Raw genomic sequence first — 72,089 nt, 5'->3', positions numbered from 1 at the left:
CTTGTAAAGCAATACAGCACTACGTTACAAAGTGATTATATAAATTATTATTTAAATTATGGTCAGTGTAGTGATAAATTAACAACAAATGCACGACCAAAGGATCTATAAAATCCAACCTAAAGCATTATTAGAGTGTAAAAGATGAAAATAATAATTTCTGATGATCATATACTGCTAAATTATACTTCAAAAGGACAACAATGGATGAAAGAAATGTCACTGGAGCTTCATAATAAGTTACAGTACCATCAAAAAATTTCACCCTGATTGGACAACCATCGCCACCAATACCATATAATTCACCAGCCAAAGCCACGATCAACAGTAATCCATCAGGAATGCTATGACAAACTTTTGCCCTTGACAGTCAAAGGCCTATTTATAATACTAACAAAATTATATACCAATACCCAAGAAATCTTTGCTTGAATACCTTTCTTAGTACCTTAAGCAAACTTTCCTTCATCGGCAACTTGAAACCTACCAATTCTGGCCTACTTGATACTATGAAAACCAACAATATTACTTCAAATTCCTTCTGTTGATGAAATCTTCACAAAACAATTTGATCAACCCATCATATGCATGTGAGTTCCTTTGTTGGGTTTTAAGTCAGAATACAGTGAGACTAATAACCCAATCAACATATCACTCTTACAAAGATGAATGTCTAGTTTCATGAAGCTAACCAAAAATATGATTAAATAGGCCAACAACACAAAGGTAACACTAGCTCCTTTAGTGTATTTTGCTTGAATACCTTTTTAAGTATCTTAAAATTAAAAATTTCTTGATTGACAGCTTAAAACCTGACAACATTTGATCTATCGCTACAACCATGTCAACCGACACCACTTCTTGCTTCAAAATCCTTCTTTTTGATAAATTCATCAATCATCACAAAACATTCAACCAACCCATCATATGTATATGAGTTCCTTTCTAAGATTTGCACATCAAAAGTAGAAAGTAGTAAATCATACACCCAAAAATCTTGCATCCCTCTAAAAATTGGCATTTTAGTATGCTTTATCCAGGCTTTTCTATGTTCGAGTTTCATTGTTATCATCTTTTTTTTTTTTTTTTTGCCAAGACCATTGGTATCATCTTTACATAGTCATTGTCTCAAACTACTACCATTGTATAACACTATTGGGGTAAAATTTCCCATTTCCTTTAACTCAAATGATAACAATACTGAAAGCAACCAGAGCAATACCCAAAGCTCAAAAACGTACATTCATTAGTCATACTTTCATTTCATTTTATAAACACATCTATAGTATTATACATCGTATACAATATGAAGTTATTCTATACCTATACCAACACAACCACTCTAAAACAAAAACCAAATGCCTCGCTTTATTAACCAAACGAGTTTAATCTACAATATTACGATTTATATCCCTACATTGTACAATCGTCCTCCATGTCCTAACATCAATATTCTAAAAACCATTCATGCAATACACAATTAGAAAAAACTAGCTAATCATATAAGCAAATCCAAGTAATCAATATACATAATTCAACATCATTTCAATAAAACACAATTGAAAACAAATGACCAATGTATAGCATAATATATATACCTCAAGTAACTTGGTGGTATGATCCGAATCCATTAACAACCTAACAACCCGGGAACTACGAGGCGAATTCGGGTCCACAAACTCCAAATTACTCAACCGGAAGGAATTCAAAGAATAACCCAGCATATCCACCCCACGAGACCAAAAGGGCTTATTCGTCTTTCCACTCGGAATATACTCTTCAACCCCCAAACCCACTTCTCCCTCCTCCTCCTCCTCCTGGGACCCACCACCACCACTCATCATCAACCCCGTCAATTCCTTCATCACCGCAACCGCAGCCGTCCGATCACACGCCCCAGTATGAAGCTTAATCATAACCGCCCATTTTCCTCTCTCCTCAATCTCATACACACTCGCATGCAACACATCAACGCCATCATCATCATCATCTTCCCCCGATGAACGGTCGAGATTCTTCCAGGGGTTATCGTTGAGCTCGTGTTCTAGAAGGATCTGGAAGGAGCTGATATCAGTGGGACCCACATTGGGTTTTTGCGATTGAATGATCTGAGAAGTCGATTGAAGATCAAAGTGGTAGAGAATGAGGGAGGAAGAAGAAGGGATGAGGAGAGAGAAAGTGGAGGTAGAAGGGTCGAAATGGAGTTTGGCGCGGAGAATAGGGTGGGAATTCTGGAGTTTGTGAAGAGCGGTTTGGAGAAGAGAGAAATCAGGGTGTTTGTTAAGGAGAAGAGATAAAACTGTTATTCCTGTGCCCCCAATAACGGCTTTGCACCAGCTGTTTTCGGTGCCGCCGATTGGCCGGATTTTGGCCGGAGTTTGATCGGAATCCGCCATTAAAGAGGAGAAGAGAGAGATATGAGAGGAGTGTAATGATTGAAATAATAAAGTTGGTTTGAGTTTGGTTTTCGTTTTCGGTTAGCTGCAATAGAGGTTTGTGGAATTGAGTGAGATTAGCAATAAATGTTAATCTAACGTCGTTATCGTTGAGCAGAGGAACTAGTATTGTTTGGTTGATGACAAAAAAAATGGGGACGTGAGCATTCGTATTGGGCAATTACTCCGTATTAAATAAGAGCATTCTCATTCATGGCCAAAAAAATGCCCGGAGAATTTAATGGTAAAAATGCTAAAATTGTTATCTTACTCATGAGCAAAAAAAAAACATATGTCTATGAGGAGATTATCAAATGCAATGACAAAAATAAATTGCTACAGTACCTATGGGCCCATGAGTGTTTGTGAGAGAAAATATAGGAGAGATGGTGGTGTGGTTTTTTTTTTGTTTAGCCCATGAGTGTGGGAAGAGTTTTTAAATAAAAAGCCCATAAAAAAAATGGAAAAGAGGAGTGAGAAATTGAGTAGAGAGAGTGGCATTTTTATTTTTTGCCCATGAGTGAGAGTGGTCTTGAAACCCTCACTTGTTAGACCATTTCCAACAATGAGACTTAAATTTAAGTATTGGAATACAAAATGAGTGGTTTTTTTACCTCCAATGGTGATATCATACACACTTCTCAATTTAGTAACTCATGTGAAGTGTCACTTTCAATTTGGCTCACCAAATCCATTTATTTTTAATATCAAATATTGTAAGATTAAAAAAAAAGTAAAACTTAAATAAGTTACAAAATAATTACAATATTGACATGGGACCCACACTTTTTGTCAAATGAGACTTAAAGTTGAGTATTCTAACTTAGCAACTTTTTTTTGGCGTTGCTAAGTTTAGATACCAACTTGTTGGTATACATTGCAAAAAATACTCTCTCTCTTAAAGATACTCACTTGAGTCTCACCATTGGAGAGGGTCTTAAGTTTGTTACTTTGTTAGTTGGAGAAATGAGAAAATGGTCATTATTAGTGTTTCACTTAATAGGATATGATAGGAAGGGAATATCACTACTCATCACTAATATATAAAGCCGATCTCGCAGCCAGGCCACGTGGCAGCAATACTTGACATTTTAATTTTTCGTCAAGTGTCGTGTCACGTAGCCGACAAATATGATGCAAAATAATCAAATTTTGGATAGATATTTGAAGATAAAAATGTTGTATAGAGTTTTATTATCGATATACTACTAATATTTCATTTTTACAAAATTAATTATAACTTTTAATAAAAATCTAATAACTCGGTTCTATTTTCATCATAAAATTCATTTTAAAAGGTTCTATAAAATAAGATCCATTTATAATATATTTAAAATAATAGAAAATTAGTCAAAGAAAAAAAGTTTTAATCAGTAATACTTTCAGTTTTGTAAACATAATTTAAGTATGATATCACATTTTAAATATTATGCATTAACAAAAGTAATTATGTAACTGTATTTAACATTCAAGCCAAAAGTTTTATCCTAAAATTCAGTAAAATACTCTTATCCGTTATGTCTTAATTCAATTCATATATTGTGTGTATATAATATTAGATTATGACAATGTATTAAAGTGAGTGTGATTAATTATACTAAGGGGTCATTCTGATTCACTAAACCGCGCTTAACTGATTAGACTTGAACTGAACTGAAATTAAGATGAAGAGAACAAGCCCTAAATTTGACGAACTACAAGTTTCCTAAATTACTACGTAAGTAATACCTCCGTTTCAGATTATGTGCAACGATTAGACATTGTCCCTCTCTGCTTTATGTCAAATCGTTGCACATAACCTGTAACGGAGATAATATAACTTTATTCAAAATTTAAAAAAAAAATGTTAAATTATAGCTTTCAATATTTTTATCTCATAAATTTATTATTCTTCTATCATAATATCTGTTGCTTAAAAATAAATCCATTTATAATATATTTAATTAATAAGTGGCTTAAATATATTTCAAACTTTAAATTACGAATGTTATAAAATTAAATCAAGATCCGTGCCAAAGTTTCAAGACTTTGGAGCAAAGCATACACATGTATTCAGAATTCATACTGATCTCCCATTATAGCTAAAATTAAAGACATTAAAATCACAACTAATCCTACAAATTTCATCCAATAATATGAAATTAGGTGCAACTCCAAATTGATTTCTTAATTACTCTGGCCATGCTACTTGCATCACTTTCAAGAACTACCACATGTAGTCTAAACTCTTTCCTAAACTATTATACTCGTATAGATAAAACTATATTATTATTTATTTTATAAGTATGATTATCTAAGAGACTATTAATCCATGAGTTGAAAAATAAAATTAAAAAAAAAAACATATATATTTTAGATAAAAAATTTAATATTAAAAATTAATAAACAAGTCGGGCATCGCACAAGCACAAAACTAGTAAATATATAATCCAAAATCATTACGCCCTATATATTACTATATTATAAGCTTTGGCCCTTTTAGCCGTGGTCATTAATGGTATGGCTCATTGGCTCAAACTAGTTTGGCCCATAAATGTGCAAGTATAGACTAACCTTAATTTTATTATTATTATTATTATTATTATTATTATTATTATTATTTGTTCAAAATCCGAGTTGACCTAAAAAAAAACCAATATTTCTAGCTTGTCCCGATAATAAATCAAAATCTGAGTTGACCTAATCATTATTTTGCAAGTTTTGGGCACGAGATATTATACAAAGGTCTAGCTTGTCCCGATATTTATCATCTCTACATTTTTTGTGTTTATTTAGGGATAACATGTGGCAAATGTGTATATTGTAGCGCAATTATCTTAGTTAGAATGAGTATGGATATAACTTATGGGACTTAAGGTTGTTTTATTCACCTAATTTTCAAGTATCTAAACTATACTTGTATGGAGTACAATCTTATCTGAATTAATCTAATTTTATACGAACTTATCTAAAATTTTTGATTTTGTTATAACTTATTTTAGTTGCAAACTTAAAGGGCTCTTATTTACCCTTTATCGAAACGGACTATAAGCATAATAAAGTTCATACCTGCCATGGGTAGTGATAAAGTGGTGGATTTTAAATCATATGACTGTTATTCGCTTAAACACACCTCACATCCATCCTCTTATCCATCTTTACCTTTTATTACCAATTTACCACTATTTATTACAAAATTACAAACATAATTCCAATTGGGCTTAGTCGTATAATTGTTAACTTATTATAGGTGGGCAGTATATGGTTAAGAAACAAGTATATGCCGGTAAAAGTCGAGTAGTGGATATCTATTTTGATGTTATAGAGAATTTGGATGTTGAATACGTACCCACCATAAGTAGTGGGTAAGGGATAATATAGAATTTTTAGGCAGACGTGGGTATGGGAAGAGAAAGTTTATGAATACATACACTCCTTTGTTTGTCATTCATTCCTATGTTTATTCCTCCCTTATTTTTTATTGTCTCAATATCGTTTCACTTACTCATCTCTCACCTAAACAAGGGTGTCTGTTTTTTCACCCTAGCCTAGATGTTGGCATCCAGATAATACACCTCTACATAGACATGAAGTTTATTATTTGAGATGCCTCCATATAGATAGAGGTGTGAAATTTAAACACCTTGTAGACCCCTAAATCGTGTCTTCCTAATTTATAAGTCCAATGATTGAATTATACAATAGCTTAATTAATTGGTCCAAATATACGATCGAGGAAAAAAAATGCCGAATTCCATTTTCTTAGCTTAGTTTTGTAATTATCTAACCTATTTACATAAATGTAATCTCAATTTTAGTTGTTGGCCAAGTTTCTTGTTACTTAGCCCAAAATCAAACTCACTTAGCCTATATTCATAATGTTAGCCCGATCTTAGTTGTTTGTGAAATGGACGCTTTATTAACACGAGATGAGTATTTTAGATGATTTCAAACACCTAATACTTGATTCGTAAACCTGTACTAAGTCAAATCGAAGAGATGAGCCACTATTGAACAATAGTGAGTTAAGAATCTGATTTTGCAATGCATGACACATGTTAGATTTTAAGATCTCAAAATGGTAATCATGCTCTTCTCAAAATTAGTTTTTTATCAATGCAAAGAATGATTTGACATATTTCGAGTCGACTATTTAGGTTGAGTGTAGGTCTTTTTAAACACACGAGAGTGTGAGTTGGGAGGGCATTGTTCACATAAAGGGGTTGGATGGAGAGCGATCGAGTACACCTTTTACTCGCCACAAAAATGAGAGTTGAGTGTGTGAGCACTAGTCTTGAATTCTATATGCTCTTGTGGTTTGCTCAGTTTGACAATTGTTAGGGAAGATTGGTAATTAGATGGATTTGATTGGTTGACTTTGAAGCATGTTTATTTGATTTACCCTGGATCGTTTGTGCTTGATTTTTACTTTTTGGGGTGAAGTATATTTATTGATTCATTGATGAGATCTTTGCTTAGGGACAAGCAAAGGTTTGGCTTGGGGGAGTTTGATGTGTTTATTTTATATAGTATTTTACCCCCGTCCTTGGTCATAATTAGTAGTGTTTTTGGCTCTTTAGAGCCACTTTTATTACTAATTGGTGTTTTCTAGTGTTTTCGTAGATTTGGTTAACTTTTGCAGGGATTTATACTTTTGGAGTATTTTTCCGAGATATTTTGGAGCAATCACGAACATTGGAGAAGCACGACCAGATTTTATAGCCCAGGGCCGGTTAGAGCCATCGAACCAGTGATTAAGGGCTCGGTATAGGTGATACCGGGGCATTTGGACCGAGTATTCAAGACCGGAAGAGGAAACCCAGATTGGCCCGAAGAATTGGAGCCCAATCGTATTCCAAATAGTGGCCCAAGAGAGCCGCCCGGCCAAAGAGGCTGGCGCCCAGCCGGGCGCGAGATTAGTACTGACGAGCAAAAATGCGCGCCCGATCGGGCGGTGCCTCGCCCGATCGGTCTGTAGACACCCATTTGTGTCTCCTCAAAACCAAACCCAGTGATGAGTACTTTTCATGTCGAATCATAATCGAATGAAGTGAAAGTGTGGAAAGTTTAGTGTTGCGGATAGTTTTAATTCTTTTCTCTTCTCTCTATTTTTGAAAACTTATTTTAAACAAATAGTCAATCCAGTTTGTTTGGTCCATGATAAGGATCCAATAATGGTGTAGTTGGATGGGGTTTGAAAAGACCTTTCCAACGATATATTATAAGCCCAATTCCGATGAATATCGAGGAAGTTATGGCCAAAATACTAAACTGGGCCCGATTTGGTTTTTATATACGGCCCAATGATCTAGAGGAGAACATATTATTAATTATCATTCCTAAAGCTATTATGATTGATTATAGTCTTTTAGAATACTCTAGAAGGTTCTTTTAAATCCTAATGGAGTTAGGATTGATAATTATGTTCTAAAGAGTTTGAAATTGAATAAAACTATTCCTTTTAAAAATCCTTGTTTTGTACGAAGTGGAATATATTCAGATTTTATTTTCGTGCCTCATAATATTTATCAAAATTTTATATGGTTGGATAGATCTTGAAATTATCTTTCCAATGATATATTATAATATTAAATCCGAGTTATAACGAAAAAAATATGAATGAGACATGAAACTTTATCCAAAACTGACACCCTTCAACTATTTTGGCCATATCTTTTTATCTACATAATATTTTAGTCTTATTATAATTGGGTTCGAAAGTAGACTTTAAGATCTTTCCAACGACATATTATATGCATTATTTGGACTTCCGGATCAAAAGATATGATAAAAACAAAAACGCATGAATTTCTGAAATCAGCGCCTGGAACTAGGATAACAAAATAAGCCAGCACCAGCTATGATCGTACCTCTCTTAATAACAAAATACACACGTTGGAAATCTCATAAAAACGAGATTAGCGCACGCAAAACAAATCTAGCGCCAGCACCAGCTAATTGGCGCCAGGCGCCAATAACTGGCGTCAGGCGCCAATAACTGGCGCCAGGCCTGGTTCCAGGCGCTGATTTCAGAAATTCATGCGTTTTTGTTTTTATCATATATTTTGATCCGGAAGTCCAAATAATGCATATAATATGTCGTTGGAAAGATCGTAAATTCTAATTTCCAACTCAATTAGAATCAGATTAAAATATTTTGTAAATAAAAATATATGGCCAAAATAGTGGAAGGGTGTCAGTTTTGGATAAAGTTTCATGTCTCATTCATATCTTTTTCGTTATAACTCGGATTTAATATTATAATATATCATTGGAAACATAATTTCAAGATCTATCCAACCATATAAAATTTGGATAAATATTATTTGGCACGAAAATAAAATCTGAATATATTCCACTTCTTACAAAACAAGGATTCTTAAAAGGAGTAGTTTTATTCAATTTCAAACTCTTTAAAACATAATTATCAATCCTAACTCCATTAGGATTTAAAAGAACCTTCTAGAGTATTCTAAAAGACTATAATCAATTCTAATAGCTTTAGGAATGATAATTAATAATATGTTCTCCTCTAGATCATTGGGTCGCATATAAAAACCAAATCGGGCCCAGTTTAGTATTTTGGCCATAACTTCCTTGAAAATTTTTACCTACACCCTCCTTTAGCTATTGTTGTCTACTCTCCCCATGTAGCTACGTCGTTTTGATCATTCTTGGCTTTTTTTTTTCTTTCTTTTTTTTTCCTGACTTTCCTTCTTTTCTTTTAATTTTGCTTACTTATTGTTCAAGCTACCTATATATTTCAATTTCAACCTAATTTTTGTATTTTTGTCTCTTTTTTGTTCATTTTCTCTCTCTAGATCGTTCCTGTTTCTCTCAATTATGGATGAATTCGTGATTCTAGATGTTGATCGTGATTATGAACTTCAGCATTCTTCGATTTCCGAGTTTGATCGTGATTGTGAAGTTGTTTTTCCGTCTTCTACTGGATTGCTGAATTCATTTGTTGATCAATGTAAGTTGTTTTGATCATTTTTTATTTTGATTTCGTTGTTTTATGAATGTAATTAGTTTGATTATGATGAATGTGAGTTGTTTTGATTAATTTTGTTTCTGTTTTAGTTAATTAATGAATTTGATTTGTTTGAATATGATTAATGCTAGTTTTTTGAATTGATTTTGCTTTTGTTTTAGTTGTTTTATGATTTTGATTTGTTTGATTAAATTGTTTTTGTTTTAGATCAATTTAGTCTCTGTTTTAGCTTGATTTTGAGTACTCTGATTTTGATTTCTATTTTATTTTTATTTGTTATATAATTATTTGACTGCTTTTTTTATTTAGTTTTATTTGTGATTTTTGATTTTGATGGTTGATTATGGTACTGTGTATTATTATTTTGAATAGTTGAATAATTTTAAATGATCATTATCAATTACATTAATATTCAGTAATTTATTTTATTTAAATATTTTGATCATATTGATTATGCTAAATGATCATTTATATATGTACTGCTTTGTATTTGTACATATCTGTTATTTATTATGTTCATTTTTAAAAACTTATGCAGTGGGTACTAGTGATGAAATTATGTTTGAAGAGGCAACTAAATCAGAGTTACTTTATAAAGATTTTAATTCTGAAGAAGAAGCTTATGATATTTATAATGAATATGCTTTTAAGCATGGATTTGGGATTAGAATTGATAAAAGTAAAAGTCGAAATGATGGCTCTTTGAAGATGAAAAGATTTGTTTGTTGCAATGAAGGTTGGAAGGATGAGAAGGCAAAGAATAAAAGGACTTATGAGAGACTTAATATAAGAACTGGTTGTTGGGCTTTTATTCAGTTTAAGATTGATCGTTTAGGTTTATGGACATGTACAAAGCATCACATGAAACATAATCATCATATGATTCCTCTTGAAAAGAGACATTTGTTAAGGTCTCAAAGGAATGTTTCTAAAGAAAATTTGCAATTCATGTCTACATTGAGGTGTAGTGGAGTTAAAATTTCTGCAGCCTTGAGGGCAATGAAAAAGGATGTTGGTGGCTCTCCTAATTTAGGATTTACAGCACCGGATGCCTATAATGCTTTATCTGCTGAAAAACGAGCTTTACTTGATGGTTGTGACAGTCATCAATTGATCAAATACTTTGCTAAAAGACAACTTGATGAAGCTGAATTTTACTATGACTTTGAACCAGATGAGGATGGGTGTTTAGTTAACTTTTTTTGGCGTGATGGTCGGATGAAGAGAGATTATGAGTATTTTGGAGATTTGCTGGTTTTTGATACCACGTATAGGACAAATAAATATGGAATGATTTGTGCTCCATTTGTTGGTATGAATCATCATGCTAATAATCTCATGTTTGGTATGGGTTTTATTTTCAATGAGCGAACCGAGTCTTTTGTGTGGCTTTTTGATACATTCTTGAAATCTATGGGAAACAAAAGTCCTATCACAATTATGACAGATCAAGCTCAAGCTATTGCAGCTGGTATTCGGAATGTATTTCCTCCAAGTGTGCATCATCGTCTTTGTGTTTGGCACATTGAGCAAAATTCAAAGAAGCATATTGGGGCTTTGAGAGCTTTGGATGGATTTACAGATTTGTTTGGTTATTTGCTCAAGTATTGTGAAACCCCTGCTGAGTTTGAACATTTTTGGAAAAGGTATTGACAATTTTTTTTAATTATAATATGTATTTTCAAGTTTGTTTATATTAGTTATATAATATGATCATTTAGTTTTGTATATATGTACATTTTATGATATAATTTGTTCATTTATACAATATCTAATGATCATATGTTTTATGCAGAATGTTAATGAAATATAAATGTAAAAAGATGATTGGTTGTGTGATTTGTACAAGATTAAAGAGATGTGGTGTCCAGCCTATTCTAAGAAGCATTGGTCTGGTGGTGTTTTATCATCTCAACGAAGTGAAACTACAAATAAATCTGTTTCGGAAAGGCTTAATAAGACCCAAGGTTTGTGTGACTTCTACCATGTTTTTCTTGATGTTATCTCTGAGTGGAGGAGCAAAGAGAATGGAAATGATTTTAATACATTGAGGGGTAATCGTCATCTTGCTTTTGCTCATATTAGCATTTTAGTTCATGCTAAGTCTTTATACACCATTCAAGCATATATTATTTTTGAAGAGGAGTTCATTAAGGGTACTGCTTATGAACATTCTGATGTTGGTCTTCATTTTCCTGAATATTCGTACCATTTATGGAGATTTGGTAAAGATAAGATTAGGCATGAAGTTGTTTTCAACAAGGAAACTCATGATATATGCTGCACATGCATGTACTTTAGTGAAATGGGATTGTTATGTTCTCATTTTCTTCGTGTATACCATTTACATTGTGTACCTAAGATTCCGGATGAGTATATTATGAAGCGTTGGACCAAGGCTGCAATGTGTACTCATACTACTGTTCATAAACCTTCTTCAAGAACTAATTTGGTGTCCTCTACTGTTTGGAGGTCGCAAACATTAAGGAAGTTTGTGAAGTTGGTAACTAGTTGTCAAAATTCTTTGCCTACAAGAGCTGAAGTTGACCTCTATTTTGATATTTTAAAAGACAAAGTTAAGAGTGTTAGGGGCACAATTGATTTCAAGGAGGCTGCTGAAGGTGTTGAAATTGTTGATCATGAAGTTAATGATCCTCCCAAAAAACGACATGTTGGTGAGAGAAATGTTCGGCCTAAAAGTATTGTAGAAAAGGAGTTTAATAAAGATAGGGGTAATTGGAGGAAGAGAAAGTCTTTATATACACCTTACATGAGGGTTAAAGGTCAATCAGGAGTTCAGGTACTATTGAACATAAAGGTTTTTATATTTGATCATTTTATTTGATACTAATGTTTATTTTTTTTTGTTTTAGGAATTTGATGATATTGGACTTCCTGTTTCTTATGCTAATTCTATGTGTGATTCTGATGAACTGGTTATATTGAAAAATCCACCTTCTAAGGTAATATTTTAATAACTTTTTTTTTTCCTAAATTTGTTCATTTACGTTTTTATGAATGATCATATTTCATGTTTTTATAATTTTGGTTGCTAGGAAGGCATCTTCTGTAGAAAAAGATCCTTATTGTTCTAATGACTTTGATGAAAGTATTTTTAATGGTTTTAATCAGGTATTTGTTTTTTAATTCTTTTTATTTTAAAAATTATTGGCATTATGTAAATATAATTTTTGTATTCTTGTTTTGTTGGTTAATTGTAATTTTTTTTTATAGGTTGCTGTTGAAAGTTCTTTTGGATCCAATTTATCTTTTGATGAAGATATTTCTGCTCTTGCTAAGGTTTATTTACTCTTTTTAAATGTCATTTATAATTTTTTTTTATGTATATTTATATTTATTATAATGCTTAATATTTTTTATCCAGGAGAAGGATTTAAATTTTTCAAGTAATGCTCATGCTTCTTCAAGTGTTCCTCCAAGAAATTTTCAAGTTCCTCTAAGAAATGTTCAAGTTCCTCCAAGAAATGTTCAAGCTCCTCCAACAAATGTTCAAGGTCCTTCAAAAAATGTTCAAGTACCTCCAAGAAATGTTCAGTTACCTCTAAAACCTGTTCAAGTTTCTGTTCCATCGTCAAGAAGAATTGAAGTTACAGCTTCTTCAAATGATGAACAAGTTCAAGGCACTCAGCATGGTGGTCAACATGTTTCTTATAAGTATGATAGGTTTTTAGCATTTTTTGATACTAATGTAGCTAAGAGGTTGGCAAAAAATAACAAGTAAAAACTTGTTTTGTTGAACTATTTTGCTCCACTTTAATATTTTGTTGCAAGATATGTAATTGAACATATTTGATTTTTGTAATGATCATATACTCTATTGGTAATGAACATTTTTATTATTTTGTTTTATTAAGTATTTTATATTCAAGAATAAGAGCAAATTTATAAAATTTGCAATTTTCATATAAACTGTATCTTAAAAAGATAAAAATATTGTTTGCATTCGAATAACCGTAAGAAATATAACATAGAATACTTTGTGAAAAATAAAAAATCTATATGTCTATATTTAAACATTGATCATATGCATATTCGTAAATGAACATGTGAAATTAATCCTTTGCAAACTTTCTCGCTTTTCTTCTATTTATCATTGCTTCAGTGTTTTCTTCAAATAGCATCAGCTCTGCTACGTATTGTATCCTTAGCTTTCTAATTTGGTTCACCTGTTGAACAAAATAAATTAAAATGATTACTATTTTGTACCTTTTTTATAAATGAACATTCTATATTATATAATTGAACATTTAGTATACTTACATTGTTTGGTTTTAAATCACATATCCAACTTTCATTAGGATCAACAGTGAAGGTTTCCATGTGCTTCATAATGTATACACCACAGTTTGTATGATCCTCGTTGCTACGCCATTTCATCTTCTCCAAAACAATTTTGTACTCTTCAATTCTATCAGCATCTTCATACCCAAGGTGTTTCATGTATCCTGCCAATCCCTTCAGCTAATAAAAGCAATAGTAAAAAATACTTAGAATTTGGCATTGTGTAGAATACATGAACAAATAGAAACAGAAACTGATCATTTAGCCAAACAAAAATGAACATAATTACTCACCATCATTTTTTGTTGCTCTTCATACTTTGATTGGACTGAGATATGTTGAGGTAGTTTCCTATTGTCAATAATATGAATTTTCTCTTCCATATGATTGATGCACAATAGAAAAAAATGCTCAGAAGTTGAAACTGGGAAGAAAACCTGAACAAATATTATATTGTTATTGATCATTTTACTATTCATAATTGAACATTTTTATTATGAACTTTATGGCAATACCTATTTGTATCCAACAAGGCTATCAATCTTATTCATTTTCAACTCATTGTCAATTCTTTCTATGAAGGCATGAATTCTTTTTTTTATGGATGAACCTTCTCTAGAAACTCTATTTGTACACATAATGTGCTGTTGAAATAGAAACAATGATATAAAAAATTAGTGAAAATTTTGTATAAAATAATAATATAAAACAACACTTGGTATAAAAAAAAGAAGTAAAACTAACGTGAAGCATTGTTGAGAAGTAAATTTTGCTTTTTGGCTTTTTATGATTAAGAACTCTTGCCCAGCCATCTATCACACAATTTGTTACTTGAACATCATCTCCAAGTGTTTTCATTTCTTGTCTATTGATGAGATTCAAGTCATCATAATATAAAAGTGCACTGCAATATGAACATTTCGTAATATATATATGAACATATTGTTAGATAATATATTCCACTTTAATTAAATTAAAGTAAGTATTTACCTTTCATCTTCACCACTGAGAGCAAAGTCTACTACAATTTGGTTCATTATTTTCTCATCTTTGAATAGGTCTTTGTACTTAATCATGTACGGAGATCGGAAAGCATGAGGAATTGTTTGCTTTTCACGTTGAGGTCTTGATGTTCAACAAATGTACTATAGTTATATTAAGAACATTTAAATGTATATAAATAAATTTGAAATTATACCTTTCAACTTTTTCCTTTCCAGCCTTTTTACTCTTTTCTGCAATTGGGTTTTTCTTTTCATCATTCCTGAACATATTAAACAACACAATTGAACATTTAGTAATCTATAAATGTTCATTATAATTTAACATTGAAAACAAATGAATATTTACTTATCTGAAAATGTTCATTACTATTTAAAATTGTTTACCTGTCCATGAGATTCCCTGATGAATCTTTTTCCTTGTTCTCACTGAAATATCAAAGGTAGTTAGTAGGTTATACATGTACAATCATACAACATTAAATGTTCATTCTTAATAACCTCTTGAAAATACCCATCATTTTTAAACATTCTTATATTGGAAAAGTTAAAAACTTTAATTACATAATTTAAATATTACAATTATACATAATACTCATTGTTCTTAGCAAAATAAATTACCATAACACAAATTGTTCTTAGCAAAATAAACACTACTTATTCGTCCCCAAAATAAAACACTAGGCTTACTTATTACATATTTAGATTGTTTTAAATATACATATCCACTTAATACATCTTGAAAGTTTGGTGAGGTTTTTCATATTACCCTTGTCCTCCTTGTTTGTCTTTTTCCAATCCATCTTCATTCTTTCCTCCTATGCTCAATTTCAAATCAATAACAGCAGGAGGAACTGTAGAATAACACTTCTTTGGATCACCTAAAAAAAATAACACTTTTAATTATGTGAAAATAAACAATTTCTTGTATTTGTAAATGATTATTATACTTATTTTATATGACCATCTTATACCTGAGGTTGAACTTCCTTCATTAGCCTTTTCAACTGGTTCTATAGCAGAGGCTACTTTTCTTTGTTCTGTAAAATATGTTTAATTTATTTTACAAATTCAATTATTGAAAATAAACAATTATAATGAAATATACTTGTAAATGATCATTATACTTATTTTATATGACCATCATATACCTGAGGCTGAACTTCCTTCATTAGCCTTTTCAACTGGTTCTATAGCAGAGGCTACTTTTCTTTGTTCTGTAAAATATGTTTAATTTATTTTACAAATTCAATTATTGAAAATAAACAATTATAATGAAATATACTTGTAAATGATCATTTATTCATTATATATGAACATCTTTTGCCTGAGGCTGAACTTCCTTCATTAGCCTTTTCAACTGGTTCTATAGCAGAGGCTACTTTTCTTTGTTCTGTAAAATATGTTTAATTTATTTTACAAATTCAATTATTGAAAATAAACAATTATAATGAAATATACTTGTAAATGATCATTATATTCATTATATATGAACATCTTTTACCTGAAGCTGAACTTTCTTCAATAGTCTTTTCAACTGCTGTTGTAGCAGGGTCTACATTTCTTTTATCTGTAATATGATCAATTTATTTTAGACATTCAAATATTGAAAATGAAAACTATGATTATTAAGTATGAACATATTGAACCTATAGCAGATGTTCCTTCATTAGCCTTTCCAGTTGATCCTGAAACTGTTTGCATTGGGGGTTCAAGAATCAAGGCTTGTGTTGAAGAACTAGGACTTGTTCCTGTTTTGAATTAAATTTTGTTAGTTAAACAAAGTTGTTAAATTAAAAGCGATGACATGATGCTTAAAAAAGAATATAATTTGTATTTACCATTCGTTGGAGACGGTGGAGTTAAATGGAAGGTAAATGCTTTTCGTACATCATAATCCTGCTTTTTCCAGTTTCTAGTTTTGTTCAAATCAGCTGCTTCCATGAGATCTTTTTCTATTTGAGCAATTGCATTCAAGAACTCCTCTGATTCATAGAACTCTTCATCTTGGCTTAGGATTGATTGCTCCCTTGTAGCCATTCTTCCTAAAACTTCATCAAACTTTTTTCACCAAATGATTCTCTGGAAATATTTCCTTTGCCTTCATCAATTTTCCTGAAAGTCTTGAAAGGTTTGTACTAGTCTCTTTCACTAGGCTAACAAAATCATTCAATAAAACCTATATTGCAAATCAAATTATAAGAATTACTAAAATAAATTTATTATAAATAAACTGAACATTTATGTCATTATTATTGATCATTTTCCTAACCTCTGGACTTTCTTCCACTTTTACAGCAATTCTAGGTAAGATTTTACCTCTACCAAATCCCAGTTCATACTCTATTTTCAACCTCTCAAGAACCATGTCTCTTTTCCAAACAGATATAATGGGGAATGTTCTTGGAGGCCGTTTGTCCAACCTTTGAACCCTATCAAAGTAAAACAGCTACAAGCCAAAATAGAAAATGTATATCAATGAAAATACAAATGAACATAATCATAAAATGAATGATCATTTTACATATTATAAATGAACATTTTATAAAACCATATATTACCATCAGAAATTGCAGAGGGCCTTTGTAGAACCCCTTTCCATTCTGCTTTCTCCAATCAACATGACTCTTTATTAGTGAATCAAAGACATACTGACACCAATTTAAATTTCTTATTCTTTCTTTGTCCATCATTGAAAAAAGAAACTTGAAATGACATTGATTGTTTGATATGCACTTTATCATGCAGTTCACAGCAACTGCTAAAAAATTGGTTATGAAATGTTCACTTGGTGGTCTGTTGTTCTTGAATTTGTCATGTATGTATCCATTCACAATCTGTAAAGCAAATGAACAATACAATTACTATTAATGATCATTTAGTGTATTAAAAATGAACATTTAAAGAAAGTAAGTGATTATACCTGACTCACTGATGGAGTCTTTCCTCCCCATGACTTTCTCCATTTCTTCAGAAGTTCTGCATATTCTTCACTAGCTTTATCAGACTTTGCCTCAACAATTGGAATTTCCCCCGTAGACAATCCATAAACTACCCTCACATCCTCTACCTCAACTTGAATTTTTTCATTCTTTGGCAATTCAAAATTCTGAATATTCTCTTCAAAACTATCCAATACCCAGTTACAGAACTTTTGATCAAGTTGTGGTAAATTGATTTCAAGAAGTGATCCTAAACCTATATCAACAATTTCTTGTTTTTCGGTTTTTGTCATCTTATTTATCCATGCTATGAACTTGACATGTCCCCCCCCCTTTTGATGATCTTTCTTCCTCAAACTCCTCTTCCTGAATTTCCTTCATCTCATCAGTTTCACCTGCCAAAACTATTTCTGTTTTCATCTTTTTTCTCCCTCTTCCTTCACTCTTCTGTTGATTACACACTACTAACTTTTTCTCCTCCTTCTCTGTTACTGCCTTAACTTTCTTTAGCCCCTTTTTCATTACCTTTTTCTTGTTTGATTTTACTTCAACTTCTTCCTCCTCCTCCAATTCATCATCTTCATCATCAATAAGCTCTGTTTCAGCTTTGTAGACAGAATCTTCACTGTCATCACCACTGTCAGTGGAATCTTCATCAGAAGGATCCTGAGATGGTTCATCAGATGGAACTTCCTCTATTTTTTTCCTCTTCCCTGCAATCTTCTTTGCAGGGCTGACATATGAAAATGAATATAAAAGTTATTAACTATGAACATTTAAGTTATTGAAAATGAACTTTAATAAATTAAAATTATCTAAATAAATAAATATGAACTTGTACGATATATGATCATTAAGTTTTTTGCAAATGAACATTAATAAAGATCATGATTATACCAGATTTCTTAGCAATTTTCTTTGTTCCTCCTGCTGGTGTGGGAGCAGACCTCTTTTTTCCTGATTGAACAACTTTTTCAGCAGGAGCACCTGGTTTCTTTTGAATAGGACTAATATCTGCAGCAGTTGTCCTTTTGCCTCCTACATAAAATAACAAAAATGAATATTTTTTTAAAACAAAATGTTCATTTTTTTAAAACAAAATGTTCCTTTTTAAAAAGAAAAATGTTCTTTATTTATTTAGATATTAAAATGTTCATTTTCAAAAAGTAAATTATTCTGATATAAAACATATTGAATATTTACCTTTTTTAACTATTTTTTCAGCTGGAGCACCTGGTATCTTTTGAATAGGACTAATATTTGCAGTAGTTGTCCTTTTTCCTCCTACATAAAAATAACATAAATGATCATTTTTTTAAAACAAAATGTTCATTTTCAAAAAGAAAAATGTTCTTTTTTATTTAGATATTAAAAAGTTCATTTTCAAAAAGTAAATTATTATGATATAAAACATATTGAATATTTACCTTTTTTAACTAATTTTTCAGCAGGAGCACTTGGTTTCTTTTGAATGGGACTAATATTTGCAGCAGTTGTCCTTTTTCCTCCTACATAAAAATAACATAAAATGATCATTTTTTTAAAACAAAATGTTCATTTTCAAAAGGAAAAATTTTCTTTATTTATATAGATAATAAAATGTGCATTTTATCACCTTTGCAGGAGTTTCAGATTGTGAAGCTTGAGATAGGACATTTGCAAAATTTAGATAATGTCAATTAGATAATGACATTTCTAAAACATTTTATGTCTACAAATTTATATAAAATATATATACCTTTATCTTTGCTTCTTGTAACTCTACCAATTGACAGCTCCTCTACCAAAGGGGAATTCTTTTTTCCCACTCTTCTTGCAACCATTTAAAAAAAAAAATTCTTCTTTGATGACCCTTCACCGGGATCAATTGAAGCATCAAGACTATCTGATTCCGTTTCTTCATCAATGAGGTCAGTCTCATCCTCAATAATGAAATCATCCAATATTTTCTTTGCTGCATTTATTTTAGCATGTAATTTAATAGTTATGTCAAATGATCACATACAGAATATTAAATGAACATTTATGTAAAAACAGATAATATGTTCATTTTATGAGATATCATTGATTAGTTTATATAATAAAGATGAGCATTTTACCTTGAGTATCTTTAACATTTTCCTTTTCATGGCTCTGGCTCTTTGGAATATCTTCTGAATCCTTTTGTTCATTTCCTACAATAGATACATGTTCACACATTAAAAATAGACAAATAAACAATCCCACACAAATGTTCAATTTACTTGTTATGTTTGAGCAATTTTACCTTGAGTATCTTTAACATTTTCCTTTGGAGGGCTTTTTTTCTTTTCATGGCTCTGGCTCTTTGGAATATCTTCTGAATCCTTTGGTTCATTTCCTACAATACATACATGTTCACACATTAAAAAAAAGACAAATAAACAATTCCATATAAATGTTCAATTTACTTGTTATGTTTGATCATTTACCTTCAATAGGTTTTTTTCCTTCACCTTCCTCTTTTGACAGCTTCTCTACAGGTTTCTTCCTCAATTGATTTCTTCTCATCATCAACTTTTTCTTTTTTCTTTTTTGTTGATTTTAACATCAGATTCTTCTTCTGCAGCTTTTGAAGAATTTTCTGAGTTGTTTTTGAAAAATTTGGATTTTTTCTTGCATCATGTTGCATTGCTTCCATTTTGCTGTATTATTTTCATATAATTCTAAAAATATTAGAATATAAACAACATAAAAATTGAAACAGTTGATTACGATGTTGTAGAATGTATACCTCTGTATTGTTTTTTGATGTACTTCAGGAGTACTGTGTACACTGACTGATGAATCTCTTAAATTAGTTTATTTATATATGTCAATGTAAATAATAATGAAAATGTTTATATTATATAGTGTTAATGAACATTTATTATTCTATGCATACTTACTCCTTGTTCATGGGTTTTTCTACATCATGAGCCATAAGAGTTTGTTCTTTCTTTTCTTCATCATTGAAAGGCAAAAAATTGTAACAGTATAAAATCAATCATTTGTATTTATGTAAATGATTATTTAATGATTTTAAAATGAACATTTACCTTTTCTGTGATTTATCAACAGTAGTTGACATCTCTTGATTTGTTTCTCCGCATTGTTTTTAAGTCCAATTGTTTAATTAAAATTGTTTGAAATAGAAAATGTACTTGAAAACAATGGTTATATTTTACATGTTAAATTTTAAAGATAGTATTAAAATTTGATACCTTATTGGTTGATTTGTCTCTGGCCTTGATTTTGACATTATAAAAGTTACCTTGATCTTTTTTTTCTCACTAGAATTTTAAGAATTATTTCAGAAAACTGACATGTATACAATTAGTTATGAAAATAAATAAATTACATAAATTAACTTACTTGGGGTCTAACATTTTTCTATCAATATATGATTCCCACCAACTACTATGGTCTTCTTTTATTTCATTGGGAATAATTGGCTGCATAATCTCTTGTTCAATTTTAGGTTCAGAATTTCCATATCTAAATTTCATCATGTGTTTCACTTTACATGGTTCAACACTACAATATCAAAAGTTACCATCAATATATCAGTTTTCATGAATATTTATTTAATTTTACAACACAAATTGTAATTGATCATTTTATAAAATATAAATGTTCATTTTTCTTAATTACAGTGATTTGCATTTTAATAGGAAAAAAGTATCATATTAATATATTTGTTCATAAGTTTACAATAAAATGTACAATTTTATATATGTTTTCATAAATGAATATGTACATGTTCATAGTTTTGGAGTAAAATGAACATTTATATATGTATAAATGTACAAGTACAAACATGTATATTTATGTAATTAAAAATCAACATTCAAATGTACAACTTCAAACAGGTATATGAACATTTAGTAATTCATAATTGATCATTATACCTTGGAATTGAAGTCATTTCTTTTTCAGGAGGACCACTGGACGATATTATGTCTTGCAAAAGTTTAGGATCAACCAGAGGATCTTTGTTTTCTGGTTGCTCGTCCTGCTTTTGTTTTTTGCAAAACACATTATACAAATTAGTACTTTTCTTACTTTTTTTTGAACAAAATCTTAAAAATTAAGTGTTTAATTCTTAAAATTGTTCACTTACAAAGCTTCAGGATCTTCTTTGTCGTCTTTTGGATCTTCCTTTTGTGTTCTACCAAAAAATTAAACAAATAAACTTGCAATTGAACAAAATTTCAAAAAATTAGGGTTTAATTGCAAAAAATTGCCCAAATACTTACGATTCTGAGTTTTCAGTAGATTTTTGTAATGCATGTTCTTCTTGTAGAGTACTCATTGTTGATCGATTGTAAGAAATTGCAGAAATTAGTATGAATTTTGCTTGTTCATACGTTTGATGAGAGAGAAAATGGAGAGAAAAATGGAGAGAGAAATTATGAATGAAGAAGAGTGTAGAATTTGATTAGTTTTTTGAATTTTTTTTTTAATTCGTATATATATGATTTTTTTGGGTGGGAAGTTGCATTTACTTGCAGTTACCGTGGGAAGTGGATGGTAACTGCACAGTAACTACATGTGGTAAGGTTAATAAGTTTACTCTAGTTAGTGGGGTGTGGTTAGTGGGGGAAGGGTTTTTCAGTAATTTCATGGGGGGGTAGGTATTACTAGCCAAAGGGGGGTGTAGTGAATATGAATCATTATTCATCGGAATTGGGCTTATAATATATCGTTGGAAAGGTCTTTTCAAACCCCATCCAACTACACTATTATTGGACCCATATCATGGACCAAACAAACTGTATTGGTTGTTCTCTTAAAATAAGTTTTCAAAAACAGAGAGAAGAGAAAAGAATTAAAACTATCCGCAACACTAGACTTTCCACACTTTCGCTTCATTCGATTATGATTCGACGTGAAAGGTACTCATCACTGGGTTTGGTTTTGGGGAGACACAAATGGGTGTCTACAGGTTGCAAACTCATTGCATCATGTTGTGACTACTTGTGCATCTCCTACTTGTGCATACTTATTATGTGACTAAATTAATCGTTTGGTTTGACTTGTGTTTGTAAATAAGTCTTAATAAACTAATTAATGACTAAAGGACTTTGTTTAATTAATTAATTTAGCTAAAAAAATAAACTTAAAATCGAGTCATAGTTCCTTTAAGTCAACCCGGATTTTTATTTCCGTATACTGCACAAGCGTCAACTTGATTTGGTCATAGCCGGAGTTTTAGGAAGAACTACAAGTCTTGCAACCTATGGATCTGTAGCCCCGAGTCTTATCTTTAATTTGGTGTTGGTTTTATCCAAATCAGAGTCACAGATAAAAAGTTATGACTAAAATACCACGGTCTGTCCAGTTTAATGCATATACGTGAAGTCTTAACTTAGTCTTTGCTTGAGTCTAGTCACATAGTCTAGCCACATGGTCATGACAAGAGTCTTAACATGTCACCTACACTCACTAGTCTTAGCACACACTTTGAGTACACATCACCATGACCATGTCTTAGGCTCATGCATGAGTCGGTTTTTTTCCGTCATTTGAGTTGGGGGGTACATTCTATTCCTAATTCTTCATATCCCTCCATCTACATCATTCTTCTACACATTCTTCAATCTTTCTTCACATCCTCCTTCAATTGCATGTTGAATAGAGTTTGAGTTAAATAATTAACAATAAATATCCCTAAATTCCTTTTCCACAGTATAGTACTTGGTCGAGGAGAGAAGGGAGATTAATCAAGGACAACCTCTTTATTCAGGTCTCGCTTTTTGATAAATTGATTCGTCAAAAGAGGAAGGCTAAGAAGATAATGGCAACTCAAGAAGAAGTCAATGAGCTTAGGAACCAATTGGTTACCGTGACTGAGACACTGAAGCTACTCACGCTCAAGATCGATGATCCCGTGAAGCAACAACAAATGAACCTCATGCAAGAAAGTCTAAGAAAGCTATCTAGTGACTATAAATTTCAGGGCATGAGTTCACAAGGGGTCTCGCTGGACAAGGAACTTCTTCCACATAAGTTCAACGCCACTGACATCCCTAAATTCAAGGCAACAGATAACCCTTATTTTCATCTAAGAGCTTTCGAAACTATAATGAACATTAAGGGTATCGATAAGAAGGGTTTTCCCCTCTCTGTTCCCACTATCTCTTGAAACCGTTTGCCAACAATGGGTCTTCTCCCTTGACAAGGAGAAAACCTCTACCTGGGAATCGATAGTAAACGCTTTCATTGATAGGTACAAGTGCAATATCCAAGTTGAAACCGACCATAGACAACTTGAGATGCTAAGACAAAAAGAGAATGAAGGCTTTACTTCTTTCTTTAATAAAAGGAGGGAAAATTCCCAACAAGATGATTGAGGTCCCCACCGAAAAGGAGTTTGTGAGGATGTTTATCAAGAATCTCCAAGAAAAGTATTCAAAGCACTTAAAATATCAACACAACTTGAATACTTTCAAGGCCGTTTATGACATCGGAATTGAAATCGAAGATGACCTCGCAAAGAAAAAAGCTACTAACAATAGTAACCACGGTGGCTGGAAAGGAAAGAAGAACGACAATCCTTCTTCTTCCGAAAACGCCCACTCTATTAACAATGTTAGTACCTTTGACCATAATGGTGTCTTAGCCATGGACAATCAAGGATTTAAAAGGAAGCCCAGGCGAGAATTCACACCCATTGGAATGACCTATGATGCTGCCTTCGACCGTCTTTACGATCGAGGATTAATCAAACCTATTGGCCCTACCGAGGATCCAACACCAGAAAATCGATTTTCGAGATGGAATCCAAACTCCTATTGTAAGTACCATTAAGGGCGCGATCATAATACTGATGAATGCTACAGGTTTCAAAACCTCATTCAAGATCTCATAGAGGCAAATAAAATCCCATCGCCTCTAGCTAGCGAGAAGACTGGATGATGTCGAAGAAAACAACACAAGACAAGAGGCGAGCTTCAATGACAAGATTTCGCGACCTCTTTTTCTATTTATTTTTCATTTTTTCCTTTCCCCAATAAGTCTATAATAGGCACCTTTCTTTTCCCTTAGATTACTCTTGTAGATTTTTTATTTATTTTCTTTTAATAAAATGAGCATTTATTTCCTTATATATGATCATTTCATTACATTGCATTGAAAAAAAACACCATGTCGAATTAAGCACAAGGTATACCAATGATTTGAGGCACCCCTTTGTAGCCACATCATATTGCCTTTCACCTTTCTAATATGCAATCCTTTCTTCATAAACCACTTTGAGCCTCGTCTAACGATAAACCTTTCTTTTTTCAACCTACATCTACCTAACCTCTTGGGATGGGATGGTGTGTAACTTATGCAATTTCAAAAGCTTGAGTGAATTCAAAAGATCAAAATAGCAAAAATAAGCAAAAAATGAAAACAAGTGTACAAAAGGGCAAGTGTTCCAATGTATTTGATATGAAAATATCTTTGATAAGAACACGTCTCAGATTGCGTCTCTTATCGAGTGCTCGGTACCGTGCCTGAGAAACATGAATGCCAAGTGAGTGATAGACCGCATGATCGGGATTTCCCACACTTACAAAAATAAAATAAATGCTAAAGCAAAAGATAAAAGAGAGCTAAAAAAAAGAGTAAAAACTCAAGCATAAAAATACAAAGATTTCAAAAGCGAGGTTGCACACCTTGGGGGCTTATCGAGGGTCTTGAGCCTTTATCCCTTTCTTCTTCAAACCTTTAGCCTAACCACGTTACAATCCTTAAAAAGACCTTTTTGAGATATACATACACTTGTGCGAGGTTCGGCTAGAGCTACGTTCGGCCTGATTCCTAACGGATACGTAGGCAACCTCACATCGAGGTGCGGCCGTAATAAAGATGCATTCATATTCACACACTTACACCATGATCATATCAAGGGATATCCTATGCTCATCCCTATTCACTTAGAGCTAGACTTGGAGGCTTGATCCCTACATCATTAGCTTACCTAGCCTAAGAGTCACCACCATTTGACTCTTCTTGAAATAATATCTTTCCACACACTTAGCTCTTGCGGCCTAACTTTAGTGTCACTTTCACACACTGCACATATACATGACCAAATATAATTTCCCTTTAGGAACCCTTTGTCATGAAATCTTAACACAACGCTCAAGCATGCCTTATCAACATCACTCATCAATCATAATCATCATTGCATCACAAAGTATGAAGTGCTTAGCCTCCGTGCCTAAGTTACCCAAATGCTTTCATCATTGAGTCAATAGTTGAGACTTGAGATAGCCTAGGATGGGTTAATCCTTGCACTTTGAGAGATAGTATCAAATGACATTTGGCTAAACTCATTCAACATGCATCTTCAAACTTTCGATTCTTTTTCACGTCTTTCTTTTTCGGGAGAAAGTCGGTACCCTCCACAAAAATGACGGAAAATTTTTGTTTTTTGCATTTTTCGAGTCGCACAATCATAATACAATGCACACACGAGTCATGTACACATTGAGTCATGTCGTGTCATATCACTTTGATTTGAGTCTAACACATGTGTCAAACTCTTTGAGTCGAGTCAATCTCGAGTCAATGACAGCGAGTCAAGTTTATACCTTGAGTCGTGTCAAGTCGATGAGTCAAGCAACATTAAATCTTAGGTCAACCCTAAGATAATTTTAAGCCTTAGGTCAACCCTAAGATGGCTAAAGAGATTGGCAAAGTTCTATAGTCAAAATAAATACAGGTGCACCAGAACAGGGAAGACCCTACTCCAGCGCCTGGCGCCAGAGATATCTCAGCAACGACAAAGGTCGAAGCCTCTCAGAAAGGTGATTTTGACCTCATACATCAATTTCGGGTTCCTTGGTACGCTAGTTAGCCCCTATAAGCAATTTGACATGATTAAGTAGTCAGTTTGATTACAATCACAATAAGTGGTCGACCTGATGAAAGATCGTCTCACTTAGCTTAAGCGCCTAAAACACTGGCTTATTACAATCGGGTTAAAAGCAAGCACTTAAATGACAATATTTCCAAATATGGATTGTCGCGCATTCTTCTTAAACGACAATTTTTCCAAGATTGGATTGTCATCTCTGGCAAAGTTTCCAAGCGTGGATTATCGTGCTCCTTCTTTATTGGCAAGTTTTTCCAAGTTTGGATTGTCATACATTCATCGGCTCGTTGGCAAGTTTTCCGAGATTGGATTGTCATACCCCCAGTTCCCTATGGCAAAATTTCCCAAAGGATTGTTGTAGGTCTCTATTCATCATAAATTTCGGCTAAGTTTCTCAACGTGGATTGCCATTCATTTCAGTAAGTGGCAAATTTTCCCGAAGTGGATTATCGGTCGACTCTTTTTTGCAAATATTCCAAGACGCGGATTGTCAATTGTGGCAATATTTTCCCAAAAGAATTGTTGCATAGCGTTGGCAAGTTTCCAAGGTGGATTGCTTTCAAGAGTTATATTCCAATATGTGGATTGTCGATAGTAGCAAAGTTCTTATGAAAGATTGTTACGAAGCATTGGCAACTTTTCCAAAAATTAGATTTTGGCAAAATTTCCGAGGTACGGATTGTCGCTTTATCGTGGCAACATTTCCAAAGATGGATTGTTACGTGGCATTGACAACTTTCCCTAAATCGGATTGTCATACATTACACAAGAGTTCTGTTGGCAACTACTCCTAAATAAAAGAGGATTGTCGACATACTTGTTCACAAGCAGCAGAGCGCCAACGTACTGGCATAGCAACATTAAGGATTAAAAAGCAGTGATCTTTTTGAAGACTATCACAGCGGAAATTGGAGTCATATAAAAAAGAAACTCTTTGTTTAGAGACGCGTGAACATATCAAAAAAGAAGCTCTTTGTTCAGAGACGAGTGAACATCGAAACAACAAGGTGGCGTTCCCTGGATTATGGAGAGTTGTCACAAACAACTGAGGATTGTTTCAAGAGAAATAATCTTCGATAACATTCCCTTGGATGTGGAATATTATCAAAGCGGAGGAGGATAGTTTCAGGCGAAGCAATCTTCTAATTTGGAAGCAGTTACAGGCGTAGCAATTTTCAAGCGGGATGGCATTCTCTAGCTTGCAGGAGGTCATCAAAACAAGGATACATCAGCAATTGGTTACTTTCAAAGACGTGTGCTCGACGGTGCAAGATACGCGTTTCTTAACTCTTTTATCTGTTTAACTAACGTTAGTTTGCAGGTATCGGCGTTACAAGATTGGTTTAGGATTGTAGAACGTTCTGAATCATTCTCCGTCCCTATCGATACTTTGAATTTTGTTTTCGAAACTTGCGTTTCTCCAAACTCAGTCAAAGTGGGGGCTTCTGTAGACACCCATTTGTGTCTCCCCAAAACAAAACCCAGTGATGAGTACCTTTCATGTCGAATCATAATTGAATGAAGTGAAAGTGTGGAAAGTTTAGTGTTGCGGATAGTTTGAATTCTTTTCTCTTCTCTTTGTTTTTGAAAACTTATTTTAAGAAAATAGTCAATCCAGTTTGGTTGGTCCATGATAAGGATCCAATAATGGTGTAGTTGGATGAGGTTTGAAAATACCTTTCCAACGATATATTATAAGCCCAATTCCGATAAATATCGAGGAAGTTATGGCCAAAATACTAAACTGGGTCCGATTTGATTTTTATATGCGACCCAATGATCTAGAGGAGGGTCTATTATTAATTATCATTCCTAAAGCTATTAGGATTGATTATAGTCTTTTAGAATACTCTAGGAGGTTTTTTTAAATCCTAATGGAGTTAGGATTGATAATTATGTTTTAAAGAGTTTGAAATTGAATAAAACTACTCCTTTTAAGAATCCTTGTTTTGTACGAAGTGGAATATATCCAGATTTTATTTTCGCGCCTCATAATATTTATCCAAATTTTATATGGTTGGATAGATCTTGAAATTATCTTTCCAATGATATATTATAATATTAAATCCGAGTTATAATGAAAAAGATATAAATGAGACATGAAACTTTATCCAAAAATGACACCCTTCCACTATTTTGGCCATATATTTTAATCTACAAAATGTTTTAATCTGATTATAATTGTTTTAGAAAGTAGACTTTAAGAGCTTTTCAACGACATATTATATGCCTTATTTGGACTTCCGGATCAAAAGATATGATAAAAACAAAAACGCATGAATTTCTGAAATCAGTGCCTGGAATCAGGCCTGGCGCCAGTTATTGGCGCCTGACGCCAATTAGCTAGTGCTGGCGCTAGCTTTGTTTTGCGTGCGCTAATCTCGTTTTGCGTGTGCCAAGTGCTCTGTTTTGATATTTTATCTTTTTGGCTGATTTCTCTATAAATAACGTATTAAAAACTCCGTTTTCATTCACCAATTCTCACGAATTCTCACCTACAATCAGTTTTCATTTGCAATCATTAATTCTCTCTTAATCATTCATCAATTCTCATCAAGTTTTCTTGATTATTTCAATCATCCTTCTCTCTCTCTCTTTTTCTAAACTAGCCTTTTCTCAAATACAAAATTCCGCATTCGCAAGACTTAGATACACCTAGCCATATTCGAAGTTGTCTTCGCCTAGACGTGAAAGTTTTAATTTGTGAGGGTTTGGTCCCAAATCTCTATTTCAATTATTTAATTTAATTATTTTGATTATTATTTTCCTTGAAATTACTAACGTGTGTATTTTGTTATTAGAAAGAGGTACGAGGCATCAAAGTAAGTACTTTAATTGATTAATTGATATTATGATGTAGAAATCATGTTTACATTGTTTATGATATTCCTAGTATCATGTCTAGGGTAATTTTAATATTAAATATGATTGTTACGATGCTTCCAATATTCTTCCTAATATTTATTCATATTAGTATCATGTTAGGGTTAAAGATTTGATTTTTATTGCTTAGTGACATGCTAGGGTTTGTTATTAATCTTGTTAGTATCATGCCTAGGATCTTGCTTTTATTATTATGCTTTAACATGAATATTATTATTATTATTATTATTTTAATTATGATTATAATTATAATTTTATTGTCATGATTATTATTATTTTATGATTATGTTGCTTGATATTATATATTGCTATTGCTTGATCACACCTTTTATTGCATGTTTAAAAGGAATTTGGTACTTGTAATCACGCTTAATAAGATATTTAATAATCTTGTTTAGGGTTAATTTGATTATAATTCAAGTGATCGCCAATAATAGTTTATTTGTGCATTAATATTCAACCAACATAGATAAACAAGTTTAGGGTTAATCTTATTGATTGCATGTTAATTGAAAAGCGCACATGAATATGATCAGAATAAAGTAGAGACCTATTATTAGGGCAGGTTCAATCTCTTTTAGGTTGGATTTTTACCTTCATCCCCGAACCCTTATTTGGTTCTAGACCTTATGGAGTTGACAATCTCTTGGATCGTTAAGGAGTGTAGCCTTCACCTCGTGAACGGTTTACAAGTTCCTAAAAAAAACTTGTTGGCGACACTTTTGCTTTATCTTCTTTCCCTTTGGACGCCACCGTACTTTAGTGTATGATCACAGTGGGGTTCAAGTTTGGGATTAACGCTTGAAATTATTCCCTACAGTTTTTGGCGACTCCACTGGGGAGGATTTCTATTTTAATTCCTGAATTTGTTTCGGCAATGATTTAGAATGAGTGGATGAGACTCGAAACGTTCTAAGTATTTCATGTGCGTAATTTTGATTAACATTATTTTCATATGCATAAAAAAGATCTCATTGGAAAGACCACTCGTAATGAGTTAAAAACATAGGATTTTACACGTAGGAAATTTGAGAAATATCTTTCACAACTAGGACCGAAATAACACCGCGCGAAACTGAAAAATTTTATCGAACACAGAAAGCTGCTGAGGCATGTGGGAAGTAGTGCCAGTCTCTGATTGCTGGCGCCAATTTCCCCCAATACCGAGCCAGAAATATGCATTCTAATTTCGACCAGTTTTTTGTTTTGTTTGCTTGATCCTACTTCCTGATTGAATTTTTTCATGTTATTTATGCAATGTCAATGATTGATTATTATGTTTTACCCTGGAGTATTATTTATTGGTGAACTTATGCCCTAGATCCTTTTATATATTGTTTTCTCCCTATTCTCAATCTTCGTAGTTTAGTTTATTATTCAAATATAAATATTGGTTACTTCATAATCTAGATTATATTAGTTAATTAGGAATTAAAAAGATGTGTTTCCCTGTGGAGTTCGACCATACTTCCCTATCTACTTTAGTTAGAGGACCTAGGTAATTACTTTTGATTAGGGGATACGACTTTACCCTGTCACTTGACCTTCCATAAATCTTCTCATTATACAAATTGAAGTCAACCACTAACCTGCTATGTCGCTGAAGAAAAATGTTCTCGGGCTCCTCATTACTTTCAAAGGCCCACTTGTTACGTCTACTCCATAAGTACCAAACTAGAAACAGTGCTTTCTAGTAAGTAGCTTCATCCAATTTCTCCTGCCATAACAAAAACAATATCACCAAATATCAAGACATCCCCGATAATAAGGGCATCATAATAGTCCGTTCTTTTCCAGATTTGAGAATTGAATGAAACAAGATGAGAGCATGAGTAGTTGTCTCACTACTGAAGTCGCATCAAGGGCATCTTAAGTCTTCAATTAAGTGCCTATAGTGGAGTAGGCTGTGAGTTGGGAGGGTATTCGTGCAGTAGCGCCAAGGAAAGTGCTACACTTTTGGAGTAACTTCGGCTTTTCAGATCTCAACCCAATATTTTTCAAAGTTTTCCAGCCAACAAGACTTGCCCAACAGATAAGCCGAGTTCACTTCATAATCACCATCCCTTGACCAAGCCTAGGAAGGAGCATCATCAGGTAACCTGTCGCTTAAAGGAGTAGCATAAATCAGCTTCTTATCACGTTCATTAAAAAGTCTTTTAACTTTCTCAAAATCCCAACTTCTTTCATCTGCTCTGATTGAATCAGCTACCAAATTACATTCCTGAATATGCATCTCACTCGTGACAAAACAACCATCATCATCAATGAGCCAAGGGTCCTCCCAAACTCTAATTTTCTAATTATTGCCAACCCTCTAGAAAAGCCCCTTCAGAACGAGAGACTTAGAACCCCAAATACTTCGCCATGAAAAACTAGAGCAAGGCTGCATTAAAAACCGAAGTGTAAGGATAATATTTGGCCTTGAAAACCCGACTGAAGAGAGTATTCTCATTGCTAGCGAGTCTCCATATCTGCTTGCCCAAAAGTGCATCATTAAGACCCCCACGTCACGAAAGCCTAACCCTCCGAGCCATTTGGGTTGACATAAAAATTCCCAGCTCTTCCAGTGTATTTTATGCTCTTTATAATTCGATCCCCACCAAAATCGGGCCATCATTGAATGAATTTCCGAATTAAGGGATAAAGGGAATTTATAGACACCCATGAGGTACGTTGGAATCGCTTGGATGACCGATTTCAAAATCACCTCTTTTCCGGCTCTGGAAAGCAGTCTTTCCTTCCAACCTTGTATCTTCTTTCGTATACGATCCTTGACAAAAGAAAACACAACTTTAAAATTAAAGTTAAAGTTTAGTTAAATCAAACAAGTAATTCAGATAAAAAAAAAAATATTCAAACAAGACTATAATAGACTTTAAAAAAAGGAAAAATTGATAAAAATAATCCCAACTTTCTCCGGTTCGCTCAAAATAATCCCAAATTTTTATTATTTTTAAATAATCCGAACTTTAGGGGTCATTCGCTCAAAATGGACCTAATCGGTCACCAACCTGTTATAACAGGTTTACGGTGACACTGACATGTGTCACCACATGAATGGTTGAAAAAAAAATAAAAAACACTTTAAAAAAAACTTAAATAATATAACAAAAACCCAGCCCCACACCCAACCACCATCCCCACCACCAGCCTTGACCTTCCCGGAACCCCCACCTCCGTCGCCGCCGAAAAACCTCCCGCGTCGGAGCCCAGATCCTTCCTCCAACGTGTTGGCGCCGGCGTTGCCCTTCTGTACCCCTTAAATCGCCTAAATCCGACCCCAAAACCACCCTTATCACAACTCGAATTCTTAAAAACGCCCAATCCCATCGTAAAATCCTCCAAACGGCCATCCCCTACCCTCGAAACCCTAACAATTAGGCATTTGAGGGTCGGAGAGGGCCAATTAGGGGGTTTGTGCGGTGGGGGTTGCGGTTATTTTAGGTGTTTCGGGTTTGAGAGAGGAGGCTTTCGGGTTGGGGTCTTGGTGGTTGGGTTGGGGGAGCGGCAGCGCCAGAGTCGGCGCGGGGGAGGGGGGTTCTGGTCGAGGCAGCGATTAGGGGAGGGGGGATCGAAGTACTTGGGTGGTGGGAGGAGGTAGCCGTCGGAAAGTTACATTGGTGGTGGATGTGGTTGTTTTTGGGTTTTTTTTTTTGTTTTTTCGACTAATCTTGAGATGACATGTGTATCTTAAACAAAAAAAAACCTGTTAAACAGGTTACCTGTTACATGGGACTATTTTGAGCAAATAACCCCCGAAGTTCGGATTATTTAAAAATAATCCAAAGTTGGGATTATTTTGAGTAAACCAGCGAAAGTTAGGATTATTTTTATCAATTTTTCCTTAAAAAATTCAGACAATAACATTCTATTTCATGGGAAGAAACACAAAGCTTGTGAAATGTTGGAAAATTATTTGATCCTTGATGTAACATGGGCCAAATATCACAATGTTAAAAACCCTAGTGGCTTAATCCAATTCATACTTGGGCCAACGTCTATAAAATTCAAATTAATAATTAAAAAACCAAAAAAAAAAAAAAAAAAAAAAGACTCCCTCATCTCATTAAATCATCACCGTCCATTTTCTTTCAAATCCAATCGTTAAATTCCAACCATTAGATCCAAAAAAAATAAAAAACTCAAAACGCAAAAATCCAAATAAGCTTTACAATTAACGAGGAGCGCACCTCCAAATTTCAAATTTCTCCTTCATCCCGCTTCTCTCTCTCTCCTCTTTTTCTACACTTCAAACTTTTAGAGAGAGAAAATCTTACTTACAAATTCATTCAAAAATTTGCAGATCTTCATCTTTTTCTCTTTCTCTTCAACATTTGAAGAGAAATTTGAGCAACAAAAATGTCGAATAAGGAGAAAGGGGTTAATGTTCAAGTCATTCTTCGTTGCAGGTAATACTAATGCTTTTGATTTTACGAATTTTTGATGGATTTTTGAGTGTTATTTGTAATGGGATTTAGGGTTTTGGAAATTTGTGATTAGGGTTTTTCAATTAGTGTGGGATTGAAAATTGATGAGGATTTTTGGGTTTTATTTGGGAGTGATTTAATTACAGGCCGTTTAGCGATGAAGAGCTGCGGAATAATGCGCCGCAAGTTGTTACTTGTAATGATTATCAGAGGGAAGTTGCTGTTTCTCAGAATATTGCTGGCAAACATTTTGATAGGGTTTTCGCTTTTGACAAGGTAATTTAATTTCATTTATCAAGGGTTTTCAATTGATTTATTTCAAAATTGTTACAATTATTTTGAATGTTTGTTTAATTTAAACTAGGGGAAGTGATAGTTTCCACAAGAATGCCGCTTTGAATTTATAATAATTGTTGTTTCGAATTCGGAATCGAAACTGGTTAGCTTAGTTAGGGTTAGTGACACTGTGATAGTGGTGTACAATTGTGCTGATTTAGAAGTAATCTAAGGAAGTGATCCAATGATGTTGTTTAGTTTATCAAGACATGGTGTTTAATTGCTTAATCAAATGTCAAAATGAATCCGATTTGATAAAACAATAAATTCAATGTGTGAATTTTGGCTAATGTGGAATGTTTATTGATAATCCTGATATGCTTGGGAATGAGTAAAATTCATGAAAACCCTAGTAGGCTGCGTCGAATTTGATTGGTGGGGGTGTGTTTGCAGGTATTTGGTCCAACATCCCAGCAAAGAGAACTATATGATCAAGCAATTACCCCCATAGTGAATGAAGTTCTAGAGGGATTTAATTGTACCATTTTCGCGTATGGTCAAACTGGTACAGGTAAAACATATACAATGGAAGGTGACTGTAAAAAAAACAAGGTACATGAACTTCTACTGTTTGTTGATGAGGTCCTTGGCATTGAATCTTTGTTACTGAATGGTTGGTTGATTTACCTTGCTAAACGTGACAGAGTGGTCCGAATGGAGAGCTTCCCATTGGAGCAGGAGTCATACCTAGAGCTATCAAGCAGATATTTGATACATTGGAGAGTCAGAATGCTGAGTATAGTGTAAAGGTGACTTTTTTGGAGTTGTATAATGAAGAAATTACTGATTTATTAGCACCAGAAGAAATTTCGAAAGCTGCTTTGGAGGATAGGCAGAAGAAGCAGCTGCCTCTTATGGAGGATGGTAAAGGAGGAGTGCTGGTCAGGGGGTTGGAAGAGGAAATTGTCACCAGTGCTAGTGAGATCTTTACCCTACTTGAAAGGGGATCAGCCAAACGTCGCACTGCTGAAACTCTTCTTAATAAACAATCAAGGTCTTTGATCAAACTTTACTTTACCTGTTATGTGTTCATCATTTTCCAGCCCTTATCTATATACCCAACAACCAGTTAAAGAAAATTAAGACAGAAGGATGGGAAGAAGGACTCATTGTTTAATTGTTATTTTTCAGTCGATCACATTCTTTGTTTTCTATCACTATACACATTAAAGAAGCAACACCAGAAGGGGAAGAGCTCATCAAATGTGGAAAACTTAATTTGGTTGATTTAGCTGGATCAGAGAATATTTCTCGGTCTGGGGCTCGCGAGGTCTGATGCTTTATGTGATATCTTTCATTTACATTTTGCTGACATGCCACTGTAATGCTAGTCCTGGACATGTTTAAAATACGATCTTAATTTAAATTGACATCCAGTAATGACTTACTGTGCTGATCTTACTCTTTATTTAGGGTCGTGCAAGAGAAGCTGGAGAGATTAACAAAAGTCTACTCACACTAGGGCGAGTTATCAATGCTCTGGTAGAGCATCTTGGACATATTCCCTACAGGTCAGTGATTTGACTAGTTTATGTATAACTTTTAATTATCAGTCATTAAAACTAACCTTTCAATAATGGGAATGTATAGGGATAGCAAACTCACAAGATTATTGCGTGATTCGCTTGGTGGACGGACAAAGACATGCATCATAGCAACAGTATCACCAGCCGTCCATTGTCTTGAGGAGACCTTAAGCACTTTGGACTATGCACACAGAGCTAAGCATATCAAGAACAAGCCAGAGGTTGGTTCACTAATATTCCAGTCTATATGTAATAGATGATCCAAATATTTCAAGTACTTCAAACTGTATAGTGATTCTGTTTTATTTTTGTGGTGTATGTTCATTTTTTAATATTTAATTTTGTAGTTTGGTTATTACTTTTCGTTTAGTTACTACTCTGTGCTCTAGAAATTTACCTTAGATGATAGCATTAATGTGTAAATATTATACAGATCAATCAAAAAATGATGAAATCAACACTGATAAAAGATCTCTATGGTGAAATTGAGAGACTGAAGGGAGGTGAGAAACTTTTGTCTCTAAGTGATGTGAATTATTCATCCTTTTTGAAATGTTCAGCTGAACCTGTAACCTTCTTTTAGAGGTTTATGCTGCACGAGAAAAGAATGGAGTATATATTCCAAAAGATCGTTACTACCAAGAAGAAACTGAACGAAAGGTATTAACATCCTCCTCGTCCTTATGGCCTTGCCTTGTCTGACTGTGCTACAGTTAAGAACATAGAATTTCCTTGTTTTCAAGTATGTTTACATCATTGTGTAGTTTGTTTTTCGGCTTCACTATGCATACATAGTCTTCATATTCATACAAAATATCGCTAATTTTAAATATTTTATTTGTTTTTCTGCACATGTAGACAATGGCTGATCAGATTGAGCAGATGGGAGTCACAATTGAGAACCAGCAGAAGGTATGATACTTCTTTGAATTGAGAATTGGTACTTGTTTAACCTTTTTTTTTTTTGAAACCTGGTACTTGTTAAACTTATTGTAGTGTTAATTGTGATTTGCCATTGAAATAGCAAGTTGAGGATTTGCAAGGAAGATATGCTGCTCAAGTTCAAGAATGCTCTGACTTGAGTCGAAAGCTTGATTCAACACAGGTGATGCACGTTGCTACTGCCTATAGTATGCTGTTGTTTATGTGCCATGCGAAATTTTGACAGGCAATGTCATCTTTGCAGAAAGACTTGAGTCTCACTAGAAAATTGCTAACTGGCACTGAAGAGGAACTGAAGAAAAGTAAATACACGCTTAAAGAAAAAGATTTTATAATATCCGAGCAGAAAAAAGCAGGTTGAACAGTGTTTGAAATTTATTTAGATCTATTGTTGGCTGGTGTTGCTGGGTGTTCTGATCACCAAAAATTTTCTGTCATGATCTAAACAGAGAGAGCATTGACTCATCAAGCTTGTGAGTTGCGCTCAGACTTGGAGAAATCCCTTCAAGATAATGCCTCACTACATTCTAAAATTGGTATGAAGCTTATTTATGTTATTTGATTGTTCATATTTGATATCTACATGCACATCATATTTTGATATCTAAAATGATTTCTCTTTGAGGAACAGATAGAGAGGACCAGTTGAATGCTGATAACAAGTCAGTGGTGGAAAATTACCAAACTGAGCTTTTAAAGCGACTTGGTTCCCTTTGCAGTACAGTAGCTTCTTCAATGTCTCAACAAAATGAAAACCTACAAAGTATTGATAAGCTCTGCCATTCAATGATTGATAACCATAATGTGGTAGGTACTCAGATTCAGTTATGGTTGAACTTGTTTTTAAAGTCTAGATCCTGCATGTGTTGTCTAATGTTTGATGACCTATGGCTTTCTTAGTTCTTACATGATATGATCTCAACATTAACCTTTATATATATTATTTTTGCACGGATTTTGTCTGCAGGCTGTGACTGATTTGAAGAAAAAAGTGGTGGCTTCAAAGACTCTGTATATTTCCCATGTTGATGCCCTACAAAATGTTGTTCGATTGCACAAAGCAGGCACTGATGCTAATTTGGAGGAGATGGCTTCTCTAGCTTCTTCCAATACTAGGTCTATTGAAGAGGTATGTTAGGAAAACCAATGTTCAGATTTTTTTGGAATGCTTACCTATGTATTTGGTCCTTAATTTTTATGTGGTAACCCTGTTACTTTTAACTTGATTACTGGGTTCTAATCAAGCATCAACTAGCATTTGTTAAAAGATATTCACTTCATGATGATTACTCAATTTAAGCGCGTTTAACATGAACAATTGGCTTTTCAGCCTCTAATTTTTTTTTGGGGTATTAGTTTCTAGAGATTGAGGATGGCAAAGCAATGTCTGTATATGATGATCTTCAAGCAACTCTTGCAAGCCACCAAGGGGAAATGGCACTTTTTGCTCGGGAACTGCGTCAGGTTGGTGTTTTTAACTCATGAACTATGAGGAGCATTCTCTTATTTAGATAGTAATTACTTCTTTTGAGTACTTAAATCTGAATCTGTCACTGTTTAAATGGGCATTTGCACTTCTATGCATTTGTTTGGAGGGATCAGAAAGGAGTTTATTTTATATATTTTTTTGTGTGTGAAAATGCAGAGGTTTCATGATAGCATTGAGCACATGAAGGGGATTGCAGAGTTCATAAATATTTATTTGCAAAAGATGACTGAAGAATCAAGCAAGCTTGGTGTTCATGCATCTCAGATTGAAAAGATTCAGATAAATAGTATTTCTGAATTCCAGAAAGCATTTGAGGTCTGTTGCTTTTATTTTTGTGCGCGTAAGTAATACATTATGATTTTGTTGTTGTTTATGGTGTTTTGTGGGTCTATTTGTAGGAACAATCTAGATCTGATGCTGAAAAGCTTCTAGCTGAAGTGACTGATTTAGTAACCAGCCACATTCGTCGTCAGAAGGAGATGGTATGTGGGTCACTTTGTGGTTTCAACTCATGTCTTACTGTTTTGTTATTTTGATAAAATTCTAAGAAATGACCATGCAGGTTGATGCAAGACTCATTGATCTCCGAGAGACTGCTATTGCAAACAAAGTTTACTTGGATGAGCATGTTTCATCTTTGGAGGGATTCACAACTGATGCAAAAAGAAAATGGCAGACATTCTCGATGCAGGCTGAGAGTAATACGAATGATAATGCTGATTACTCTGCAGCTCAACATTGTAGCATGGAGTTGCTTTTACAGAAATGGTTGGTCTTCTGATCAACAATGGTCATGCATGTGTTCATTGTGGAATTGTTTCGTTTAGTAACTTCTCATTTGTATATTATTTTTATTGGTTTCATCTTGCACATAAATATTTGCTGACGTTTCTCTTATTCTTTTATAAAATTTAGTGTGAGCACGGCTGAGACGGCTTCCAAGCAGTTGAAGACAACTCATGAGTCTGTAAATGAGAAATGCAGTAATCAAGCTTCAACAATGATTTCTTTAGTGAGGTCAGTGTTTGGTTACAAATGCCGACAAGTTTTTTGGATAGTATAATTCATAAAAACCTCCAGATGCTGCTGCAGATTGCATGCTCTGGTAGTCATGATTCTGCATAGCAATTTTAATTAAGAGAATCACTATTGAGCCAACCAGTTTACTTTGTCTATGATACTATGTCATATATCATAATACCTATGTGCAGGAGCATGGTAGAAAGCCATGAGCAGCATGATTCAGAAGTTGATTCTGCAAGGGTTGCAGCTGGTCAAGATGCAGCTAAATGCAGTGAAGATATTGTGCACGATCTAGATAGTAAGTTTTCTGTTATGGTTATGATCTTACTGAGAGTCTTGTTAATATTGATTGATGACAGTAATTAATATCTACCGTGCTCAACGTTTTTATATTGTGAAGACGAATGAATCTTTTTAGACACTTATTTTTTAAGTTTGATACTGTAAATTGGATCTTTATGGTGGCTTACTCTCTTATTTCCTACCAGTTAATATATTTGGTGAAAATTTAATAATATTTAATGAATATTAAGGGAATAACAGACAAAACATGTAAGGGAAACAGTGACTAAATTTATTTTGATAATGGCCTGGGAAAACAATAGGATAATTACATATAAAACAGAATATATCAAAAGGTGATATGAATATACACATTAAAAGAGAATAAAGTATAATCTCTAGAATTTGGTGTGTGTAATATACTGCATTTAACAAACTTAGGTTTCTGCACCTTTTTGGAAGATGAACTATAGCCTTATTTGAAACTACAGTAGACAGTTGGAGAGGGATATATGATGTAGGAGGTAGTTGGACATTGTGGATTGAAGATGGAGAAAAAGTTTTTTGCTTTTGCTCTAAGAAATGAGAGAGTTAATGGTACTTTCTCTCCCAAATTTATAGGGACTGCAGCTTGCAATTATAAAAATATAGATTTGAGGAAAGTTGGTACGCCTAAATTCACTTCTCTAGGCTTTTGGAATGATTTTGGAGAAAATTGCTCCTCTTGATGTACTAGATAATGCTTTCTGTATGTTTCTAAATTTTGATGTACTAGATGGAAGTGAAATCAGTCACTTTGGGAATTCAGTTTTAGTCTTCTTCTATAATGAAGGTGCCATACAGTTGATAAATTGATGCTATAAGAATCAATGCTCAATTCCTATGGTTGGTTTGGTTGAAGTTAGCTTATGGGTGATCTGATAGAATGTTTGGAAGTAAAACTGTGACTTTCATCCTCACAGAAACACTTGAAATCATCTTTATTTTGGTTATACACATTTCTTTGTAAAAATCTGGTGGTTTTGTGTTTGCTTTGTACATTTGGATATTGGTAGTCTCTTTTTTTTCAGTCACCTTGTGTGCTTAAAAAAAACACTGGGATGATATCTTTGTTCAATTCTCAAATTATTTTTTCACAGGATTATCGGAGATGCAAAATGGAGAAATGTCGGGTATATGTTCATCTGTCAAAACTCAGGTAGAGAACCTTGAAGTTTTCAGGGAGGATCATGCTGGGCAGGTTGTACGTATTGAAAATGAGGCACAGACGACTTTCCAGCAGAGATATATGGTAAGGATATAGCTTATAGCCACGCTCTTAAAACTGTCAGGTTAAACCACCTGCTGCGGTGTTGAATCCGGATTAAGAATTGAATAACACCATATGAAATACCTAGGAAGAGTTGTTTATTAGTTGTATAACTGAAAGTTGTTGGTAAGAACAATTTTGAATATAATCATTGGGCATGATGATTTTGATATTAAATGCTCTCAGAATTTAGATTGCTGGCCAAGTGACTATTCTGATAATAAAAATTCATGTTTTCTCAGGATTATGAACCAACTGGGGCGACACCAGTAAGATGTGAGACAGATGTTCCAAGCAAGGGCACTATTGAGGCCTTGTGCACCATGCCAATGGATACTCTTTTAGAAGAATTTCGAGAAAATCACCCTTATGAGTCTGTGGAAGATAAAGAAGTAAAACCATCTCTCATACCACGTTCACCCTTAGTAGAACGGAACTGAAAATTTTGGCAATGATGGGGTGTGGTGCATTTTGCTAAATATATATGTAACTTCCATGTATGCTGTTATTGTTATTGCCAGAAGCATAGTGAAACACATTTCTGTTTTCTAATTTCTGTAGCTAAGGGGCTGAGCTGTGGCACTGATGCAATGCGTTGAATAAATTCCATCTTGGAATTTAACAACTTATATATAGTGTAGATCACAGGGTGAATTGTATTGCAATGAAGTTGTTCACTCAGATAGCCATATTGTTGAATATGAACGTGTTGTAAGATACAAACTACTTTGGTTTAAACAAATTTATTGGGAAAGCAATTAGTCTTATCATTATTGCAGAGCTGTTGACATGTCTGCTTTGTCCCATTAAGAAAAAAATGTTGCAACTACAGCAATGAAAAATTCCTTGTTTTGCAGAATGTTCAATATTTGCACTCCTTTATGACTGATTGGTTTGTGTTCTATCTGTTAATATTCGAATTCTGCAAACTCTTAATGAAGATTATGCTACTGGTTAATTAGGGCAGAAGGTACAAACTCGATGGTTTTGATTGAGTAAATGTAAGGGTATCATGGTACTGATGGCAGGGTTAGCTTAAAAACAAACCCGAAGTTTGGTCCAATTACGGGTGAAAATGCAACATCTATTCATCTACTCAATTGCTAGATAACCCTGATAAACTATTACGCGTTGGGAGAACAATATGTGTAAAATTAATCATATGCACAATCTACAGGAAGCTAATCACCTAATAAGTCTACATCAACACTAAGTTCTATTATTAAGCATATAAATTCCTGATAAAACCATTACTAATAAACTATATATCAAATTCTTCCAGATGACTTTCATCTTCTACTACTAAAGTTAATAGAGCAGGCAACTAATACGATGGATTTACCAAGTTTTTTCCATTACAAAATGCACCATAGGTTAGACAATAGAATGTTTATACTCCGTAAGATGGCCCTGCTTCTTCGCGGCTGGATTCCCTTGGCTAATTCATCAATATGCTTTAGAGAAATTAGTAATCATAGTAATATACGATTTTTTTGTAAATCAAAGTTATGTCGAACACAAATTTTAGTCCATATGACATTTTAAGATTCATTTATATGTACGTATACTAATATATGAACTTTTTCTTTTTCTTTTATGATTAAACTTGTGCATTGACAAATGTGTCAATCAAACTGTTACATTTAACCTAAAACAAAGGTATTCCATTTTAATTATTTTTATAATTACCGTGTTAAAATAAGTAGTGTTATTATAAATTTACGTTATACAATTTCATGCTCAGGGAACAATTCCAATTTAACAATCATATGATGATCTAACACAACCTTTGGTTAAATCACTACGCTAAGACTACGAAAAGGTCTATATGTGACAAGTAAGTTGGCTGAATTTCCATCTCTATGCATAGCTTACTCAATTGAAAGGAAATCTACCTTCTTTGAAGTGTTTAGCCACCCATTTGTTATTACGTACAACTGCTCACATCCTTGCAATTTATGTCAATGCTACTTTTCTATCTTTTTCGCGCATATTACTTAGTTTTAATAAGCTCGTGTCAAAAAAAAAAAAAAAAAAAAAACTCGAATGTGCCCATTTTAGTGTCAATATTTACTCATCTAAGCTAAGTAACATAGAAAAAGCTAGAGATCTGTAAATTAAATTTGCAATGTTGGATGGGAAAGATGTGTTGGATCCCAAACCATATGATTCTAGTTGCTCCTTTATGTGAAATCTGGCTAAATCAATTCTAATGAACTATTAAAATGTTTTTACCAAGTTTAGGTTATGGTTTTGACACTTACCTATGCTTCTTTTTCTTTAGCATCCATCATTTCTTGACGTGGAAGGCTCTATAGAAGGTCATTTCTTTACCTTTCCTCAATTAGATCTTATTTGGTAATTTTGGTTTAACTCGCTAAATTAGCTGGTTTAATTACCTGATTGTAATAGTTGTGTAAAAGTATTTGATAACTAGCTAGCTGTATTTTGACCGTTTTTGTGTAAAATGAAAATTTTTTTTTTTTATAGCTAGGGTGTTGGATATGATCCAATCATTCCTTTTTTTTTTTTGCACCAAATAAATTCCAGCTAGCAAGTAGTGATGAATATTTATGAAAAAAAATTTAAAAAGTGAAAAAATATAGAGTACTGGCCTGCTCTGATTTACTTAACTGAGCTGTGCTGAACTAAACTGAATTGAATAGAGCTCAATGAATTATTTATGAGAGAAGGAAATTAGAAACTGAACTGAGCTGAACTGATTGTAGCTGAACTGAAATTAATCTGAAGAGAACAGATCCTAATAGAGATATATACTACATATATTTTTTTTCTCAACAGACGAGGTTGTTTTATCACCAATTAATATTACACTGGATTAGGTTCTGTGCCATGCGCGGTAATTTTCACTATTTATTATTAGTTTAAAACTAAATTTAATTATTATAATAATTATCAAATTGCAAAATAAGATAAAAAAGTCGTAATTACAAAACAAAAAAAAATTATATCATACTAAAGAAAATAGTGAGAGTATTACATGCATATATGACTAATAAAATAATTATGGATTACGCTACAAAGTTATACTTCATATAAAGGAATGAAAATATTATTGCATAGTATATTAAATAAACAAATACAAGTAAGTTTTTGTTGAATGTGTATAAATAGAATACAATTACCTAATAGTAATGGAGAAGGTTTGGAATATATATATATATATATATATATATATATATATATATATATATATATATATATTATTTGCGCAATTTTTTTTAAAAGGAGATGACATATGTCATTCTTGGTATCACCTTTATTATAATAATATATTATTATAGTTACAGATTTATGTGTTAAATTCAATTTGATACAATATAACGTAATTTTTTTTTTCGGTACTATAAATTAAATCCATGTGATTGTAATATAATATAAAAATATCTCAAATAATATTAATATTAGTAATAAGAATCTTTAATTTCTATTATAATGTATGAACTAAATATATGCATTTTATAATTTTATTGTCTTAAATACGTTGTCAATAAAAAAGATATAAAATTAAGTTAACATTTTTTTTATTTGGAAGTGTTTTTTGGAGGGAAAAAACGACACCAGGAAGTGACATGTGTCATTTCCAGTGTCTGTGTTTAGTATTATGTTATTGATTGATTCTTTCTTCCTTCTTTTTAGTTAACATGTTTTAATTTTGACACTAATGAGAAATTTTACTTTGATTACATTTTGTCATTTATTATGATAAAATATAGTTAATACATACAAAATACTATATACATATATTTTTAATAATTTTTACTTATTAATAATTAGAGTTTATTGATCGTTAGCTTAGAGATATTAATCGTTGATGAATAATGTTTCTAATTTGCATAATGTTCCTATCAATAATCAATAATCATCAATAATATAATATAATATACTAAAAGACACACCAGCAATGACACGTGTCATTTTCTAGTGTGTCCTTAGTATTATTATTTTTTACAAAAATTAAATTTTTAAAAAATTAATAGAAAATATACGCAAAATATTTAATTTAAAATTTAGGAAAAAAAACTCGTAGAATAATATATTTATAAATTATAAACTTAAATATCTAACCATATCTTTTTTATAAATAAATTCTTATATTAGTAAGTACTTTTTAATCTATAATGATTATTTATAGTAAAAAAAAATCATGAATGTATATTTGTCAACTTAACATAGTTGGTGAATGAAAAATTTTCATATTTGAAATAAATAAAAATGGTATCAAGGTTCAAAATAGAAGAAAGCAATATAATATGTATTCAAAAAAGATAAAAAAAAAAAGTAGATTGATTTGAGATAAAAAAAAAACAGATTTTAAATTATCTCCGAAATAAAGATTGAAAAACCGTGCATGACACGGAATCTAATCTAGTATCATAGATAAAATCGACTACATTCGATTAGATTACAAATTATACTCGATTATGTATAAAAATAGGAAAATAAACTAAAAAAGGAGGATACAAATTCGAAAATTAAAAAGAGATATATCTCCAATGTCTGCGAACCAAGCTCCTCCAAACCCCCCTCAAATGGTTGATCAATTGATCAGATCTAATAAAAAACCAAAAAGAAAAATCACACAATACATTTTTGGTAAGGGCTCTGCTAATAGGGATAACTCCATGGAATGTGTCAATGGAGGAAATGGATCTGATGACTCCCCTGTGTCTGGGGGTCAGAACTTTCAAAATTTTCAAGCTAATCCTAAAGGCGCTGCTGCAACTCCGAGGTCCTTTCGGGACTTGTTAAGAGACACTCAAATAGCCAACCAGAGTGCTAATGAGGTTTGTGCTAATGAGGTTTGTATTGAGTTGGATGATGAGGAAGAAGTCTCGGATGATGATGAAGCACCAGAAGGTATAGTGGACTCTGAGCGATGCCCTGTAATTCTGCTAACAAAAGAGGAGAAGAAAGCAATGCGAAGGCCTTGGTGGAACACTCTTATAATAAGAATGTTCGATGGAAGCCTTGGATACATGGGTTTGATGAAAAAACTCAAGAGAAAATGGCAATTAAAAGGAGATATGAACCTCACTGACATTGGTTCTAAATATTTCATTGCAAGGTTTTCCAATGCAGATGATTACAATTATGTCTTGACCCAGGGTCCTTGGCTAATTGATGACAAATATCTCACAATTAGGAAATGGACGCCAAATTTCATCCCTGAGGAGGCATCTATCAGTGTTTTGACTGTTTGGGTTAGAATACCGAATCTGAGTGTTGAGTATTTTGACAAGGAATTTTTGAAAAAAATTGGTTCTAAGATTGGGAAGGTAGTCCGAGTGGATAAATCCACAGCTTCTGCTGAGAGAGGTCAATTCACTCGGCTGAGTGTAGAAATCGACCTTGCCAAACCTTTACTAGCAAAGTTCTGGCTAAAAGGAAAGATATGGAGAATTCAATACGAAGGAATAAAGATGGTTTTCTACAAGTGTGGAAGAATGGGTCATGATGCAGATCAATGTGCACCTACCACTTCGATTGACAACATGGTGGTGGATGAGGGGAACAAGCAGCTTGACAATACTGCCTGTGAAGTGCCTGCCCCCCCTCCAGTGATTAGGCCGGAGGAAAAAGATGAGTATGGTGATTAGATGTTAGTCAAGAAGCCTGGCCGGAGAAAAATTTCCAAACCGGATAAAGCAGGGCAAAACACTAGCAAGGGTATCAATGGAATTTCAATGGAGCCAGGTCAACGCAAAGATACTGCAACCGAGAATAATGGCAAGAGTAGTGGAGGATCTTGGTTTACAGCGCTCAATGTGGAGGTCTCTCAAGAAGATATAGAAAGAGCAAATAATAAGGAAGTTGTTAATAATAATGAGATTAAGAATCAAGATGATGAATTCTCTGAAAAAAGATCTCCAACTCAGCAAGATAAGTATATGGCAACTACCAATCTAGGGGATAATTCTCAAAATCCACTAGAGAATATACAAAATAATTTATCTTTTACTTATGGAAAAGATATTTTTAATCAACAAAAAAATCCTTCGGTTAACAAAAATAAAAACAAAAAAGATTCCCAGAATGCTAGCAAGTCAAAAGAACTTCCTTATTCCCCTTTGACTCCTATTACCAACTTGAAGGTGAATAAACAAGTAACCCATAAGCCTATTAGCGTCGGCAAAGAAAACCAACAACCTAGTATCGCGTCCTACAAAAAACAAATCCCTGAAGAAGCAACCCAAGAAGAACCACAAGAAGTTGTTAATGATGCAGCACCAAAGTCCACCACTAATGCTTCCCCCAATGCCGAATGTGATCAAATTATCAATTCCCCCGGAGAAGACACTATGTGTTGGACAACCAATGGAGATGCCCTATTTGGGCATAGCAAACCCCCTGATACATGTGATGGAGGTGAACATCGAGTCTTGGGAGGAACCAAGCCCGAAACCGATGGAACAAGTATGGACCTTGAAGGTGCCAGTTGAAGTTAACAGGGTTCTAAACCTTATTCGAGGTGCTTATGTAAGTTCCCTAAATAATATTCCTATGTCTATAGAAGATAGCATTCCTAATCTAGCTCCTAATAGCTCTCCCATAACTTGTATGGTATGGAACGTACAAGGGGCGGGTAGTAAAGAATTTATCTATGCTTTAAAAGAAGTAATAAAGGTTAATAAGCCTAATGTTTTCGCTTTGGTTGAAACTCATATGGGGGGACAACAAGCGGAAAAAATAGCCTCAATTCTTGGTTATACAGGGCATACGAGAGTGGATGCTCATGGTTTTAGTGGTGGAATATGGGTATACTGGAAATCAGAACTAGTATCAGTTGAGCCTATAGTTAAACATAGACAATATATTACAATGGATATTAAAAGAGTGGGTGAGACCCCATGGTACTTCACTGCGGTTTATGCTAGTCCGGACCCGACCAAACGTAATGAATTATGGCAAGAATTACAAAATTTTGCTAATCAACATAGTAAACCCTGGCTATTAGCAGGGGATTTTAATGAGACCCGTTTTGCTTGGGAGAGAAGCTCGAGCTGCCATGAGACTACACGTAGAATGGCTCTTTTCAATGAATGGGTTCAAGATATGGAGTTGTTAGAAGTGGAGTTCAACGACCCTTCCCATACGTGGGCTAGGGGGAATTCTATTTCAACTAGAACAAGTGCAAGGCTTGATAGGGCTTTGTGTAATGGTGAATGGAGCCTTAAATTTGCAAATGCTGCCTCAAAGAACCTTCCTGCTGTAAGGTCTGATCACTGCCCGGTTTTGATATCCCCTAATGGTTTTGCTCCTATCTCGAATATAAACAAACCATTTAGATTCCAGGCTGCTTGGATGACACACGAAAAATTTCGAGAATTTATCGAAGAGAAGTGGGATAAGGATGCGCCTTTGATCCCCCATTTACAAAAAATAGCAGCAGAGCTCCAAGACTGGAATCAGTCAGTCTTCCACAACATATTCAGAAAGAAACGCATCCTCCTTGCTCGAATAGCAGGGGTACAGAAATCCCTCTCTGAACAGAAATAAAGAGATATGATAAAACTGGAAGCAAAGCTGAGAAAAGAATTAGATGAGGTTCTTGAGCAGGAGGAACTGTTATGGTACCAAAAATCAAGGGTCGACTGGCTGCGAGAAGGGGATAAAAATACTACCTTTTTCCACCTAAGTACTATCACTCGGAGATGGAGAAATAAGATCAATGCAATCAAGGAAAAACCTGATGATGACTGGATTCATGATAAGGACAAAATTCAAAATACAATTGTGAATTATTTCCAACATTTGTTTAAGGCCGAGGGTGAACTTGAACATGGTATTCTTCCAACTGATATTTTCCCGGAGTTTACTACTAGGGACTGGAATGCTCTATCTCGTCCTTTTACTCGGTGTGAAATAGACAAAGTCATTGAAGAGATGGGGGCACTCAAGGCCCCCGGACCCAATGGTTTTCAAGTACTTTTCTTTCGTAAGCATTGGGATCTTGTTGCAAATAATGTTTATGAAGTTGCACTCAAAGTCTTAGCAGGCAAAGGCCTTCCTGATAATATTAACGACACCTTTATTGTCCTTATTCCTAAGGTGGATGCCCCGGAGCTTCCTTCTCAATTCCGGCCGATTAGTCTATGCAATGTTATTTACAAAATCATTACAAAGTCTATTGTCAACCGAATTAAACCAATGATGCCCCACCTTACTTCCTGTACCCAAACAAGCTTTGTCCCCGGAAGACAAATTACGGACAATATAGTGATTGTCCAAGAGGTTTTGCACACAATGAAGAATAAACAAGGTGCTACTGGTTTAATGGCAATAAAAATAGATTTCGAGAAGGCGTATGACAGGCTGCGTTGGGAGTTTATTCATGATACCCTACTCGAAATCAAATTCCCTCCGGTGATAATTGAAGTAATAATGGAATGCATCACTACCTCGTCAATGAAAGTCTTATGGAACGGGGAACCCACGCAATCTTTCAATCCGGGAAGAGGTATTCGCCAAGGGGATCCCTTGTCTCCATACATTTTTGTTCTTTGTATGGAGAGACTTAACCATGTCATCGAAGACTCAATCATAAAAAATGAATGGCGGACGATCCGAGCAAGCAGAAATGGTCCTAAATTGTCTAATCTGTGCTTCACAGATGATATTATATTATTCGCGGAGGCAAGCATCGATCAAGCTAAAATTATTCAAAAATGCTTGACTAGTTTTTGTGCAGCATCTGGGCAGAAGGTCAGTAATTCCAAGTCTCGTGTCTTCTTTTCTCAAAATATGGATGATGCCTTGAAGTCAGCTGTCTCAAATACCTTGCAAATGGAATTGACAGAAGACTTGGGCATGTATCTAGGCATGCCCACCATTACAAGCAGAGTAACTAGGGACACTTTTTCCTATCTGTGTGAGAAGGTGGATAGGCGTTTGTCGGGTTGGAAGTCGAAGTACTTGTCTTTAGCTGGTCGTATTACCTTGGCCAAATCATCAATCTCGCCCATTAGCTCGTATGCTATGCAATCGGCAAAAATCCCGAGAACCATATGTGATGAACTTGATAAAAAGATGCGTCGTTTTATTTGGGGTGGTAACGAGGAAAAAAGAAAAATTCACCTGATTTCGTGGGAGACTTTGCAACTCTCCAAAGAGAAAGGTGGACTAGGAATGAGGTCTGCGAGGGATGTAAATTCAGCATTCCTCACAAAATTGGGATGGCGTCTTCTCACCGAACCACACTCTTTATGGTCTAGTGTTGTTCGTGCTAAGTATTGTAAGGGGAGGTGTGACCTTGATATGTTTGAATCCAAGGCTAACATGTCAAATGTTTGGCGTGGAATCACTGAAAATGCAAAAATCATAAATAAGGGAGCTCGGGTAGCTGTTGAAAATGGTGTTCGTACTCTTTTTTGGGATCACACTTGGGCAACCTCGAGGCCTCTTCGTGATCTTGTGATAAATACAATCCCTCAAGAGATAGATGGGGCAACGGTTGAAGAGATGTGGGACTCTATCAATGGATGGAAAGGAGATTCTAGCTCATCAAGTACGAGATGACCCCTCGATGGGTGACCTTTTGTATTGGGGGGGAAGCTTAAAAGGCAGATTTACAATTAAATCTGCTATAAAAATAATTCGTGGAGATGATGATGCCCCTGCTGATGGTAGCTGGGAGTTGGTGTGGAACCTTCGTGTGCTACAAAGAGTAAAGGTGCTCTTGTGGCTCATTTTACATGACAGGCTAATGCACAATGTCAATCGATTCAAAAGAGACTTGACAAATGACCCTAAGTGCAAAGTGTGCCCGGAACATGATGAGACCATGGCTCATGTGCTTCGTGACTGTAGAGCAGCAAGGGAAATTTGGAAGCAGGTTGGTGGCCCTGCGAATGCTGCTAACTTCAGATCAGGGGGACTTAAGGGATGAATTATTCATAATATAAAAGTGCAGGAAAGAAATGAAATGTCCCCCGAAATTTGGCCATCATACTTTGCACTAGCTATATGGTGGATTTGGAAGTGGAGGTGCAATGTAGCTTTTGATAAAGGGGATGAGAATCCGATTGACATAAGAACTTTCCTATTGGCAAGATTTGAAGAAACTTGGAGAGTTCTAGGTGATGGGGAGCAGAATCCAAATGCAACTTCTGGTCAGAGGGTTGAGGCTTTGATTCGATGGTTAGCTCCACCTGTGGGTTGGCTGGTGCTTAATACAGATGGAGCAGCGAAGGGGGCCCCTGGGCCAGCTGGAGGAGGTGGGCTTATCAGGGATTGCACAGGGAAGTTAGCCTATGCCTTCTCTCTAAGACTGGGTAATTGCAATGCTTTCATGGCTGAGGTTAAAGCTTTAGAGTATGGGCTAGAGTTGGCAGCTAGAATGGAGCCAAGATATATACAAATTCAACTTGATAGCCAAGCGTTAGTGCAAACCCTGAAAAACGAAAATCAGTATATAGGCGAAGCTGTTCATAGCATTGCAAAATGCAGAAGATCCTAGAAGATAACAACTGGCATTTTGAAGTTCATCATATATACCGTGAAGCTAATAGAGCAGCCGATTGGTTAGCCAACCAAGGAGTTTTGCAGAACAACCGCATCGAGTTGATTCAAGTCCCCCCTTTAGCTTTAGGGAGAATTTTACATGATGATGTCGTAGGTGTGGCTTTGTCACGTTTTGTTCCCCCTTAATTTCTGTTTTTTTTTTTGTTTCTTTTTTCCGGGGCTTTGCCCCTCGTATGCACCAAAAAAAAAATTATAAAAATAGGAATAGAATAAAAAGTAAAAAAAATTAAATAAAATAAAAAGGTCAAGATTCTAAAAAGCTTCCAAGAAGTACTTTCCCCACGTCCAATTATTTTCTACTTTTTATATACTTCGTCTCTGTTTAATATTTATGTGCATCTAACCTACATGGCATGGATAATTTTTTGTTAATATTTTTTTTTTTATGGAACATGACATGAATTAATTTTAGTCCATATAACTCTTCAAGAGCTTAACTAGTCATCGTAAATTGTTAAAATTATTGTTTCTGAAAAATTGAGGAATACATTTTAAATATAGAAAAATTGATTCTAATAACTTCACTTTTGGCCGGTTCGCTATTAATAATCCCACCGGTATAGGGGACCTTATTCTATTGGTCCCTTGTGATCAGTAACATGTACTTTAGGTAAATTATTATTAAATTATTTTTTAAAATTTCAGTGACACGTGTTACTACATAATTGGTCAAAAAGAAAAATCTTTTAAAATTTTTTGATCAAAATAATTAAAAAAAAAAAAGAACCAGCCAACTCCCAATGACTACCCTAACCCCCAACCTCCGGTAGCCTATCCTCCCCATCCCCACCGCCGTAACTCGCATCCCCACCGTCGGAACCCCTCTACTCTACCCACCCCCACGCAACAAAACCCAGACCTTAATTTCAATGACTTGAGAAAAAAAAAAGTTAAAAAAAAAAGTAAAAATCTTCAAGAGAAGAAGGGATGGCTTGGGTAGGAGTTTTTACGGTTAGAAGGGCTTCTCGTAGGTAATGCATTGGCAAGCGTGAAATCCCTTATGATGCAATAAAAAAAGAACGGAGAAAGTATGAAATTTATACTTCACATAATTTAAAATTCTTTAAAATCATACATAACAATTATGTCGTGGTGTAAATTTACAAATCTTTTACGTAGTATGTAACAAAAGCTAAGCATGTATGCTCATTTGGTAACCTTGTAATCTAATTACTTTTTGTACCTGTTTTGACTTGTTCACTAACCAATTTTTTTTTCTTGGTGATGCAATTTTACAATGCAACGGTGCAATTCTAAAACAGATCCAAATGGTAATTTTAACTTAGATTACATTTTATGTGTTAACCCTTAATTTTTAAATAATTATTTATTGATTATTATCATTGGAACAGGACCTATGTATTACAAGGGTTTGTACCATCTATTTTACCAGTACAATCCGTGGGGATCTACATGGGGCAACATTGTTTGGGCTCACTCAGTGTCAAGGGACTTAATCAACTGGGAAGCCCTTGAACCCGCATTGCACGAGTCAAAGCCCTTTGACATAAACGGGGTATGGTCCGGATCAGCTACGATCCTACCCGGTAATCGTCCTGTTATACTCTATACGGGTCTTACCGCTACTAGTGTACAAGTCCAAAATGTTGCAATTCCAGCCAATTTATCCGACCCATATCTTCGAAAATGGGTCAAATCCAATTACAACCCGATCATTACCCCAACCTCGGACGTAAACACGTCGTTATTTCGGGACCTGACCACTGCATGGTGGTCCCAAGGGTATTGGCACATTGTGGTGGGTAGTAGGAGGAAGCATAGGGGGATGGCCTATTTGTATAAGAGTAGAGATTTTAAAAAATGGACCAAGGCTAAACACCCATTACATTCGGCCCCAAATACGGGTATGTGGGAATGTCCTGATTTTTTTCCGGTTTCGACCCGAGGTAAAAATGGGTTGGACACTTCAACAACGGGCTCAAATGTGAAACATGTGCTTAAGGTTAGTCTTGATGTAACAAGATTTGAGTACTATACAATTGGAAAGTATGATGCAAATAAAGGTAGATATGTTCCAGATAATGCTAAAATTGATGGTTGGAATGGGTTAAGATTTGATTATGGTAATTTTTATGCCTCAAAGACATTCTTTGATTCTCAAACGGGTCGTAGGATTTTGTGGGGTTGATCTAATGAGTCTTGGACCCCAGACATTACTGCCCTCAAAGGTTGGGCCGGAATTCAGGTAAAATCATTATTCCTATATATATATATATATTTCTATTTTTTTCGTTTGATTTAACGACTGTTCATAGGTTTTTGTTAAATCAAATTATATTTTTTAAATTTAAAAACTATAGCAATGGTTCATTAAATAATACTTATATATTTATAAATAATATTAACTCGAGAAATTAAATTGCTTTTGTTTTGGGTTTGTCAAACGCCCTATTAAAGTTTTACATGTTTCAATTATACTACCTCCGTCCCAAAACAAAATGACCCATTTGGCCAAAACTTTGTCCCAAGAAAATGACCCATTTGCATTAAAACACCACCAATTTGCAACAATATTTGTGCAAAATTAGCTTCCCTATATAAAAATTTGATTTTCCATATTATTTTATTACTTTCTCTCTCTATTTTTTTACAAACCCCATGTAAATTTATCTTTCCAATATACTTTTACTTCTTTTTACTTAACTTCCTTAATACCCGCGTAATCAACCCAAATGGGTCGTTCTTTTTGGGACAGAGGGAGTATATATTTATATACGACTATTTTTTGTATTTTTTTTTTTGACAATTTAACATTATCTTAGGCTATACCAAGATCGATATGGCTAGATCCAAAGGGAAAACAATTGGTACAATGGCCGGTTGAGGAAGTGGAAAGATTAAGGGCTAACAAAGTTGAGCTAAACAATCGTCCACTTAAATCAGGGAATCGGTTTGAAATTAAAGGGATAACTACGGTTCAGGTATACGAGCATTTATCGTTTATCCGAAATATTACATTTAAAATAATATTGAAAATGTGATAACTCAAACTCAATTATTTACGTAGGCTGATGTTGAGGTAACATTCAAGATCCCAAATTTAGAAAAGGCGGATATATTTAATTCTAATTGGGTAGATCCCCAAGATTTGTGCATCCAAATGGGATCAAATGTGAGAGGTGGAGTTGGACCATTTGGGCTTTTAACACTTGCTTCAGATAATTTGGAGGAGTACACTCCTATATTTTTTCGAGTTTTCAAGGCCCAAAACAATAAACATGTAGTTCTTATGTGCTCTGAAGGCTCAAGGTATTTATTTTGTTTTATTTTTTTTTACAACTGTTATATTATTATTTATATAATAAAGTATTATTTATTAATTATTGTGAGCTAACATTAATGTAATTGTATGTTTTCAAAAGTTCTTCAACGGAAAAGGGATTATTATACAAACCAACATTTGGTGGTTTTGTAGACATAGATTTGAGTCTTGAAAATAAAATCTCACTTAGAAGCTTGGTAAGTATTACTCTTTATTTTCATATAAAAATGGTATATATATAGTCTATTTAATTTTCAACTTATTTAGTTCAATTTTGTGCAAATTGATCACTCCGTTGTGGAAAGTTTTGGAGCGGGAGGAAAAACATGTATAGTATAAGAGTTTATCCCAACTTAGCAGTAATGAATAAAACTCATTTACATGTTTTTAATAATGGTACAAATGTTATGATTGTCGAGCATCTCAAAGCTTGGACAATGAAAAAACCCGTTAAAATGAACGATTAGTTTATCTTTTTAGCGGAGATAAATTAGACATTAATAATTAACACTTTACATATTGTAACAATATATATTTTGTAATGGTCATTGATTATAATTTGATAGTAAGGTTTATTTGTTGAATTATATTTTGATAGATTATAAAGTGCATGTAATATAATGTTTGATATTTATAAATAATAAAAGTTTTGGAGTGGAAGGAAAAACATGCATAGTATAGAATAATTAGTTTCCTAAAAATAAGTAACATTAAAGTACATAATAGTAGAGTAATTAAGAGGTTATGTATTTATGGTAATTTTATGTAAAATATCTCTAATCATACAAGCAGACCATCCCTCCACTTTTTATTTAAGGTTGTTTTAATTTTAATTTTTTATTTATTTAATGGTTGTTTGCTAGACCAAAGTATCTTCCTACACATAATATAATTTCTTTTTATTTTGATTTTTTTCTTTTTAGGTGAGTTGTGAATTTGATGACATTTCAAAAATTACCATAAAAAAAACTAACTTCATTGATTACCTGAGATAAATTCCTTGTTAACTAACCAGGAATGGTTTTAAGAGGTCACGTGTTTCACACGTGGTCAGGTCAACAAGGTCAAACCCTCTTTTCCGACCAAAGGTATGTCATTTCAAAAAAAAAAAAATTGATTAAAGTATGTCATTGGAAAATAATATTTATAAGGTAGTCTTATAAAAAAATTTCTTATAAAAAGTGGTTTTTTTTTTTTTTGCAAAATTTCCAATTGATTAATATACATTCTTTTTTTTGTTATGTTTTAATTTCATTCATATTTTAATAACATGTTTTGATTTTGACTACCTCTCAGTTTGTAAAATAAACTTGTCATCTACCTCCTGTTTGGCAAAAGTAGCGGTAGCGGGTAGCTTTTAGTAGCCGAGTAGCAGGTAGCTTTTAGTAGCCGAGTAGCGGGTAGCGGTCAATTAGTAGTGGTAGAGGCTAGTTGTCAAATTAGCGGTTGATAGTGTAAGTGTTTGGCAAAAGTAGCAGTTGCAATACTAATAAAATATATCAAAATTCATATAAAAATTGTTTAAAAGGTAATAAAAGTTTGCCAAACGCTACCTGCTACTTCTAAACGCTACTATTTTTAACGTTTGACAAAAGTTACCTAAACATTACCTCTATCATTATCTCACCAAACACTCTCAAATCAGGTTATAAATACCTAAAAAAAAAGGAGCAAGAAAGTAGTGATTCCAATCAAGTCAATGAGGAACAAGGCAGTTTCTTCAAAATAATATGGCGTTTGAACATACCTCAAAAATGGAAAATTTATCATGGGGGTATTGCTGTAAAAGAGAACCTCTCAAATAGAGGAATAGACCTGGATGTTTCTTGTGATGTATGTGGAGAGACAGAACCGATGCATCATATTTTTAGAGTTTGTAAGATAGCACAGGAAACATGGGGTGATACTAGTTTTATCTCTAATGTTAATGTAATTGATGACACGTACTCCTGTAAAGGAGTGGATTTAGAGTCAAATTCTGTTGTTATATAGCAAGGATGGAATCAATAGTGCTCTTATCATTACTCTATGGAGTTTATGGGTGACTAGGAATGGCAGAGTCTTTAGACATGAAGTTGGTAGCGTGGCTATGGTAAGAAGAAACATACAACAATGTAGGGAACAACTTCAATGTTTTTGCAGGGAACAATAGGGATATAGTCTATGATGGAGGGGGAAGCTATGGGATTGTGGAGACAGCATTTTGTGCAGAAGCTAAAGCTTGTTTGGGAGCTCTAACATGGGCACTAGCTAAGGGCTTCAAGAGGATTGCTATGTATACAGATTGTGCGGCGTTGGTTGTTGGAGTTATTCTCTTATTCCTATAGTACAACTCCAAGACTAGGTTCATCAATTTTGCTTCAAAAGATCAAAACTCAAATTTGGTTGATTGCCTTAATTAATATCAATCAGTTGACTTTGATTATCACCATTTTCTCTCTAACCGTTTGCTAGCTTATTGATACTCTACAAAGTTAGAAGCTAAATGATAGACATGCATAATTAAAGGGAGGTAATTTGATACTCTTTGACTTTGGGGTATGCATGTTTTCCAGTGAGTATTGAGTAGTCTAGGTTCATAATAAGCAATTGATTTGTTCACTCATTTTAAGGGAGGTATTGGATTATTGATACTCCTTGATTTTGGGTGATTGCATAATAATCGTGAGGGGTTGCTTCTTTGGGGTGGAGTGCTCCACTATAAATTGATGATCCTCCATTTCATTCAGACATAGAAAAATGACATACTACATCTTATTCTTTACTCCAAAATGATACACAATACTATGGTCTCTAATTGTTGGGCAATGTTCAAAGTGTTCTCGATCTATCTCTTCGTGACCCGTGATAGATTAGAGTATTCATTTAGCTTAAACCATTTAAATTAGAATTAACATTAGAGTATTAAACCAATATTTTCTCTCTCTTTCTCATTCATTCAGAAAGTTCTTTCTCTCTCTTCTTTCTTCCTCAATTGGCAATTCTATCTCTATTCAACCTGGTTTATGTTTCTTCCACAACGATTATCTCTCTTCTCTTTCACTTATGAAGTTGTTATTTGCAAATTTAAGTTTGTTTACTTAATTTTATGAGATTTTTGTTTGTTTTAGTTGTTTTGATTCTTCGATTTTTAGGTTTTTTTATTTTGTTTTTATTCTTTGTTTTTTATTTGATTCTATGTACAATGGTGAAGAAGAAGAGTACAAAGAAGTCGTTAGAAGATGAAGGTGTGTTTTATAAATTTTTCATGATTTTTTCAAAATGTTGATTATGTTAATGCAATTGAAAAAAGGCTGCAATTGCAAAGAAAAAGAAAGATGTTGAGAAAAGAAGAAACGTTGCAAAGGAAGCAGAAGAAGAAAAAAAGGGTAACTTTTATGCATGAAAAGGGTACCTTCCATGGGCAAAAGGGTAACTTTTATGTATAAAAAGGGTAACTTTTATGTATAAAAAGGGTACCTTTTGTGGGTAGAAAAGGTAACTTTTATGCACGAAAAGGGTAACTTTTGTGGGTAAAAAGGGTAACTTTTATAGATAAAAATGGTAACTTTTATACATAAAAAAGGTAACTTTTGTGGGTAAAAGGGTAACTTTTATAGATAAAAATGGTAATTTTTGTGGGTAAAAAGGGTAACTTTTATAGATAAAAATGGTAATTTTTGTGGGTAAAAAGGGTAACTTTTGTGGGTAGAAAAGGTAACTTTTATGCACGAAAAGGGTAACTTTTGTGGGTAAAAAGGGTTACTTTTATAGATAAAAAGGGTAACTTTTGTGGCTAAAAAGGGTAACTTTTATAGATAAAAGGGTAACTTTTGTGGGTAAAAAGGGTAATTTTTATACATAAAAATGAAAATTTGATTTTAAAATGGAAAAAAATACCTGATTTTTCGACTGATACTTCACTCGTTCTCTAAATCCAAAGTTATGAAGGCTCGGAAATTTGATCGGAATACCAATTAGAAACCTAAATCAGAAAATTTTGAGAGCGAAATATCACAATTTAAGAATGTAGCACCAAAAAAAAAAAACAATTTAAGAATGTTAGGGTTCGAAATTTGATAAAATGAAAAATCAATTACAGACTGAGAAATATAGATCAAAGGAAGCGAAACTCTATGAGAGATCATCCTAAAAACAACCTTATTGTAATTTGAGGTTGAATGTGGTTGAAAATTTGGAAGTTTGTTGGAAGAGAGAGAGGAGAGAGAATAATGCAGAGTATTGGGGATAATGAATTTATTAATGGCACACGTGTGAGAATTGCTGATGTACAATAAATTACTCTAATCATACCAGCATACCATCATTCCACTTGTTATTTAAGGGTTGTTTGTTAGACCAAAGTATCTACCTACACATCAATATAATTCCTCTTGTTATTTTGATTTTTTTTTTTTTTTTTTTTTTAACGGAGTAGTGAATTTGATGGTTATAGACATTTCAAAAATTACCATAAAAAACTAACTTCATTGATAACTTGAGATAAACTCGCTGTAAACTAACAATAGTTCAACAAGCCTAAGATCGAAAAGGTGATCAAATGAAGGTAATACAATCTATGGAAAAGTGTACTGTTAATCACATATATATATATATATATATATATATATATATATATATATATATATATATATATATATATATATATATATATATATATATATATGCATCATCAAATTCTACATATTTGTAATACTATCATATTCAATATCCCTAATGTAACCCTTAATCACAGCTTCCGAGCAAAGATCACCGTGCTCCGGCCTTCCCATTCGCCAAATAAACCTTCTTAGCCCTTATCTGTATAATTCGAGTTAAATATAACAAGATCAAATCAAATAAAGTATAATGAAATAATTGACAAAGAAACAAACCATTAATAATAGTAATATATAGCATTATTTTTTATAATGGTTGATTAACAATCAAATGATTATCATGAATACCTCATTGGTATGTCCACATTTCTTCTTGCGGCAATTTGTAGCCCTCAAAGGTAGCCGAGCATAGCACCTAGGCATCACAAACATTCGTTTCATTAAGACATTAGGGACTTCGTACAATATTATCCCGGGTTCAATTTGATTGACATTAATGGTTAAAGTCACAAATGATATTTTGATACTTGTACAACAACATTGCTAAATGGTCCAATCGGACCACGTTAAGTTTTATTGTATTAATATTGTTACGAGACAATATTTGACTAGAATATACGTTACTCCGTATGAAAAGTCATTTATTAACAATGCAAAATCGATATCGATAGGTTTAAAAAACCGAGCAGGATCTCGTAGGGAAGTTGGAGAAACATACTTGCGGCAAACCTTCTTGTGTTGATTATATTTTTGAGCCAAAGCCAATAAACTTGGTTGATAACATGACAATGCTCCGTATCCTCCTCCTCTCAGCCTTAGGACAAGGTGAAGAGTCGATTCTACAATATTACAACACCAACTATAATTATCACCAAAATTAAACCAAAGACAAAACAAATTATGATTATAACAAATTACTCGTATTTATTTGTTATACTTGTATATTATGTGTAATTTCAAACACATAGTTTTAAATCATTTGTATTTATAATTTATTTAGTAAAAATTATGAAAATTTCATAATTGAAAAATATATTTTAAAACATATTCAATTCAATAAACTATGATCACAAATAATATTCTTAGATTAATTTATAGATCAACTCCATTGCATAATAATAATAATGTAGTAACATTTTAACAATCACACAAATCTAACGTGGCCCTATAACTATATATTTATTCTTACTAGATTGTATCTGTTCTAACACATGGTATATAAGATGGGAAAGTTATTAGGGAAAAAAAAAACTGAAAGTTATTTAATTGAAGGTTATAGGAAAAAAAAAAAAAAAAAAAAACTCAATGCATGAGATTTGAGAGTTGGCCCTTTCAAGGGTTGTGGTTAAATCACTCTACAAATGAGGGATTTTTTTCAGTCAAATAAAAGTTTACGTATAATAAGTTAATAATGTATCAATATTCAAAATGTAACATCTTTATAAAATGGAGGTACGTAAATCAACAATAAACTTTCAAAAATTGATAACCTTTCTGGATGTTGTAATAATAATTGACTACTCCATATGCTTATGAACTATGTAGGTTACACCTATATTTTGGGCCATTCATCAAGACTATTGAATTATTTAGCGTAAATCCCTACCTTATAAAAAGTGGGAGAATACTTTTATGAATAGTGCATGGACATTTATATCCTTAAAAATGTTATTTTACTTATTTACCCCCATTGAATTCAAAAGCCTTAAAACTGTCTCTTGAATCACCAAAATTGATTAATTGATTGTGGTTATTTCAATGTTTAAAGCAATTTTTAGACTCTTCATTTTTATACATTCTCCATATCCTTAACCTTTATAAAAATGCAAACTTGATATTGTAGCTTAGAGCAAGATTAGCACAGTCTCATCTTAAGACTTTAATCCATTACCACATCAGCTTTTTAGATAAAATTTAATTATTTTTTAATTTATAATTATGTTAAGACTCCTCGAGACTCGATAAAATTTATCTCTTCAGTCGCTCAAACTTATTTTTTTACATATAAATTAAATTATTAAAGTTTTTTAAAAATAAAAAAAATAAATAAAAATTGAGTGTTGTATTGAGTCTGAAGTTGAGTCTTGAATTTTCAAGACCCACTTCAGATTTTATTAAGATCAAACTTCATAAATGCTTAAAAACAATAAAGTCTTGTCTTAAGACTGCAAAATTAGAAATTGATGATGTCATCTAAATTCTTAAGACCCAGGGCTAATCTTGCTCTTATGAATAGTAATATGTGGTGCTATTACAACATTGCCCCCAATATTAATGAATTGTCAATTTTGCCCCTATTCCTAATTGGTCGATGACTGTTGCTCTTCCACAGTCCCACCGACTTCCTTTGTTGTCTCTCTCATATCATCTCCTCAGGGAAAAAAAGGTGAGGTGCTTTTTAGGGGAAACAAGGAGAGAGAAACCTAGAGAGAAAAGTTCAACACCTTCAGAGACGATGGCGGTGAGCTCAAAACCACCAATCATCCCTTTGACCATGGTTATGGGCTTCGATTCTTCTCAACGTTTTCGGTTTTGGCGATGCGGTTACGATTGTGGAAGATGATCTAAGGTTACATTTCCTCCATTAAAGCAGCTTCTTGAGGTAAGATCTTTATCCTTTTTATAAGCATCTAATGTCAGTTTGACAATCTGGGGTATAGCCTTAATTTTAATAGAAGCCCACTAATCCTTTTTTGTGCTATGTTTTTTGGTAAATAAAGCTTCTTAATTAATTTTTTGAATTTCGATTGAAAAATCGAACTATTTTTTGATGAAGGACTGGTGATGAAACTATTAAGAGGAGAGAAAATGCGATAAACGGTGGCGGAGGTTATGGTGATGGCGAAGTTTTTGGCATCAATTTAATGAAGCTCATAAACTTGTAAGATATTTTCTCTCCTTCTATTTGATGTGGTTGAAAGAAAGATGAAAAAATTGCTCATTTCTGAGAAATTAGTCTTCAAATTTTTTTTCTTGGGTTTTTGCTCAAACTCTTTAATTTAGATGTTTGTTTTTAATCATCGAAAATCATTTCTCCGTCTAGCATTTCATCGTTAATCTAATTAGGTTCTTATTCTACTTGGATTTGTAAATAATCATCAGGCTTGTTTGAAATTTGAACAAGTTAGGGTGTATTATTATCTTCTGGACTTGCTCCTTCATCAATGTTCAATTTCCAGGTTTCAATTCAATTTTACAAAATTATTCGGGATTTTCTTTGTTTGGTTTATTGATGATGACGGCACCTCCGCCTCCTATTATTGTTCATCTTCCTCTTGCAATTTTCCCCTTTTGAGGTCTTTACAGGGCGTTTGGTTGGAAGGATGGGAATAAGAGGGATAACAAGGGAGGATAAAGATAGGGGATTGATAGGTGAGACAAGGATAAATAATTTTTATCCCATGTTTGGTAAGTAGGGGAAAGAAATTAGGGATTAGTAATAAATTTATAAAAATACCCTTGCTAACTTCTACCCTTCTCCATACTTTTCAATTTCATTAAGGGTAATTTAGTCTATTAAAACCTATTTTAATCCCTTCCCTTTATACCACCTCCTTAGTTATAGAAATGGAGGGATAAGTGGGTGATTTAATCCTTATCCCTAACCGCCTTATAATCCTTATCCCTCTAAACAAACACTACATTCCTTCCATCCCAATTTTTTATCCTTGTCCCACTCCTTTTATCCCCCTAAACAAACACCCTCTTAAGGTATACATATATTTCTCATTTCCTAGATTTTGGATTGTTCATTTCCAATTCTTGTTGCTACTTTCACCTTTAATCGTTAAATGTGAACCTTTTATTGATTTTATCATTGTAACTTTATTAGATTTTTGTCGTGCATTTCTGCATCGCACACCACTCATTATTGGGTTTTTATTTGTGTTTGTTGAATAAAGCTACTGGGTGATTTTATCTTAAAATAATATGTTGTATGCTGGAATGTGAGGTTTAAACTGAGTAATATTACAACATTGCACGTTTATTGGAATATTAATATTAGAATAGGACGTTGATCATTTACAGAAGACACTGACTAATTGTAACACCCCAATAATTCTCTCTTTAAACCTGTGAGGACCCTGATTAATATTCAAGAGAATTACTGGCGTGCTACCGCCACGTGTTCAAACGTTAAGGCTTTATCAAAAAATAGCAGAGGAAAAACTAAATCAGTTATAAATAAGTTTCAAAACCAACGAATGAAACCAAATTAAGTCATACAACTTGGAACCATTAAGGCCCTTATTCAAAACCCAATAAAAGTACGTAGTAAGTGATTAAATTCAGTGTTCAAATAAATTCAAACCCAAAAGAAATAGTGTCGAATAAAATCGAATTAAAATAAATTCAAACTTGCAAAAGAAATAAAATGGAAACAACCAACTCTCTACCCTGATGAATGCTGCAGGTGTAAGAACCTGTGGTAATTCTGCTCCCCAATATTACAAGTGTAAAAATTGGATCGTCACAGGGTCATTGAAAGGCGAAGGTCATGACCAAAGAAAGACACACAAAGCACGCAATCAGCAAAGCTGAGTACATACAAGCTGCAAAATAAATTAAGAAATCCATAACATGCTACTAATAATCAATCGTTATGCATCATTAAATTATAGACTCAACACACGACTCAACTATTTATATTACTAAGACTCCATTAATTAATAATAGGTAAATCATTATTTTTATTCATTAGATTACGCAATAGACAAGGTTGTCCAACCCATGCTCCATTTGGAACATCAATAAAAGAAAAACTCCATGCCTCCTTTCGAAAACATCAATAAACATCCAACGACCACGGGCGCGACTCCGTGATCGTAGTTAGTATGAGATCTCACCTAACTCCTAGTTTTGAAAAATATTTGAAATAAGAGGCTCGTAGATTAGACGACCTCGAGAAAAGTACACGGCTAATACCCCATGTACCCCAACCCCTGATTGTCAGTACTCCAGAAGTGCACCAATCCAGAGTTTTATTGCTCATCCATCTTGCACTTTACGTGATTTACAGGTTTAGACTTGGTGATGACTCATATGCATAACAATACAATCAATCCAATATCAATTCAATCAAGTAAAACAACTTTTCAATTTCAATTCTTGATTTATTAGTGGCAAGCAACATTTATTATTTATTCTTTTACTACCTCGGTGTATAAACACCTTGAGTGCATAAGGCACCCCAAAACCTTAACCTCCTCTTGGAAGACTTAAATTCTTACTTTACTCATCCTGCTTGCATAATCATGAATGAGTAATAAATTAATCATTACACCAATCATATACCTTTAATTTGCCTCTAAGCGCACCTTGCATAATTAGAGTACAAATTGAAAGGAATAGTGTCCTTCGAACAAGTGTATTATTCTGATAGCGGGTTCAGAATTATTAGAAAGCTAATATATTCAGTAAGGTCAAGTGATCGGAATGTCTGGGTAGAGGCCGCTTTCGTAGAGGCCGCTTTCGATCAGTAATATTAATATAATTAATATTACAGCTTAATCTTGATTGAACCTTTCGGGTCACACCCAAGCAAATATATGCTAACAAACTCGACGAATTAATTCGGAAGAAATTAATTCGTCGCCCGAGTGTTAAATAATTAGACGTCGGTAATTCGAGCTTAGAGCGTCGAAACCGATCGTCGGAAGTCGAGTCTAAATAATAAAAGACGAGACGCGCAAAATAATAATAAACCAAGAATATTCCCGATCATACCCCTAACATCGGAGTGCCCCGGGCATCCGAATGCTAAGGGCAAGACGAGCCGGCGCACCGTGCTGCAGCCACGGCTAGGCACAGCAGCAGCCGCACCGCGCCACAGCAGCAGCAGGTGCGGGCTGGGCTCGGGTCGGGCTCGTGGCTTGGCTCGGGCCATACGGCCGTGTATAAGGGGAAGGTTGGGAGTAAGTGGGATTGCCATGTGGCATAAGGTGAGGGAGAGAGTGGGGAGCAAGTTTGGTCCCCATCTCCAAGTGGTCCTCACCTACTCTCTCATGTATGCTTGACACTTGTTGATTTATTACTAGTTTGCTTAATAATTTTATTTTAACTTTAAAATAAAATGAGAAATCTCATTGTCCCACATTGATGGGAGTGATTTTCCCTATAAATACCCAACTTTGGGCATTGAAAATGATGCTTGAGTGGGAGTTAAAAATAGCATTCCATAATATTGGAAAAACTCTTAAACTCATATAACACTCGGGTTTTGGTCGGACCTCGCTAACCCCCAGGTAGTAGACCTTAAAGTTGTGTTCGCCTTTTTGTGGGTGGATACCGTTGGAGGCGCGACGCTTGACGTGCTCGTAGCTTTCAAGTAAGAGCCCCGGTTTTTGGGCGAAGCTCGCTTCGAAGGTAAGATTCGTTATCTTTTCTTAGTAATTATTTATTTATGCTTTATGATTTTAATTATTGCGAGTGGTTCCTTGGGTCGGGGTTTGTTTCCGCGGTGAGTCGGACTCACCAAACCCCAACACAAATAATACTTGCAATATAAAATAGTGCACGTCATACGAAATTCTCAATGTATAACCAAACAATTTAACTCAGTCATCCCTATACATGATACTAAGTTCTCGATCCGTCGTCCTTAAACATGCACCTAAAAGAAAGGTTTCGTAACTTGTACGTACCTTGAGCAAACGAATTGGTATGCCACTTTACTAACTAGAAATCACCTTCAATAAACTCCTCTCCTAAGCCAAATAATAACATCTCAATCAATACCCAATCAATCAAATTTACAGCAATACTAACTTACTTTAAAACCTTCAAAATCCAAATCAAACAACACTTTAAAACCTTCTGTAGAAACCCATTTGTGTCTCCCCAAAACCAAACTCAGTGATGAGTACCTTTCACGTCGAATCATAATCGAATGAAACGAAAGTGTGGAAAGGTCTAGTGTTGCGGAAAGTTTTAATTTCTTTTCTCTTCTCTCTGTTTTTAAAACTTTATTTTAAGAAAACAACCAATCCAGTTTTGTTGGTCCATGATATGGGTCCAATAGTAGTGTAGTTGGATGGGGCTTGCAAAGACCTTTCCAATGATATATTATAAGCCCAATTCCGATGAATATTGAGGAAGTTATGGCCAATTTACTAAACTGGACCCGGTTTGAGCCTTATGTACGGCCCAATGATCTAGGGGAGGGCCTAATGTGATTTATCATTCCTAATGCAATTAGAAATGGTTTTAGTCTTCTAGAATCTTCTAGAAGTTTCTTTTCATTCCTAATTCAATTAGCATTGATAAGTTGACTTTGTTGACTTTTCAGAGTTTTAATCAAAATCAAATAGCATTTTCGAAGAAATTATATTATTTTATCCTCCAGTACGGGAAATTTATCAGATTTTCGAAAACGCGTTGAAATCCAGTTTGGCGTCCAACCCCAGGCATTGGCGCCTGGAACCAGGCTTGGCGCCAGACGCTAGCCATTGGCGTCTGGCGCTAGCCATTGGTGCCTGGCGCCAGTTAGCCAGGGTTGGCGCCAACCTTGTTTTGCGTGCGTCAGACTCTATTTTGTTAAATTATCTTTTTTGGCCGATTTTCTCTATAAATATCGTATTAAAAACTCCGTTTTCATTCACGAATCACCAATTATCATCATCTACATTCATTCACCAATTGATTTTATTCATCTTTCTTCAATTCTTTCTCCTTACTTTGTTTTCTCATACAAAATTCCGCATTCACAAGATCTAGATACACCTAGCCATATTCGAAGTTGCCTTCGCCCTAGACGTGAAAGGTTTTAATTTCTGAGGGTTTGGTCCCAAATCTCTATTTCAATTATTTAATTTAATTGTTTTGATTATTATTTTCCTTGAAGTTACTAACGTGTGTATTTTGTTATTAGTATGAGGTACGAGCCATCAAAGTAAGTGCTTTAATGGTTTTAATTGATATTATGATGTAGAAATCATGTTTAGATTGTTATTTTGATTCATAGTATCATGTCTAGAGTAATTTTAATATTTAATATGATTGTTGTGATGTTTCCTATGCTCTTCCTAATATTTATGATTGTTGATATCATGTTAGGGTTAAAGATTTGATTTTTATTGCTTAGTGACATGATAGGGTTTGTTATTAATCTTATTAGTATCATGCCTAGGATCTTGCTATCTTTATTGTGCTTTAATATTAACATGAACATGATTATGATTATAATTATTGTTATGATTATTTATTCTTTGTTGCTTGATTTATTTATTGCTTGATCACACCTTTGATGCATGTTTAAAGGGAATTTGGTATTTGCAATCACGCTTAATAAGATAATTAATAATCTTGTTAGGTTAATTGTGATTATAATTCAAGTGATCGCCAATGATAGTTTATTTGTGCATTAAATTCAACCAACATAGATAAACAGGTTTAGGGTTAATGCTATTGATTGCATGTTAATTAAAAAGCGCACATGAATACGATCAGAATAAAGTAGAGGTCTATTATTAGGGCAGGTTCAATTTTTTTTAGGTTGGATTTGTACTTTCATCCCCGGACCCTTATTTGGTTCATGACCTTATGAAGTTGACGATCTATTGGATCGTTAAGGGGTGTAACCTTCATCCTATGAACGGTTTACAAGTTCCTTAAAAACTTGTTGGCGACTCTTTTGTTCTATCTTCTTCCCTTTTGGACGCCACCGTACTTTAGTGTATGATCACAGTGGGGTTCGAGCTAGTGGGATTTAAGGCTTGAAATTATTCCCTACAGCTTTTGGCGACTCCACTAGGGAGGATTTCTATTTTAATTCCTGAATTTGTTTCTGCAATGATCTAGAATGAGTGGATGAGACACGAAAAGTTCTAAGTATTTCATGTGCGTAATTTTGATTAACATTATTGTCATATGCATAAAAAGGTTCTCATTGGAAAGACCATCCATAATGAGTTAAAAACATAGGATTTTACACGTAGGAAATTTGAGAAATGTCTTTCACAACTAACACCACGCGAAACTGGAAGATTTTATCGAGCATAGAAAGCTGCTGAGGCATGTGGGAAGTAGCGTCAGGGGCCAGAGGAGCTTGGCGCCACACTTTTAGCCGTAGCGCCAGACGCCAGAGAGTTAAAAGTTGGCGCCAGTCTTTGTTTGCTGGCGCCAATTTCCCCCAATACCGAGCCAGGAATATGCGTTCTAATTTCGACCGGTTTTTCGTAATATTTACAATAAAATTTATGTCTGATAGGCTCTCTTTTCTCCTGTACATTGGTGTGTAAGACTTATAAGGCTTAGTTACTAGCGCACTACTATGCTAGGTGGACCGTTAACATACACACTTACAAAATTACCTGCATAGCTGTTTCTGTTAGAGACTTATGTTCTTTATTCTTCCCTTGGTTCATTTGTTAAAAGATTGTGATGCATCTTATATTCTGTTGTAGCAGCTATGTATTTCTTGTTGTGGCAACTTGATAATAAAGCTGACTTATTTTACCGAACAAAGGGGCAAAGAGTAGGAGTGTTCTTTTTTTAATTAGACTTAGATTCATTGTTTTGTACTTAATTACCAAATTGGCTACCGCTAGATAATTCATAGACCATGCAAGCTGTTTTGAAGGCAAAACAAATGAAGTAATACTTAGTACAAGAAATTTAAAACAATATATATATATATATATATATATAATCAAGTTATAATGAGAACCAAGGCTAAAATAAGAACTAGGAACTAATCTAGGCCCTTAGATCATGTTAATCGGACGGCTCACATGCATCCCGTATCATTAATGACATTTTTGTAATATTTTTAACTTTATAAAGTAGGTTACAGTTTCATTTCTCAAAAGTAAATGAAAATTTAGTAAAAGTAAATGAAATCAGTCTTAAAGTAAATGAAATTGCCTTAAAAGTTAAAAAAAAAAAAAAAAAAAAAAAAAAACTGGAAAAAAAGTTTGAAACAGCAAAATTATGAGAATGCCATTAATGAGAGCTGGTGCAATGTGAGCCTTTAGGTGGAGTGCGATCAATGGCTGAGATTAGTTCCTAGTTCCTATTATTCACCTTGATTCTCACAAGATCTCAATTTTATATATATATATTTATATTGTTTTAAATTTCTTGTACTAAGTATTACTTCATTTGTTTATTTGATGCTTGAGTCTGAATGAAGAAAGGAATGTGTATTTATTTTCTATTGCGAAATTTGACATTAGTTGCAACATTAAATTCCTTTTATCTGCTTTCACCATTATGCAGAACTCAGAACTAGCTAAGCAGCTTGAATACATGCGTGAATTGAGGTGAAGAAACTCGGGTATTATTGGATGTTCGATCTTTTTTAAAAAAACAAAAAAATTAATTTCTAGAAAATTTTTCTGTTAATGTTTGTTTGTGTTTTGTGGAATTGATGAAAGATTACTTTGATTGATTGAGAAACAAGATCAGTTGAAGTTAAAATAATTAAAATCCTAAATTACATATTTCATCTGTTTTTTTAGTTGACACGTTTCTTTAGTCATGTTTGCCAAAGTACATATTCAACAGTTAATGTTCTTAATTATTGAAAAGCAAAAATTATAAAAAGTAGATGATGAATATATTTTTCATTACGTATAAATCACAAAACACGGTCAAAGGAAAATGTGTGAATAATGCTAAAGTTAAATTGTGTCAACTAAAAAATAAAGGGGGTGATATATATTTAATTTTAAAATAAAATGGGAATTTTATTTTATGAGCAAACTCACAATACTTATGGTGACTTTTGTAATCAATTTAAAATAACAAATTTTTTTTTCATTTTATACTCATATTATCTCATTCCTCAGATATTTGGATAATTTTTATAAGGCTATTTTTTAAATAATTTTAATCCTAAATCATTATTCATAGATTTTTTGTCAACTTGCGTATTTTGTAAAATTAAAATAAAATCATCTCAAATCTTAATCGAATTTCAATAGATCCGTTTTGTGTATTTGACATTTTAACTAACTATCCTTACAACCTAAAAATTGCCGCTACAATTATATACTTCTCTTAGCAGTATTAACTTTTCTTCCTACTTAAAATTGAATTATTCTGATAAATCAATCTTTCTGACAAATGTTTAACCTTACTTTTCTCTCTTTTCGAATACGGAAAAATGATTTGGTCCGATTATAGTTGGCAGAGGGTTATGTTAAACCTCTAGTGATAGGGTTATAATATCCATATTGTTCATATTATTTAGTTCCAATATTTTGTGCAAATAAATAAATTAAACTCTATGTTGAAAATTTTAGAGAATTGTATATTTGGCATATATATAAGTATCCAAGCAAAATATCTAATGTTTATTGTATAGTTTTGAAGATTATTTTAGAGATGACAAATTCAATTTGTACAAAGGTTTTTTTTTGTTTTGTTTTTTTTTAATATTATGTTGATAGGGTTTAGCGAATAGATATTTCATAAAAAAAAAACAAATTGGACAGATGTAAAGTTTAATGTAGCCGAATATAATACATCTATTTTACAATTTCATAAATTACAAATGGTAATGTTTTGTATAATGCAACTATGTACAAATGGTAATGTTTTATATAATGCAACAATATTTTGGTGGGTGGTTATTCATCCATACAACAATTTTGTGAGAGTTATTATTTTACCCAAGCTTTGGTAATATTGTTGCACAAAGCATGTATTTATAGTGAAGTATGTTGATTCTTAACTTATATCACCATTTTTCCTTGCACTAGTTCTAGATTTTTCATATAATATTTAACACAAGAACTATTTACAAGATTTTTCCATACACTATAAATTCTAGTTTTTTCTATTTTATTCTAGATAATCTTCTACACACGATTTTTCTAGATTACCGTCATGTATCAACAGTTACTGGAGTAGTAACCCAGAGGGTCAAGATCCTTCGTTCCCTGTTCTTCCTTCCTTTTTATGCCCTTCCCTTTTATGCGTCGCGTTGATATATTGATAAATTGGGACTACGTTGACTCTTAATTCAATCTTGTTTTTCTTCCATGCAAAAGCTGAAGCTAAGGAAGGGGCAATTTTTAATCACTAACTAGTGTGTGGCCCGGCGATGCCCCAGTTTGCTAGTTTATACTTGTTGGTTTCGATTTTAAGTCTTGCTATAAACATTTTTTAGCTGCCAAACGCAATCATTACATAATGGAAACAAATAGTATATAAAACACCAATTAAGTTATCAAAGTTATTAATTATAATTTTGTTGGATAAAAAAACACAATTAATAAATAGTTAAGATGGTAAGACTTGTAACTTAAGACTTGTTGGTCTTAAGTTCAAGTCGAGGAGGGAGCGAGATAAGGAAATACCCATATCATTATGTATATGAGAATACATAATATGACAAACTGAATTGTAATTATTTTGAAAGAAACTAGTATCACAGAAGAGCTTACATAATATGACAAACTTGTAATTATTTTGAAAGTTATTAATACTAGTATCACTAAGGGCCTGTTCCGATTGACTGAACTGAACTGATTAATTAGTGATTTTTAACTACGGATTAGTGGTCTTTGATTATTTATTACTATACATATGTGTATATACAAATGTACATATTATTATTATTATTATTATTATTATTATTAATTATTGATTATTGATTATTATTATTATTATTATTATTTATTGATTATTATTATTATTATTATTATTATTGTTGTTGTTGTTGTTATTATTATTATTATTTATTGATGATTATTATTATTATTTATTGATTATTATTATTAGTATTATTATTTCAATTATTATTGCTATTATTATTATTATTTATTGATGATTATTATTTTGGTTGTGGTTGTGGTTGTGGTTGTGGTTGTGGTTGTGGTTGTTGTTGTTGTTGTTGTTGTTGTGGTTGTTGTGGTTGTTGTTGTGGTTGTGGTTGTGGTTGTTGTGGTGGTGGTGGTGGTTGTGGTTGTGGTTGTG

At 33.5% G+C, this 72,089-nt stretch overlaps 4 protein-coding genes, 1 long non-coding RNA gene and 1 pseudogene across 7 annotated transcripts in view; 5 read left to right on the top strand and 1 right to left on the bottom strand.

The window, feature by feature from the left end:
- Positions 1-2,588, bottom strand: part of LOC110730991 — a 10,897-nt gene extending 8,309 nt beyond the window's left edge. Inside the window, exon 1 of the mRNA XM_021910843.1 lies at positions 1,599-2,588. Within this exon, the coding sequence (XP_021766535.1) occupies positions 1,599-2,396 (798 nt within the window). The 5' untranslated portion in view covers positions 2,397-2,588. The remainder of the gene's footprint in view (positions 1-1,598) is intronic.
- A 6,669-nt stretch (positions 2,589-9,257) lies between these two features.
- Positions 9,258-11,061, top strand: LOC110731051 (protein FAR1-RELATED SEQUENCE 5-like). Its single transcript, XM_021910903.1, has 2 exons — positions 9,258-9,390; positions 9,947-11,061. Exons 1-2 carry the CDS (start codon positions 9,258-9,260, stop codon positions 11,059-11,061), a joined length of 1,248 nt encoding a protein of 415 aa, XP_021766595.1.
- Positions 11,062-32,316: 21,255 nt separating this feature from the next.
- Positions 32,317-41,506, top strand: LOC110730990 (kinesin-like protein KIN-5C). The gene is made up of 23 exons (XM_021910842.1): positions 32,317-33,814; positions 33,979-34,108; positions 34,562-34,720; positions 34,813-35,162; positions 35,300-35,438; positions 35,582-35,679; positions 35,759-35,915; positions 36,128-36,197; positions 36,278-36,354; positions 36,553-36,606; positions 36,719-36,799; positions 36,881-36,992; positions 37,086-37,172; positions 37,268-37,443; positions 37,604-37,765; positions 37,993-38,100; positions 38,282-38,440; positions 38,524-38,607; positions 38,688-38,893; positions 39,041-39,142; positions 39,337-39,446; positions 40,570-40,721; positions 40,982-41,506. Exons 1-23 carry the CDS (start codon positions 33,765-33,767, stop codon positions 41,177-41,179), a joined length of 3,021 nt encoding a protein of 1,006 aa, XP_021766534.1. The 5' UTR covers positions 32,317-33,764; the 3' UTR covers positions 41,180-41,506.
- A 5,758-nt stretch (positions 41,507-47,264) lies between these two features.
- LOC110731050 lies at positions 47,265-48,260 on the top strand. The gene has a single exon (XM_021910902.1). The coding sequence runs from the start codon at positions 47,265-47,267 to the stop codon at positions 48,258-48,260; it is 996 nt and encodes a 331-aa protein (XP_021766594.1).
- A 4,381-nt stretch (positions 48,261-52,641) lies between these two features.
- Positions 52,642-55,034, top strand: LOC110730955 (annotated as a pseudogene).
- Positions 55,035-61,534: 6,500 nt separating this feature from the next.
- On the top strand, positions 61,535-71,665 carry LOC110730989. 3 transcript variants are annotated; one of them, XR_002513215.1, is made up of 4 exons: positions 61,535-61,767; positions 61,942-62,046; positions 67,036-67,056; positions 69,384-71,665. It is a non-coding gene; the product is annotated as an uncharacterized LOC110730989 (long non-coding RNA). The 3 variants fall into 3 exon arrangements; XR_002513216.1 differs by lacking the exon at positions 67,036-67,056; XR_002513217.1 differs by lacking the exons at positions 67,036-67,056; positions 69,384-71,665 and adding an exon at positions 65,411-65,458.
- The last annotated feature ends 424 nt before the right edge of the window (positions 71,666-72,089 follow it).

This window comes from Chenopodium quinoa, unplaced genomic scaffold (genome assembly GCF_001683475.1).
Source record: "Chenopodium quinoa cultivar QQ74 unplaced genomic scaffold, ASM168347v1, whole genome shotgun sequence".
NCBI classification, from domain to species: Eukaryota; Viridiplantae; Streptophyta; class Magnoliopsida; order Caryophyllales; family Amaranthaceae; genus Chenopodium; species Chenopodium quinoa.
This window is presented reverse-complemented; position numbering and strand designations above follow the sequence as displayed.

Coding starts and splice junctions, on each gene's coding strand:
- LOC110730990 (XM_021910842.1), top strand. CDS start 33,765: ATGTCGAATAAGGAGAAAGGGGTTAATGTTCAAGTCATTCTTCGTTGC. Junction 36,355..36,552: donor AAGAAGAAACTGAACGAAAG/GTATTAACATCC, acceptor CTGCACATGTAG/ACAATGGCTGATCAGATTGA. Junction 36,607..36,718: donor CAATTGAGAACCAGCAGAAG/GTATGATACTTC, acceptor CCATTGAAATAG/CAAGTTGAGGATTTGCAAGG.
- LOC110731051 (XM_021910903.1), top strand. CDS start 9,258: ATGGATGAATTCGTGATTCTAGATGTTGATCGTGATTATGAACTTCAG. Junction 9,391..9,946: donor GAATTCATTTGTTGATCAAT/GTAAGTTGTTTT, acceptor AAACTTATGCAG/TGGGTACTAGTGATGAAATT.
- LOC110731050 (XM_021910902.1), top strand. CDS start 47,265: ATGTCTATAGAAGATAGCATTCCTAATCTAGCTCCTAATAGCTCTCCC.